General features: G+C 41.5%; 9 protein-coding genes and 1 pseudogene across 9 annotated transcripts; all 10 read left to right on the top strand.

The window, feature by feature from the left end:
• The first annotated feature begins 4,235 nt into the window (after positions 1 to 4,235).
• Positions 4,236 to 5,105, top strand: LOC148818915 (uncharacterized). The gene has a single exon (XM_088935946.1). The coding sequence runs from the start codon at positions 4,236 to 4,238 to the stop codon at positions 5,103 to 5,105; it is 870 nt and encodes a 289-aa protein (XP_088792072.1).
• A 7,607-nt stretch (positions 5,106 to 12,712) lies between these two features.
• LOC148818914 (uncharacterized) lies at positions 12,713 to 13,582 on the top strand. The gene has a single exon (XM_088936192.1). It carries the CDS (start codon positions 12,713 to 12,715, stop codon positions 13,580 to 13,582), a length of 870 nt encoding a protein of 289 aa, XP_088792318.1.
• A 4,710-nt stretch (positions 13,583 to 18,292) lies between these two features.
• Positions 18,293 to 19,159, top strand: LOC148818913 (G protein-coupled receptor 183-like). The gene has a single exon (XM_088936193.1). It carries the CDS (start codon positions 18,293 to 18,295, stop codon positions 19,157 to 19,159), a length of 867 nt encoding a protein of 288 aa, XP_088792319.1.
• A 6,063-nt stretch (positions 19,160 to 25,222) lies between these two features.
• LOC148818912 (uncharacterized) lies at positions 25,223 to 26,092 on the top strand. Its single transcript, XM_088935945.1, has one exon. The coding sequence runs from the start codon at positions 25,223 to 25,225 to the stop codon at positions 26,090 to 26,092; it is 870 nt and encodes a 289-aa protein (XP_088792071.1).
• A 7,561-nt stretch (positions 26,093 to 33,653) lies between these two features.
• On the top strand, positions 33,654 to 35,634 carry LOC148818911 (uncharacterized). Its single transcript, XM_088935943.1, has 2 exons — positions 33,654 to 34,519; positions 35,613 to 35,634. The coding sequence occupies exons 1-2, from the start codon at positions 33,654 to 33,656 to the stop codon at positions 35,632 to 35,634; spliced, it is 888 nt and encodes a 295-aa protein (XP_088792069.1).
• A 3,279-nt stretch (positions 35,635 to 38,913) lies between these two features.
• LOC148818910 (G protein-coupled receptor 183-like) lies at positions 38,914 to 39,774 on the top strand. Its single transcript, XM_088936194.1, has one exon. It carries the CDS (start codon positions 38,914 to 38,916, stop codon positions 39,772 to 39,774), a length of 861 nt encoding a protein of 286 aa, XP_088792320.1.
• Positions 39,775 to 45,028: 5,254 nt separating this feature from the next.
• Positions 45,029 to 50,211, top strand: LOC148818909 (allatostatin-A receptor-like). The gene is made up of 2 exons (XM_088935942.1): positions 45,029 to 45,894; positions 50,175 to 50,211. The coding sequence occupies exons 1-2, from the start codon at positions 45,029 to 45,031 to the stop codon at positions 50,209 to 50,211; spliced, it is 903 nt and encodes a 300-aa protein (XP_088792068.1).
• Positions 50,212 to 51,498: 1,287 nt separating this feature from the next.
• On the top strand, positions 51,499 to 58,240 carry LOC148818908 (uncharacterized). Its single transcript, XM_088935941.1, has 3 exons — positions 51,499 to 52,364; positions 57,546 to 57,733; positions 58,128 to 58,240. The coding sequence occupies exons 1-3, from the start codon at positions 51,499 to 51,501 to the stop codon at positions 58,238 to 58,240; spliced, it is 1,167 nt and encodes a 388-aa protein (XP_088792067.1).
• A 611-nt stretch (positions 58,241 to 58,851) lies between these two features.
• LOC148818907 (uncharacterized) lies at positions 58,852 to 63,706 on the top strand (annotated as a pseudogene).
• A 6,189-nt stretch (positions 63,707 to 69,895) lies between these two features.
• Positions 69,896 to 70,765, top strand: LOC148818906 (uncharacterized). The gene has a single exon (XM_088935312.1). It carries the CDS (start codon positions 69,896 to 69,898, stop codon positions 70,763 to 70,765), a length of 870 nt encoding a protein of 289 aa, XP_088791438.1.
• Positions 70,766 to 71,183: the final 418 nt, after the last annotated feature.

Here is a 71,183-nt window from a genome sequence, read left to right as displayed (position 1 = left end):
CACGAAGGGAAGAGACTGTATCCCAGACTCCGTCCCACTATATACAGTCCGGTAGTCCCCAGGTGCTGTTCTCAGCCCGCCCTGCGTGGCGCTACATTGTAATACATGTTACATGTTTCACGTTCTTTATGGAATTTAAATACAATTTAAACCCCACCCCAAAAGTACTAAAAGAGGGAGTATTATTAAAACATTTGACTTATGAATATGAAATTTACCAAGATGATTAATAAATTAATTACTGTATGAATAAATGTTTTTTTTCGAATTTCCTCTTGCATAGTACAACAAAATATCAAAAAAACTTAATATAAAATCTTAGTATTCTATATTTCCAGAGAATTCCCATGACGTGAATTGAATGTGCTCTGTCTGGCGATCTCTGGCGCTAAGGTTGGCGCAGGAGGCAGCCAGTTTAAGAAGCACTTAGTGATTAACGAGTGGGTCGGGGAGCACGTAGATTACGAAGGATTTAACGTGCTACTTTAGTTACGATAGGTTTTGGGAAACACTCGTAAATTAACGATCGATTTTAAGGGCGAGTTTACGATGTTCTTAGCGCTACGATGCTTTCGGGAAACTCACCCCAGATTACTGAACTCTACCCCTACAACAGGCTCACAAGCTTTTTTTTTTGCTGCGTTTTCTCCAAGATGTATGTTATATAACTTGTTGTTGCTGCCGCTGTTCTGTTTTTGGCGTTTCCTTAACGTCTTTGTATTGGAGAATACTATGCAAATAAGCATTTCATTGCACTTGGCGAACTCTACTCTGAAAGACGTCTCACGTTCATGCCAGCTCCCTCCGACATCCCGCTATAAATAAACCGTTTATTTCACCTCATAGCCTCCTTTGGAGATTACTTTGTAAAAGCACCACTACAAACTAGCACATCTGAAGCCCGCACACTTCGAATTTCTAACTGCAGAAATACCCACAACGATTTTGAAATAAAAACAATGATTTTAATTTCACTAGTGGACATTTAGCGACCCAGCTAGTTTGGACCGGAGAGTTAATTCTCTTGGAAACCCCGTTAATTGGCATGTTGGAAGGGAGTGAATGTGTACAATTATCATTATACACACACAATACTAAAGTATTATAATTATACAATTAGTATAATTACTCCTATGCTCAAACTAGGGATCACGGATACGAAAGCTTTCGCGTTGAACGCAAGTTTTCAGATGAAAGACATTTCAGCTGATTTTTAATTCCTTCAAATGTCCACATCAAAAAAAAAAGTTTTGTACAATGATGTTGAAAGGTTCGCAAAACTTTGTCGAAGACTAAGAAAATTGTAAAGATAGCCCATGAACAACATATCGTTTTCGAAAGGTTTCACGGAGACATGATCTTCGCTTACAAGATGTATGTAGGACATACAGAGGCGTGAAGAGTCTCTCGCATGGACTTTAGTCTTTTTATTCCGCGAAAGGAGAAAAAGACGTTTATACGGTATTAAAGATTATAGCGCCATTTGCGTCCAAAAGGAAAAAGATTCCCCCTATTAGAAAAACATGAGCGAGCGGTCCTCGCAAAATCCTTAATACTAAGTTTAAAATGTAGTACGAGTTTAAAGCCACTGTTCAGAGCACAACGGATTTAGACTTTCTGGACACAGAATTGTCCACTCAGCCGCTGTAAGCAATGTTATAGAGTAGGCCTCTTCAGTGAGCGACACTGCTTTGTTTGCAACGGTCATGTTCAACCAAACGCTACCTGAAGAGTCTGACCTCGCAAGTTAATTTATTCCCAAGAGGAAAGAGGCTCCAGACGTGCTGTGAAATAAAATCAAAAAGGAAATTTAGATACGGTTTTCGCGGAATTACATGATCCAGGAGCCTGATGAAGCGATGGAAGGTTACCGATGTCGGCTCTCCGAGGGTTGTTTCTAACTAAAAAAAACAACTGGGAGCAACAACTTGAATATCACAGACAAGCATCTCAAACCAGTTTGAATACGATTGAAAGTACCTTTCCAAGAGTCCAAATTGATGTCTTATGTGCGTTACGTCGACGTATGCCGGTATAGAGGGTGGTGAGGACCCTATGCAGTCGTCTGGTAGAGATCAAGGAACGAGTCGAGAAAACCTGGTGCACCCAGACGTAGAACGAGCTCCAGAATCGTAGTCGAAGGGAAGCGAAGTCCAGGAACCAGATACCCAAGAGAGAAGTCCCGAAGGTGTAGACGTGAAGATTATCAAGAACCCCCCCCAATACACCTGTGATCAACTCTTAAGTAGTTGAAGGTGTGGTGGTGATCGGGGGGTCTGATTGGATAATTAGTTCTGATGGGTACGCCTTCTGAAATAGATACAGTAGAGGCTTGCCTCTGGTTACGGGAGCCCGTGACACTGTGTATCTGCATGAAGTGCTCATTTTGTTTTAAGTCAGAGCACCGAAGTGATTATGTAGAAGTGCCAATTTAAACATAGAATGACACACTGCACATGATAAAAACAGAAGAGACAGCGTGGTTACTGGTGCACTATCTTGGTAGCGCGTGTTAATAGCACTAAAAAACAACGTGTTTGATAGAATATAGAGATGATTAAACCCGAGTAAGAGTGGACTGGGTAAGAGCGATCACCATCAATGGTCGATGTCCAATGAGCAGGCAGGGCTGTCGCCATTTTTCACAATACACATTACAATGCCTACCGAAAAGACAATGTTTCATACTATCGCACACACCGCTCTTAATCACGATCTCAATCCGGTAGATAAAACACTCAATGAAAGCCATTTCATGGGGGGGGGGTCACAAATTTTTAATATCCATTGATGTTCCTAATGTTATCATCGTTATTAAGCAGAGGTTAAATTTGATGTTACTTTTATAGAGTACCTTTGGAGACGGGCATCGCGAAACATCAAGCCAATACATACACAAGTAATAGAAGACATATTGTACGATTCCTGAATTCAATGCAGAAACACGATAAGTATAAGTCTCTCACAAAGTTCCAAGATTGCTTAAACCTTTAGAAAAAAGACTATTACATTTTAAAATGTAAAATAAGCCGAAAGCTGATATAGTGGACCTGCTGGAATTAGGCTTTTAAGGGGGGTTTCTGGTGTAGAGGGGTTTTATCCTAATTCCACGGATTGTGGTTTCGCACCACTGGCTCCTCAGAGGAGCACAGACACCTGGAGTCTACTACTATTGTCCCAGCTCGCGTTCCCCGTAAGTGGGTGAACAGTCCAGCTCTCGATGAACATCCATTCCTAGTTTGTCAGTGCCTGATGACCGTCTAAATCAGAAAATGGCCACCACGTGCAAGTGGACCAATGACGTTTTAAAAGTGATGTGACCGCAGCTGGAGGTGATCGGCCGATGTTTGTTGAATATTGGATCCCATCCATCCATTTTCTAACCGCTTCATCCAATTCAGGGTCTCAGGGGAGCCGGAGCCTTTCCCGACAAGCAAAGGGTTCGAGGCAGACTAAGGCTTGGACGGGACGCCAGTCCATCCCAGCGCGCACTCTCACATGAGGGCCAATAACCTACCAGTGAGTCTTTGGGCTGTGGGAGGAAACAGACATTTCTGATTCTGTTTAATGTTAAAAAGTAGTAACTCCCACAATTACCAATGAGGACATTATGCGCTAAAATGGAATCAGTAAAGGGATATTCTGAGGAAAACGAAATATTAAATAAGAGAAGAGTTTTGAAGAGTTTCTTGACATTCCACGAAAGTGTGGGATGCTAACGATTATGATACCTCTTGTAGTAACTGGAATTACATACAGGTTGAAAGAAACCAATCGAGTACTACATACAGAATTCGGACCATATGTTTTCATATATTTGAGGAGTGTTGCGCTGACAGCACTTCTATCATCTATTTTTAAAAAACAGCATACGCTTGTTCAGTAACTATGCACTGATTATAATTGAATCGAGTTTATCTTAAATTCCTACTTACAATCTTCACTACATTTCTGTAAACAGTATAATGTTATTCCTAGCGTTATCTACCGTTTTGTTTACAAATGAACAGTACTAATTGTAAAAAAAGACAATCGAATTAATGACTTTCTGCTCGATTACTCAGCTATGACGCTACTCAGACAATAGGCGAACTTGTCGGCGGAGACTGAGGCAGCGTGTTAATTGCTCCCAGGAGGTCCTGGGGTAGCAGGGACCCTTAACAAACGGCTCGTTCAGCTCCAGCTTCTCATTTAAAATCTCAGCGGGCTCACTCCCACGAATCTAAGCCACAGCGATGATTTCTCTGAACCTCACTGTGCCGTTAGCGGTGGACTTTAATGACGCTGCAGATTTCTTCATTATTATAACCAATCTACTAGTTGCCACCAGTTCGGTTGTCGTGGCGGGCTCTGTGGTGTTGGGAATCATTTGTAAAAAGACACTCCGAAGACAAAACAGGTTCATTTTTATGCTGAACACCAGCATAACCGACACACTGACCGGGGTAGGTGGCTACTACATCGGACTGTTTGATGTTCAGGAGGGCTATCCGTCCAGAAATGGAACTTATTTCATACTCCCTTCGTTACTGGGTGTCAACGTTCTGACTATTATGTTTTCACAGTTGGACCGATTCCTTGCAGTGGTTTATCCTTATACTTACAAACGTTATATAACTAGAACTGTAGCTATAGAAGTTTGCGTTTTTGCATGGTTTTACACGTACTTAACAGTAGCAATTCAGAACCTTGTTTCTGTCGAGGTGGCTGCCAAAATGAACGCATATGGTATTTTGACCTTCCAGGCAATAATAATCGCGAAAGTGCTGATGAACGTGAAACTGTACCTCATCGCTAAATATCAAATATCGCGCGAGCCGCCGGGTCCAGAGAGAGACAGCAAGAAAGAGTCCCTGAGACTCATCATCGTGGTGGTAGTCTGCTTCCTGGCGCTCTGGACTCCTCGCTTTTACTACATTATCGTACTTCAAGTGACCAGGTCACGATACATGTTCAGAAACTACGCCAGCGACCCTTTTAGCATGATGATAAGATTCACTTCAACCTGTACCCCCGGGCTGTACATCTGGGGGAGCCCCGCTCTCAGGGAGGCTGTGCTGAAGACGGTGTGGAGGAGAGTCTGTCCTCCACTGAGAAACAAGTAAGTACAGTATATCCAAAGACAATGGTTCATAGTTTTAGTGGTGACTAGAGTATCCACAGAGATGTTAGACTCCCGTTTTGTCTGTAATGTAAAAAAAAAAAGTACTGCACTTCTTGATTATATAATTTTTAAATAGTCTTCAGCATCAGTTTGCTGCTGCAGAGAAGTGTGTCATATTAATTAACAGAGCTCGTAGCTTGCTTTTGGGTTGGTTTCTGCATCTAGTTTTTTCCCCACAAACCGTCAAAAAAGCTTCTCAATTTCAGATTACAGACACGTATCTTTATCTTCAAAAAGGGGTCCACAGGCTAATAAGAAGGTGCTGGTTGATCCTTGGATCAGTTCATTTCCACAAATTAAGACGAGCTACTTCGGCTAAATGTTTTTCTCTGGTTAGCAAACTCTCTTATGTTTCTCGTATAACAAAAACGCCTGAGATCTCTATTAGAGGTCTGCAAAACGGAGTTTATTAATCGTTCATTGCCTCTTGAAATCCCATTTGTTTTATTATGTTCGGAATACTAAAAGGCAAAAACAGTTATAATTTATCTCTGGAATCCTTAGCAAACTCCAAATTCCAGCTCGCAGCTAAGTCTTCGGGAAGTTACCAGTTACTCTCTGGGACAATGTTCTATTTGAAATAACGAAGATGGATAAGGAAACCAGAGTCATTGTTAAGTAATTCACCTATCTATATACCGGGTTAAATCCACCGTGATTATGCCAACATCACATAACTGTTTTAATTTTTCTACAGAGAAGAAATTCATACTTTTGCTTCTTGCGTCCTGAATTATCAGATTTGGAGAGCAGAGTTAGGATTCCAGCTACAAATGTATATAATGAAACGCAAAAATAGGAGTCTATTCAAAAGAAATGGCAGTTAATTATGAAACTTATTTTTTTCTTGTGTTTCCCAGGAGGATCTCCTCAAGCTCTTAAAGGGAACAGCAACAGTACAGAAGAGCTTCCGAATGTAGCGCACTAGAAGTCAGGAGATCAGAACTTAGCACATTCGGAGCGGACAGACCAAACCTGGTCATTTTCGCCAACAGGAAGAACGCTTTTTTTGCCTCTACCAGACCTAAATATGGGAATTAAGTAGTTAAAATATTATAATATTGAAGGGAGGTGATCGTTCATATTGAAGCACTTCTGTATACAGGTCCCAGAAGAAATGTTCATATTTTACTATAATGAACAACCAGGGTTTCCAGTCCTGGTCCTGAAAGGTAGGTGTGTCTACATTCGGGCTCATAACGACCTAATTTCACTTTGTTATTGGTTTAATTTTAGCAATTTTCCCAAAGCTCTTCAAGTAAGTACCTGTGATCTCTAGAGACCTACTGTAGAACTCATACAGGCAAGTCCCCCGTGACCAGAATTGGTGACCTCTATGTACTAATCCCTAACGTTTCCTTAAAAGAGATTTCGTGTCAAGCATGCGACGTGCCCGTTGTGTTAGCAACGCACATTTTCCATAAACAATCTTAATGAAATAAAGCCACGCGGATTCAAAGTGGACGTCAAGTACCAGACAAATAGTTGTTCTGGTATTAAAAACAACCGCAGCACCTGAGCTGAACGCTTAACTTGGCACCACCGGAAGATAAGCCAATAAAACAAAACCAAGTAAACCACATCACCCCAATTAGCAAATGACTTTTAATTATGATCGTTTACACTACTCTTTTTCATCTATTACTCTTAATATCGCCCTTCCGTGCTCTTCCGCTCTTCTCTGCCTCTGTAGCTGACTGCCCAGTGACTGTGCAGTTAATATTTGATCCGGAGGGTCAGTTCAGATATTGTAGGTTGCTAGTCACTAGATAACAAAAGGAAAGTTTTAAGTAGGAGAAACATGTAAAACCGATGATCGTACTGACCCAATAAACTGCTCATGAATATTCAGCAACTCTACTCTGTTGTGGTGTGCGAGAAGACAAATTCCGAATGCAAGAACTTGTATATGGCTAATAAAGCGATCTTATCTTGTTCAGTCTCAGTTTCAGAATCCGCGGTGTTCCGTTTCTCTGTAGCTTGATGGCCTCTCGAACCAATATTCAGGAATGCAAAATTTCTGGTCACATATCTCAATTGTGCATTGTTCATTATCTGCCTCCACTTCTGTTTCATTAAACTCAATATATCTCCGAGTTAAGATTGCTGTTTTCGTTTTGTTTTGTTTTTTTGTAGTTGTTCGGCTCCAGCCAAGAACAGACGTGTTTGAAGTCGACGTTATAACAGATTTCACATGGTGATAACTGGGGACAGTAAACCTTCATTTCATTATTTAATGCAGAGTGCAGCTCAACATTGACAAACACAGCAAAAAATATTTTTGTTGAAAACCCCTCCATTATTCGCGTAAGTGATACAGTTTTGTTATCAGGTAGACTCACACTTGACATGACTGTCAATCTTTACAGGAGCGCTGCTTTATACAAGCCACAGATAACCCGTTACACAACTACTAGGGTGTAATAAGTGGGAATGTATGGATTGAGGCTTTATAGATTAGTAGGAAAATGTAGACTCATTCTTTCTACTGAATTAATCCAATACAACCGCCTTCCTCCGTGTGTTTCTTTTACTGTTTCGATAGCGACTTCAAACACCGGTTTTGTTTCGGACCAGGTCTTGAAAAAGGTGCGCCGGATGAAGGCAGCGATAATACTGTATGTATTCGTGTAGAGAGGGTACTGTATGTGCCCCTTGTACATGTCATTTTGTACCTTCATTTTAGACTAAAGAGACGAATTGTGCAGGGCTGTGAAGGTCTTTCTTACTTACAGTAAGAAAAAGACACAGTCCGGTTGTCGGGAATCGTGACTGTGCACAGTGAAGAGGTTTATCTCCTTCTCGTGTTGTGTCAATGGCCGCGGAACTCCGGCCCCCCAGACTCCAGCCCCGCGGTCACCCCGCGTCACTACAGGGACAGACACCGCGGCGGGAGCGTTCAACTACCAAAAGGGGCAGATTGTGTAAACCTCCTGCTGCCAATTAAATCATTTACCTTATTCCTTCGGGTATTTCCCTGCTTTCCCGGCTGTTTGACGCTCAGTCATCGTGTCTCGGCGCCTGTGGTTGATCGCCCGACTCTGAAATTACTCGAACACTCTTCTATTTAACGCTGGGGTGTCTATTAATCACCGGCTTTCAGGCCTGTCTTAAAATTTTAGCCACACTTCCTGGGTCAATTGCAACAAAATTTGGGAGTGTGCACGCATCTGCGTACTATATTGCGGACTAGTTAATTCGGTCATATCTGGAGTTCATCTCCAGCTGAACTTGCGGTTAAGTACGGTTGAGTACGGTTTCGTGTTCAGAAAGGTTTCCTCTGTACCTGTCCCTAACTTCCTCTACTGCGCTTCCCTTGTGCAGTAGTCTCTTGTGTTTATTGTACTCATTTTATATCATGTCATTTGCCAAACCGCTTTATACCATACGGTGTCGCCTACCCGGCAAGCAACTAGCGCAAGGCAGGCTACGGACATGGGGACAATTTGGAGGCCACGGTAAAGGCCGAGGGTGGAATTTCGGCCCGGACACCGGGATAACTCCCTGCTCTCATCGAGAAATCCCCGGGGATCTTTAATGACCACCGAGAGTCAGGACCTCGGTTTAACGTCTCATCCGAAAGACGGACTCATTTTATTATCGACTATATTGAACTGTTTTTTCTTTTTCTTCTGAAGTGCCTCGTGATCTTTATTGGAGACGTGCTGTGTTTAAATTATTAGTAGTAGAAGTGCCCGAGTTAAGCACGGGGGTGAGTTTCCCGAAAACGATGACTCTTAGAGACTAACGAGCAACTTTATGATGTACGTACGTAACGTACGAGCTACTTTTTCGTGCGTTTCCCAAAACCCGTCTTAATCGGTCATTTAACGAGCGAGTATAAAGTACTTCTTTGTTAACCCCTCCCCTGAAGTCGCTTAGCAAGAAGCATCACAAGTCGATTGAAAAACAATCGATTGACAATACTTTCATTATATGGTGTTGGTATTGGTCCTTCAGTGGGATGAAATAAAGTTGTGTAAAGGAATATGAAGCAAACATGACATCATAATTTAACAACCATTTAAGTGAAAGCGTATAGATAGGCACAAAATGGGACCCTTATTGTTTCTAAGAGAAAATAAAAAAAATGACTGACATGCCGTAAAAGAAAACCAAGTTTTACTGCATGGACAGTGTATGCGTCCTGCACGACGTCTTTGATTTAAAGCAATATTTTTTGGCGCGCTGCCATTGTTAAGAATCACAGTGTTTCAAGAGAAAAAACTGTTGTTATTTATAGTTATTGGGTGTACTGGAACTCAACGGAAAAATTAACTACTAAGCTTGGCATGTGTCACTCAACAAATACAGGATCTATAATCACATTTTAAAACAAGTAGGTCTAAGCTTTACCGTCAACAATCACGACAGAACATAAAATTGTATTTGAACTTGAAATCTTGTATCGACCGCGGGTTTCGGTACGGAATGGAGCAGGCGTGGGACTCAGGGAATGGGGTTGAACAACACATTTATTAACTCGAATCGGGAAAGGGACACACACAGGGAGGGGGGTTACAGAGCTGCACCTACACTAACACAGACACACACGAAGGGAAGAGACTGTATCCCAGCCTCCGTCCCACTATATACAGTCCAGTAGTCCCCAGGTGTTGTTCTCATGCGCATGGCTAAAGCGCCCTGCGTGGCGCTACATTATAAATACATGTTAGGCCCAATGATTTAACTTAAATAATGCATTGCTGCATTTCATCCTGAAAATAATATAATCTAGTCAAGTATAAAACTTAGCCTTTCTTTTTAATTAAGTGTATTGTCACGGATTGGGGTTCTCTGGGCATGTGCCCTCGCAGCTCCCAAACAAATACAAGTAGAGGAGAAAATACAGATAAAAGAAAGAAAACATAAAAAGAACAAAAAACAATTAACTGCCAGCGGTAATGAGGTAAATATTTATGTAACCAAGTTATATTTTACATATATCAAATGTTTTCCTTGCTTTGGCATTTTTCACGTTCTTTATGGAATTTAAATACAATTTAAACCCCACCTCAAAAGTACTAAAAGAGGGAGTATTATTAAAACATTTGATTTATGAATATGAAATTTACCCAAGATGACTAATAAATTCATTACTGTATGAATAAATGTTCTTTGTTCAAATTTCCTCTTACATAGTACAACAAAATATCAAAATCCTTAATATAAAATCTTAGTATTCTATATTTCCAGAGCATTCCCATGACGTGAATTGAATGTGCTCTGTCTGGCGATCTCTGTCGCTAAGGTTGGCGCAGGAGGCAGCCAGTTTAAGAAGCACTCAGTGATTAACGAGTGGGTCGGGGAGCACGTAGATTACGAAGGATTTAACGTGCTAGTTTGGTTACGATGGGTTTTGGGAAACACTCGTAAATTAACGATCGATCTTAAGAGCGAGTTTACGATGTTCTTAGCGCTACGATGCTTTCGGGAAACTCACCCCTGATTAGTCCAACTCCTGTCGGAACAGGCATGTCTCAAATCAACACTAAATAGCAGATTTAACGTGATGATCACTGGGAACAGTGAACCTTCCCTTTTTTAATGATGCAGGTTATATCTTGTACATTTATTAATGCAGGCAGAGCTTCAGGTATACAACGTCTCGCATTCCTAATCCCAGATCTTCAACTTCCTATCTGCTCCATGTAAACCAAATCTTTATCATGTAATCTGTCAAATAAATATGTTTTAACATTGATTGATATATACAACAGAGGTCTAATACCCATAAATCCCATAGGATATGGTCTCTTTGTTCATTTCAATTATTTCTCAGCTCTGTTGCACGGTCGGTCTATTTTTTATTTATCTTATTAACAGTAATATTGGAAGATCACTGGTTATATCTACAATTCAGATATTATTCACTTCATTCATTTGTTTCAGCGTACTACTGTACCTGGAGGTCAACCGAGGTGCGCTCAGGCAGCTCCATTCTAAACGAGTACACTACTTTAGGACCGATTGCAACAAACTAGGTCTTCTCAGCTCTATTACATGGTTGGTCTAATTATTTAATTAACTGCTGAACAGTAACATTTCTAAACAGGCTCCTGCGTGTTTCACAACTAGATGCACCTTTCATGAAGCGAATGTCTTCGATAATGAACTGTTAAAGACCTTAAGAAGATCCCACACGTCTAACGAGGAGGATAATGAGGGTGTTTTCTTTAATTGATTACGCAGGTTGGAGGAGAAACCAGCAGACACTCTGGCTTTGGGTCTGAGACACCAGGTCCATGGTTTTTACACGTCTCTCATCTTCTCAAAACATAGGCATACAGCCTCAATTAAAGTGAATAAAACGAAAAGATTTCTGGAGAAACCTTTTGGCTCGTTTTCATGATTTTGTACAGTGACCTCAGCCTTTCTTTCAAGTTAATGAGAAATGTGTGCGCCGCAGTGAAAACACAACTGTCTCAAACTTAGGCTCTCCTGTGTGCCTTCAAGAGTTACATGTTCATCCTTCTGCTGGCTCTGGTCTACTCAACGTAGTACACTAAGACCCCCATATTTTTTCGGCAGTAGCCCCTCATTTGTGGAGTGCTCTACTTGACAGTTCTAAAAATGTAACTTCTGTTGATGTTTTTAAACCTTTGTGTTGACCGTAACGTTCCAGGGGCATCCAAACTCATTCAGAGGCATCGACAGACGATTTTTTCATTTCTTAAATAACCACGAAAACCGAACGTGTTTGCTTGCAGTCTTGCGACTACAACTATAATTAAACTTAAAACAGCTTTCACAGTTGGACGTTAATTTTTTACAAAAACGAAGAAATCGAGAGGAACAGATCAGGCTGTGGGGATATCGGTTGCAGTCATTTGACCTGCTCAGATATAGCTGTGAGAGAAACAGTACTGAATTCGGTATTAAAGACTATTGCCGCCATCTGCAGTCTATACATGGTAGTTCCACAGGACAGGTTATAATCAAAAGGAAGCCATTCGGTTTATACAGAGATAAGCTACTCTTGTATTTATTATTTTATATTATTGATCATTTCATGTTTATGATAGAGCAGCTTCCACAGTCCTCGTTACGTCATCAATTTCACGTTTATAAATACACGGAGTGTAAAATATGTTCTTCTCTGTACAGAGCTGCACTGATCTCAGCCTTCTAAGATCTTCGTTCATTTAGTCCTTTTGACTTTTTTTTTATAAACGACCACCTCAGCTCATGACATTGATCGGCATGCATCTCTCGGACAAAATGCAAACACGAAACTGCTCGACTCAAACTGAGGGATAACGACTCATCTAGCTCCTAATCACAACCGTTCTCCTCTCGCTTTTTTTCGCCTCCACCCCCATCCTCATGGTAAAACCAAAACCTGTTACACTAAAATACTCCACACACATTCGCAAAGCAGCTCATTTTCGATGGCGTCATTCCTCGTGAACAGATGGAGAGTTAATTATTCTCAAGAGACACGAAGCTCCAGACGTTCAGATACCGTGTGACACGTGAAATCGCCTGTGTGTAATTCGTCTATAAAAACTCAAGAGCAGCGTCCTCAGATACTCATTTTACCGCGCGATGATTTCGCTGAACCTCACTGTGCCGTTAGCGGTGGACTTTAATGACGCTGCAGATTATTTAATTTTTATAGCAAATCTACTAATTGCTACCAGTGCTGTTCTAGTGGCTGTCTCGGTTGTGTTGGGTATTATTTTTAAAAAGTCACTTCGAGCTCAAAACAGGTTTATTTTCATGCTGAACACCAGCATCAGTGACACTCTGTCTGGGGTAGGTGGTTACTACATCGGGCTGTTTGATGTGCAGGAGGGCTATCCGTCCAGAAACGGCACCTATTCCATCATGCCTTCGTTATTGGCTGTCAATATTCTGACCATCATGTCTGCACAGGTGGACCGATTCCTTGCTGTAGTTTATCCTTATACTTACAGTCGTTATATAACCAGGACTGTAGTTATAGAAGTTTGTGTTTTCTGCTGGTTTTACACTTATTTCTCATTAACGGTACAGAACCTCGTTACTGTCGAAGTTGCTGCAAAAATAAAGGCTTACGGCACATTGTCGCTCCAGGTAATAATAATCGCGAAAGTGCTGATGAACGTGAAACTGTACCTCATCGCTAAATACCAGATTGCTCGTGAGCCGCCGGGTCCAGAGAGAGACAGCAAGAAAGAGTCCCTGAGACTCATCATCGTGGTGGTAGTCTGCTTCCTGGCGCTCTGGACTCCTCGCTTTTACTACATTATCGTAGTTCAGATGACCGGGTCTAGATACTTGTTCACGAACTGCGCCACAGACCCCTTTATCGTGATGATAAGATTCACTTCAACTTGTACCCCCGGACTGTACATCTGGGGGAGCCCCGCTCTCAGGGAGGCTGTGCTGAAGACGGTGTGGGGGAGAGTCTGTCCTCCACTGAGAAAAAGGTAGGAACTGTATCAAGGAACTGTCCCGTCGAACAGAAAATTGTGAGAACTATATCCTCAGTTGTATTATAAATAAAATTCCTTCTTTGCTCTTTAAGATCCCACACAAAGATGATTTTTCTGTTGTGTAATTGACTACGTAATGGATCTCATAACATTCTCATATGTTTAACTTAATAAAAAGTAACAAATATGACCCCGATATGCAAGTCTTCCCCCGTTTAGTCGTTAGCAGCTCATTTCTCCAAAGACCTAATAAAGACCTAATTTTGTTTTCCAAAAATGCCAGGGCCTTACCCGAACGGTTTGTAATCAAGTCCGGTTGTTCACCATTTGGATAAAGACCGCTTGTTCTCGGTTTTAAGAAGTGTGTGAGTGTGTGAGGAACTAGTTTCAAACTGCGGTTCGCCAGTCAATGTAAAGAGCTGAGCAGCGCTGCTTTTCATGTAGAGTTTGGGGATTATAATGAAGTAAATTATAAAGATAAAATATCAATTTAAAATATAGAAAAATAAACAGAATGATATCCAATCATGCAAAATTTAGATTCATAACCCCCATTGAGTCAGTTTCAATTAAGCAATGAGGTAATGCTGCTTTTGCAGACGGAGTTATTTAGTTCTTTAATGTAAAACATGTTGATACCCTTCTCTCGTTGTCTTTATAAACATAACGTGTCTGAGATAATTTGAGGAGTACAGATTTTGAAATGTGTCTTCTGGAGGGCACGGTGCCGCAGTGTGTTTGAATTATAAAGAGGACAGATCTTCAGGTCCACTCTGAATTTCAGAGATTCAGTTCATTTTATAAAGGAAGGGAGTTATGCACTGATGAAGAGCAGGTTTTAACACAGAGTCCATAGAGGTCTGGACGTATATAACGGTATGAACTCTTCCAAACTGGCACCGGTAAAGAGGTTGAGCACCAGACGCTTCACCTCAGACAAAGTAATCACATCTTCTGACAAGGAATCGCTTTCAGCTCCAGCAGTAGCAGAGAGCCCATCTCTTCTTCAAACGACAGACCGCGACAGTGATCAGGTTGTTGATGCTAAACTGAGAGATAACATGATGAGTACCCTTATAAGGTGAATAAAATACGATTCACAACACACGCAAACATCTATACCGTCTCTCTCACACACACACACGTACTCCCCCTTGCTGACGGTCTTCAGGCAAGACATTTGTTGATGAGTCGAACTGCAACCAAAAAAAACTAAAATATTGGGTAAATAAACTACATAATGAGTGAGATATAACCACGAGAGTGAGGAAGGTCTGCGGCCGCGGAGACTCCTTTCCTTTAACAATCAAACCTGAAACCGGAAACATTGTTCCCAAACACAAGGGAAAAAATCACTCTCTCATCTTTTGGCCAATTTAAAAGCAGACAGATATGCACCTTCTGAAACGGAGTGCGCACAGAACAGCACAATAATCACCCCGGCTGCCAAACTGCTGTTGAAACGCCACCTGAAACCTTATAATCGGGATACAAGATCAAGGCTTCAAATGTTACATGTAAAAATCTTTTCTGTTTTCCAGGACCGTCCCGGATGCAAAAAGTCGCCAAAATAGCCGAATATAACGAAGGGAAACTGAAAACGTCATCGGCGTCATAACTGAACCACACTGTAGAGTCGCGCACCCTGTGAAACCTCAATACGTTTGATGACTTGGGTCAGAATATTTCTGCCGTTTGACCGTTTGATTTTTATTAGAATATTAGACTACTTATCGAGAAACTTTTTTTCATTTAAAAAAAATATTTTAAAGTATTTTTCAAAAATAAATATTCACACGTTATAAATCAGATGGGGTTTGGGAGATGTTTTTATGAATTTCTGTTCTCACCGTGTCTGCTGAAGAGCTCAATCACATGGAAAAACCATTCCGACCACTTTTTATAGTAGTAAAAGCGAATTTAACAAGAATCAGAGACTATTAATTTATCTTCATTTTGATTCCTATCTTTCTGTCTCTCGTTCATCACTCCCAGTGTCTTTTGTGTCTGCAATCTCACCGTTCAGACTCAAACACTCTGTTCAAATAAATTCTTAATTATCTCATCTTTGGAGAAGAAACTACACATGAAGTCAGGAAGGGAGTCATATCGAAAATAAGTGTTACATCTGATTTCTTTTGAAATCCGAACCATATGTTGTCTACCATCTTACTGTGTAGCAGAACAGGATCATTTCACGATGCTATGAAATTTGCCAATTTAAAAAAATTTTGGACGTCTCACACATTGCGATTTTCAAGATGTAAAAATCAAATTAAAAATCGACCTAAGGATTTTGAATTTAAAAATGATTGAGTCTGGTAACAAATCATCAAAGCAGATTTTACTTTGCAAAAGATATATTTGTTTCATCTGAACGGTTCATATTTACACTGCTGTAATTGTTTGCACAGAGCTCGTGTATCTCTTGAATACTCCTAATTGTTCCCGAGCGAAGTTCAACAGACACTTGGGCCGGTTGAAGTGTAATTCACACGATATAAAGGGTTATTGCGCCATCTTGTGTTCATGGGTGGCAGTTCCACAGGATGGAAAGCTCACCTGAAAAAAACCTTACGACAGAACACTAGAAATTATATCTTAGCTTTGAGGGTTACAATAAAGAGGAAGACATTCGATGTTTACAGAAATGAGATTATCATGATCATCTAAGGATATATATAGCCCAGACAGAGACACACCGGAATGACAAAATAGGGACAGGACAGAGGGCGTGACAGCTTCATAATGGAAGATAACGATGAGCAATCTGGTATTTAGCGATGAAGTAAATTAATACTTTATTATTAGTACTGGTGTTTTTCTCTAGAGCCTGATAATTTCTTATAATGCATATCAGGAATGCAAGATCCTTGGTTATATCTACAATTTAAGATATTGTAATGCTACAGGGTTCAGGTGGGCGCCCTTGCCTGCTGCCTGCACAGGTCGGGCGCCCACCGTCGGGGACGCGAACCCGGGCCTCCGGCGTCACTCAACAGGGACCCAGCCTGGTGAGCTAAATAGAGATGACGTCCCGCTCTGGTAAGCCGGCTTTCACACTGAATGGTGGCCTAAGCATTATGCTATTACTCGCCTCATTAATTTGTTAGGACCGATTGCAACAAACTTCACCTTCTCACAATAAGTAAAAAAAATTGATTCTTCTTTACTACATAAAGTATATTTCATTCGAACACTAAATTACTAAACTTCTGTGATTCTTCTTTAAAGAGTACATACCTGTATATCTCTAGAATATAACTAATTGGTCCACAGCGAAGTAGTGAGAGACTTGGCAAGGTGGAGGTTCACCTCTCATGCTGGGCCGCTAACAGTCCACTAGTACAGACAGAAGATACATCTTTAGGAAAACCGCATTTCCTGGTATTTTGGAAGGCGATGACACAGTATGAACAAAATTTTTTCACACAGATATAAATAAAAATAAAAAAGTTAAAAGAGTTTTTGTGTTGAACAACGTTTCAGGGGCATTCAAAGACATTCAGAGACACTGAAAAAAGTTTTTTTTAGTTCTTCAAATTCCTACGAAAACCTAACGTGTGTGCTTGCAGTCTTGCCTTGAACAGAGAACTGCAAACACTCCGTAAAATTAAGCAGGTTGCAATTCTGTCTCCACGGTTACAACTATAATTAAGCTTACAACAGCTTTCATAGTTAGACGTTGTTTTTTACAAAAAAAACTACGAAACCGAGAAGAACAGATCAGGCTGTAGGAATATCAATTACAGTCCAGTCATTTTTGACCTGCTCAGCTACAGCCGTCTGAATCCTTGAGAGAAACAATACTGCACCCGGTCTTAAAGATTATTGGCGCCATCTTCTGTTCATACATGGTAGTTGTACAGGACTGGCTGCACCCTTGACATCAATTAAATCATTAGAATCACGACTGAAGAAAATTCAACCTGTGACAGAATAATATAGAGTACACGATTTTTTTGCTCAACAACATAGAGGTGATAATCGAGAGGAAGTCATTCGGTATGAACAGAGATGAGCTCGGGATAAATCATTTTAATTATTTCATGTTAATGATACAGCAGCTTATACTGTCCTCTCTACGTCATCAAAAACACGTTAATAACTACACTCCGTGTTAATAGACTCCTCTCTGTACAGAGCGGCACTGATTGAAGTTCTCTGTTCATTCAGTCATTTTGACTTTGTTATTAACGACCACCTCAGCTCATGACATTGATCGGTATGCAACTGTCAGATAAAATGCAAACAACTTGAAACAAAGAAATAACTCATCCAGCTGCTTCTAATCACAATCGTAACCGACTTCTGTTTAAACACAGAAGACTTTTATGTGACTCAGCGCTCACACACATCTCCTCTCGCTCTTTTCCGCCTCCACCCCCATCTCCACCTGTGCAGTTTCCCCTTGGTGAACTCCTCTGTCTTAATGGGGAGTCCAGCCTCCTCGTCCTGTGGCCAGGCGGCTGCATATTAACCAAACGGGTAAAACCAAAACCTATTACACTAAAATACTCCACATACATTCGCAAAGCAGCTCATTCTCCGATGGCGTCATTCCTCGTGAACAGATGGAGCTTTAGTTATTCTCATGAGACACGAAGCCCCAGACGTTCAGATACCGTGTGACACGTGAAATCTCCTGTGTGTAATTCGCCTATGAAAACTCAAGAGCAGCGTCCTCAGATACTCATTTTACCGCGCGATGATTTCGCTGAACCTCACTGTGCCGTTAGCGGTGGACTTTAATGAACCTGTAGATTATTTCATTTTTATAACAAACCTACTAATTGCTACCAGTTCTGTTCTCGTGGCTGTCTCGGTTGTGTTGGGTATTATTTGTAAAAACTCACTTCGAGCTCAAAACAGATTTATTTTCATGCTGAACACAAGTATATGCGACACTCTGTCTGGGGTAGGTGGTTACTACATCGGACTGTTTGATGTGCAGGAGGGCTATCCGTCCAAAAACGGCACCTATTCCATCGTGCCTTCGCTACTGGCTGTCAATATTCTGACCATCATGTCTGCACAGGTGGATCGATTCCTTGCTGTAGTTTATCCTTATGCTTACAGTCGTTATATAACCAGGACTGTCGTTATAGGAGTTTGTGTTTTCTGCTGGTTTTACACTTATTTCTCATTAACGGTACTGAACCTCGTTGCTGTCGAAGTTGCTGCAAAAATAAACGCTTACGGCACATTGTCACTCCAGGCAATAATATTCGCGAAAGTGCTGATGAACGTGAAACTGTACCTCATCGCTAAATACCAGATTGCTCGGGAGCCGCCGGGTCCAGAGAGAGACAGCAAGAAAGAGTCCCTGAGACTCATCATCGTGGTGGTAGTCTGTTTCCTGGCGCTCTGGACTCCTGATTTTTACTACATTATCTTGGTTCAGATGACCGCATCAAGATACATGTTCGAGAACTGCGCCACAGACCCTTTCAGCATGATGATAAGGTTCACTTCAACTTGTACCCCTGGACTGTACATCTGGGGGAGCCCCGCTCTCAGGGAGGCTGTGCTGAAGACGGTGTGGGGGAGAGTCTGTCCTCCACTGAGAAAATAAAGGTAAGAACTGTATCAAGGAACTGTCCCGTCGAACAGAAAATTGTGAGAACTATATTCTCAGCTGTATTATAAATAAAATTCCTTCGTTGCTCTTTGAGATCTCACACAAATATGATTTTTCAGTTCCGTAATTGACTGCGTAATGGGTCTCATAACATTCTTATATGTTTAACTTAATAAAAAGTAAAATAAAAATAATAAAAACGCCAGTCTTCCCGCTTAGTCGCTAGCAGCTCATTTCACCAAAGACCTCATCCAGCCGTTTTGTAAAAATGCCAGGGCATCACCCGAACGCTTTGTAATCATGTCCGGGTGTTCCACACTCCCACAACCATTTGGATAAAGACCGCTTGTTCTCGGTTTTAAGAAGTGTATGAGTGTGAGGAACTAGTTTCAAACCGCGGTTCGCCAGTCAATGTAAAGAACTGAGCAGCGCTGCTTTTCATGTAGAGTTTGGGTATTATGATGACGTAAATTATGAAGATAATATATTAATTTAAAATATAGAAAAATAAACAGAATGATATCCAATCATGCAAAAATTAGATTGATAACTCCCATTGAGGCACTTTCAATTAAGCAATGAACCAATGCTGATTTTGCAGACGGAGTCATTTAGTTCTTTAATGAAAAACATGTTGATACCCTTCTCTCGTTGTCTTTATAAACATAACATGTCTGAGATAATTTGAGGAGTACAGATTTTGAAATGTGTCTTCTGGAGGGCACGGTGCCGCAGTGTGTTTGAATTATAAAGAGGACAGATCTTCAGGTCCACTCTGAATTTCAGAGATTCAGTTCATTTTATAAAGGAAGGGAGTTATGCACTGATGAAGAGCAGGTTTTAACACAGAGTCCATAGAGGTCTGGACGTATATAACGCTATGAACTCTTCCAAACTGGCACCGGTAAAGAGGTTGAGCACCAGACGCTTCACCTCAGACAAAGTAATCACATCTTCTGACAAGGAATCACTGTCAGCCCCAGCAGTAGCAGAGAGACCATCTCGTCTTCAAACGCCAGACCGCGACAGTGATCTTGTTGTTATTGTTAAACAATTAAAGATAAAATGATGAGTACCCTCATAAGGTGAATAAAATAGGATTCCGAACACACACAGACACCTATACCGTCTCTCTCACACACACACACGTACTCCCCCTTGCTGATGGTCTTCAGGCAAGACATTTTTGGTACAGTATATGAGTCGGACTGCAACCAAAGAAACTAAAATATTGGGTAAATAAACTACATAATGAGCGATATATAACCACGAGAGTGAGGAAGGTCTGCGGCCGCGGAGACTCCTTTCCTTTGACAACCAAACTTGAAACTGGAAAAATTGTTCCCAAACACAAGGGAAAAAAATCACTCTCTCATCTTTTGGCCAATTAAAAAGCAAACAGATATGCACCTTCTGAAACGGAGTGCGCACAGAACAGCACAATAATCACCCCGGCTGCCAAACTGCTGTTGAAACGCCACCTGAAACCTTATAATCGGGATACAAGATCAAGGCTTAAAATGTTACATGTAATTTTTTTTTTCTGTTTTCCAGGACCGTCCCGAATGCAAAAAGTCCCCAAAATAGCCGAATATAACGAAGGGAAACTGATGACCTCATCGGCGTCATAACTGAACCACACTGTAGAGTCGCGCACCCTGTGAAACCTCAATACGTTTGATGACTTGGGTCAGAATATTTCTGCCGTTTGAACATTTGATTTTCATTAGAATATTAGACTACGTATCGAGAAACTTTTTTTTTATTTTTCAAAAATAAATATTTACACGTTATAAATCAGATGTGGTTTGGGAGATGTTTTTGTGAATTTCTGTTCTCACCGTGTCTGCTGAAGAGCTCAATCACATGGAAAACCCTCTCCTACCACTTTTTATAGTAGTAAAAGAGAATTTAACAAGAATCGTAGACTATTAATTTATCTTCATTTTGATTCCTATCTTTCTGTCTCTCGTTCGTCACTCCCAGTGTCTTTTGTGTCTGGAATCTCACCGTTCAGACTCAAACTGTTCAATCACACTCTTAATTATCTCAGCTTTGGAGATGAAACTACACATGAAGTCATATCAAAAATAATTGTTACATCTGATTTCTTTTGAAATCTGAACCATATGTTGTCTACCATCTTACTGTGTAGCAGAACAGGATCATTTCACGATGCTATGAAATTTGCCAATTGGAAAACTTGTCGACGTCTCAAACGAGAATTTTATCTTTTTCAAGATAAAATTTAAAAATAAAATTAGAAATCGACCTAAGGGTTTTGAATTTAAAAATGATTACGTGTGGTAACAAATCATCAAAGCAAATTTTACTTTGCAAAGTATATATTTGTTTCATCTGAACGGTTCATATTTACACTGCTGTAATTGTTTCCACAGAGCTCGTGTATCTCTTGAATACACCTAATTGTTCCCCAGCGAAGTTCAACCCACAGACACTTGGGCCAGTTGAAGTGTAATTCACACGATATAAAGGGTTATTGCGCCATCTTGTGTTCATGATTATGCAGTTCCACAGGATGGAAAGCTCACCGGAAAAACAAACAAACCTTACGACAGAACACTAGAAATTATATCTTAGCTTTGAGGGTTACAATAAAGAGGAAGACATTCGATGTTTACAGAAATGAGATTACCATGATCATCTAAGTTCACTATTAATTTACCTTCATTTTGATTCCTGCCTTTTCTGTAGCTCTCTGTCTGTTTTTTTACATCACATTCTTTTATTAGCTCAACTTCACAGAGGGAACTACACACGGTGTCAGGAAGCTAATCGTAACGAAAATAAGTCTTAGATGTGTCTTTTGACATTCTACCCATATCCGTTGTCTAACATCTTGTTCTGGGTCAGAACTTAATCATTTCAAAATGCCATTGACCGTAAAATCTGCCAATTGAAATAATTGTGGACTTTTCGGAAAAGGCTATTCCAAAGACATTTGTTGTGGGGGAGGAGGGGGACGTCTCCCATTCGTCCCAGCAGATCTCTAACACTAATTTTAAAGATATAAAAGTAAAATTAAATTCTGACCACCAGCATGTCTGAAACTTTCTCCAGATTTGGCAGTTACTACATAGGATTCTTTGATGTGCAGGAGGGCTATCCGTCCAGGAATGGCACCTATTACATAGTGCCTTTGCTACCGGGTATCAATAATCTGACCATCTTAATTGCACCTTGTACTAATTAACCAATAATAATCACGACAGTACTGTTGAAACTGATGAAACTGTACATCATCTCTAAATACTAGATTTCGTGTGAGCCTCCGGGTCCAGAGAGAGACAGCAAGAAAGAGTCCCTGAGACTCATCGTCGTGGTGGTAGTCTGCTTCCTGGTGCTCTGGACTCCTGACTGTTACACAATTACCGCAGTTGAGTTGACCAGATACAGATACTTGTTCAAGAACAGCACGAGAGACCTTGTGACCATGAAGCTAAGGTTCACTTCAACCTGTACCCCTGGGCTGTACATCTGGGGGAGACCCGCTCTCAGGGAGGCTGTGCTGAACGGGTGTGGGAGATGTCTAGTACTAAGAAAAAGGTATGAAATATATTCGTAGGAATGTTTCATAGCGTTAGCTGTGATTGTAGAACTGTGAAGCAGTTACAGCCCAGTCTGTAGTGCTTTCGTTCTTTTGAGAGAGAGAGAGAGAGAGAGAGAGAGAGAGAGAAGTTCTTTAAAATGGACTTATTGCAAATGAGGGCTCTCACACGCGTGTTCTTCCTGCTTCCTGCCGCTCTGAACTCCTGCCTTTTACTCCAGTGTTGTCTTATTAACTGACCTCATAACTGCCTCCATGAATTGATTTCAGGCCCCGAATTTAGACAAATTCCACATTCTGGGCCGGCGCCAGGGGAACAATCTGTAGGGGGCGTCTGAAACTCTGAGGGGGGCGGAGTGAAATCTCGCAACCATGCCACTGATTAGTGCTTCTGTCACGGATGTTGGAAGGGACAAACCGTGAAATGGCAGGAGAGCATAAAAGACCCTATGCGTAGCGACGGGACGGAGGTTAGCCCGAGCTCAGCTATTCAGGAAATGCCGTATAGAAACCTATGCCCTCAGGCCACGGACGTGGAGTGACCTGGTGCTAGGTGGGTCTCAGGACATCCGAACCTCAATGCTGAGTGAAGAGGAAAGGGTGACCAGGATATATATAGCCCCAGACAGAGACACACCAAAATGACAAGCAAATCACAGGAAACTAGGGACAGGACAGAGTAGGGGTGCCCTCTAGCTGTAGAGGGCGTGACAGCTTCATGATGGAAGATGACGACGAGCAATCTGGAATTTAGCAATGAAGTACAGTTTCACTTTCATTAGTACTGGTGTTTTTCTCTGGAGCCTGATAATTTCTTATACTGCATATCAGGAATGGAAGATCCTTGATTATATCTACAATTTAAGATATTATTTGCCTCATTAATTTGTTAGGACCGATTGCAACAAACTTCGCCTTCTCACAACTAATAAGTCAAAAGAATTGATTTTTCTTTATTATATAAAGTATGTTTCATTCGAACACTGAATTACTAAACTTCTGTGATTGTTTTTTTTACAGAGTACATACCTGTATATCTCTAGAATATAACTAATTGGTCCCCAGCGAAGTAGTGAGACACTTGGGCAGGTTGAGGTTCATCTCTCATGCTGGGCCACTAACAGTCCACTAGTTCAGACAGACAAGATACATCTTTAGGAAAACCGCATTCCCTGGTATTTTGGAAGGCGGTGTATACAGTATGAACAAAATGTTTTCACACCGCAAAATAAAAAAAAAGTTAAAAAAGCTTTTGTGTTTAACGTAACGTTTCAGGGGCATTCAAAGACATTCAGAGGCACTGAAAAAAGTTTTTTTTTAATTCCTCAAATTACTACGAAAACCTAACGTGTGTGGTTGCAGTTTTGCCTTGAACAGAGAACGGCAAACACTCCGTAAAATTAAGCAGTTTGCAATTCTGTCTCCACGGTTACAAATATAATTAAGCTTACAACAGCTTTCATAGTTAGACGTTGTTTTTTACAAAAAAAACTACGAAACCGAGAAGAACAGATCAGGCTGTAGGAATATCAATTACAGTCCAGTCATTTTTGACCTGCTCAGCTACAGCCGTCTGAATCCTTGAGAGAAACAATACTGCACCCGGTCTTAAAGATTATTGGCGCCATCTTCTGTTCATACATGGTAGTTGTACAGGACTGGCTGCTCCCTTGACATCAATTAAATCATTAGAATCACGACTGAAGAAAATTCAACCTGTGACGGAATAATATAGAGTACACGATTTTTTTGCTCAACAACATAGAGGTGATAATCGAGAGGAAGTCATTCGGTATGAACAGAGATGAGCTCGGGATAAATCATTTTAATTATTTCATGTTAATGATACAGCAGCTTCTACTGTCCTCTCTACGTCAAAAACACGTTAATAACTACACTCCGTGTTAATAGACTCCTCTCTGTACAGAGCGGCACTGATTGAAGTTCTCTGTTCATTCAGTCATTTTGACTTTGTTATAAACGACCACCTCAGCTCATGACATTGATCGGTATGCAACTGTCAGATAAAATGCAAACAACTTGAAACAAAGAAATAACTCATCCAGCTGCTTCTAATCACAATCGTTACCGACTTCTGTTTAAACACAGAACGCTTTTATGTGACTCAGCGCTCACACACATCTCCTCTCGCTCTTTTCCGCCTCCTCCCCCATCCCCACCTGTGCAGTTTCCCCTTGGTGAACTCCTCTGTCTTAATGTGGAGTCCAGCCTCCTCGTCCTGTGGCCAGGCGGCTGCATATTAACCAAACGGGTAAAACCAAAACATATTACACTAAAATACTCCACATATATTCGCAAAGCAGCTCATTCTCCGATGGCATCATTCCTCGTAAACAGAGAGTAAATTATTCTCAGGAGACACGAAGCTCCAGACATTCAGATACCGTCTTAACACGTGAAATCTCCTGTGTGTAATTCGCCTATTAAAACTCAAGGGCAGCGTCCTCAGATACTCATTTTATCGAGCGATGATTTATCTGAACCTCACTGTGCCGTTAGCGGTGGACTTTAGTGATGCTGCAGATTATTTCATTTTTATAGCAAATCTACTAATTGCTACCAGTGCGGTTCTAGTGGCTGTCTCGGTTGTGTTGGGTATTATTTTTAAAAAGTCACTTCGAGGTCAAAACAGATTCATTTTCATGCTGAACACAAGCATATGCGACACCCTGTCTGGGGTAGGCGGTTACTACATCGGGCTGTTTGATGTGCAGGAGGGCTATCCCTCCAGGAACGGCACCTATTCCATCATGCCTTTGCTACTGGCTGTCAATATTCTGACAATCTTGTCTGCACAGGTGGACCGATTCCTTGCAGTAGTTTATCCTTTTATTTACAGTCGTTATATAACCAGGACTGTAGTTATAGGAGTTTGTGTTTTCTGCTGGTTTTACACTTATTTCTCATTAACGGTACAGAACCTCGTTACTGTCGAAGTTGCTACAAAAATAAAGGCTTACGGCACATTGTCGCTCCAGGTAATAATAATCGCGAAAGTGCTGATGAACGTGAAACTGTACCTCATCGCTAAATACCAGATTGCTCGTGAGCCGCCGGGTCCAGAGAGAGACAGCAAGAAAGAGTCCCTGAGACTCATCATCGTGGTGGTAGTTTGCTTCCTGGCGCTCTGGACTCCTCGCTTTTACTACGTTATCGTGGTTCAGATGACCGGGTCTAGATACTTGTTCACGAACTGCGCCACAGACCCTTTTACCGTGATGATAAGATTCACTTCAACATGTACCCCCGGGCTGTACATCTGGGGGAGCCCCGCTCTCAGGGAGGCTGTGCTGAAGACGGTGTGGGGGAGAGTCTGTCCTCCACTGAGAATAAGGTAAGAACTGTATCAAGGAACTGTCCCGTCGATCAGAAAATTGTGAGAACTATATTCTCAGTTGAATTAAAAATAAAATTCCTTTTTTGCTCTTTGAGATCTCACACAAAGATTATTTTTCTGATTTGTAATTGACTGCGTAATTGGTCTCATAACATTCTTATGTGTTTTTAACTTAATAAAAACTAACAAATGACAAGACCCTGATATGCCAGTCTTCCCCGTTTAGTATTTAGCAGGTAAATTATCCAAAGACCTCATCCAGCCGATTTGTTAAAATGCCAGCGCATCACCCGAACGTTTTGTAATCAAGCCCGTTGTTCCACACTCCCACAACCATTTGGATAAAGACCGCCTGTTCTCGGTTTCAAGAAGTGTATGAGTGTGAGGAACTAGTTTCAAACCGCGGCTCGCCAGTCAATGTAAAGAACTGAGCAGCGCTGCTTTTCATGTAGAGTTTGGGTATTATGATGACGTAAACTAGGAAGATAATGTATTAATTTAAAATATAGAAAAATAAACAATGATATCTAATAATGCAAAAAATTAGATTCATAACCCCCATTGAGTCAGTTTCAATTAAGCAATGAGGTAATGCTGATTTTGCAGACGGAGTTATTTAGTTCTTTAAAGAAAAACATGTTGATACCCTTCTCTCGTTGCCTTTATAAACATAACATGTCTGAGATCATTTGAGGAGTACAGATTTTGAGATGTGTCTTCTGGAGGGCACGGTGCCGCAGTGGTTAGCCTTGCTGTCGCGCGGCGGTCAATAAGTCTGCCTCGAGGATGTATCTGGTCTGATTCCGGGGCGACAATCTGATTTCTGTAAAGAGACCAAACCTGTGCGTCATATTCTAAAGGAGGTCTTAAAAGAGTATTGTATAATTTAAATAGAACACTCCTGGACTTAAAATCCACGCCTTTAACTCTATTCTTACTGTCAATCAGTCTCCCTGATATATAGATAGATACTTTATTGATCCCGTGAGGGAAAATGCAGAGATCGGGTCCACGCGTAGTCTACATGATGTAAATGATGCGTCACAAACACCTTTAAAAAATCTGAGAGGAGAGTTGTGAGAAGTGTCTTGACAGTTCATGAAAGAGTGTCGCGTTCAGAATTATGACATCGTCTTGTAGTAAGCGAAGCCTTCTGAATTGCAATTCGTATGATTTTATAAAAACTAATCGAGAATTATGTTCGAAACATCCCTTTTCATATCTGTGTGGAGTTGTGCACAACTGGAAAGTTTATCATTTGGCATTTTTAATGTAGTACAAATTTATGTTTTAGTAACACTAATGGTTTTCATTGACTAATTATACTTCATTTTAAAATCGAGTAGATATAGCAGATTTGTACTTCTAGTTATAAACCTCCCTAATTTTAAGTAAAGTTCATAATGTTAATCCTAAAATTATCCACCTCTTCGTTTACAAATACAAAAGTCCAGTTTAATGACGTTTTGCTTGAAAACCGGACTATGACGCTGCTCAGAGAATTAACACGTGTTAATTGCTCCCAGGAGCTCCCGGGTAGCAGAGGACAGACCTTCAGGTCCACTCTGAATTTCACAGAGATCCAGTTCATTTTATAAAGGACGGGAGTTATGCACTGATGAAGAGAAGTTCATCAACGCACAGTCTATAAAGGGCTGGACGTAAATAACGCTATGAACTCTTCCAACCTGGCAGAGGTTGAGCACCAGACGCTTCACCTCAGACAAAGTGATCACCTCTTCTGACAAGAAATCGCTGTGAGCTCCAGCAGTAGCAGAGAGCCTTCTACAACTATAAGCCTCTTCTTCAAACGCCAGACCGCGACAGCGATGTTGTTGTTGATGCTAAACAGTGAGAGATAACATGATGAGTACCCTCATAAGGTGAATAAAATAGGATTCAGAACACACACAGACACCTATACCGTCTCTCTCACACACACTCATATACGCCCCCTCCCTGACGGTCTTCAGGCAAGACATCTTTTGTTTGATGAGTCGAACTGCAACAAAAAAAAAATATTGGGTAAATAAACTACATAATGAGTGAAATATAGCCATGAGAGTGAGGAAGGTCAGCCGCCTCGGAGACTCCTTTCCTTTGACAACCAAACTTGAAACTGGAAAAATTGTTCCCAAACACAAGGAAAAAAATCGATCTCGCATCTTTTGGCCAATTAAAAAGCAGACAGATATGCACCTTCTGAAACGGAGTGCGCACAGAACAGCACAATAATCACCCCGGCTGCCAAACTGCTGTTGAAACGCCACCTCGGGATACAAGATAAAGGCTTCAAATGTTAAATGTAAAAATCTTTTCTGTTTTCCAGGACCGTCCCGGATGCAAAAAGTCCCCAAAATAGCCGAATATAACGAAGGGAAACTGAAAACGTCATCGGCGTCATAACTGAACCACACTGTAGAGTCGCGCACCCTGTGAAACCTCAATACGTTTGATGACTTGGTTCAGAATATTTCTGCCGTTTGACCGTTTGATTTTTATTAGAATATTAGACTACTTATCGAGAAACTTTTTTTCATTTAAAAAAAATATTTTAAAGTATTTTTCAAAAATAAATATTCACACGTTATAAATCAGATGGGGTTTGGGAGATGTTTTTATGAATTTCTGTTCTCACCGTGTCTGCTGAAAAGCTCAATCACATGGAAAAACCATTCCGACCACTTTTTATAGTAGTAAAAGCGAATTTAACAAGAATCAGAGACTATTAATTTATCTTCATTTTGATTCCTATCTTTCTGTCTCTCGTTCGTCACTCCCAGTGTCTTTTGTCTGGAATCTCACCGTTCAGACTCATTCTGTTCAAATAAATTCTTAATTAGCTCAGCTTTGGAGATGAAACTACACCCGATGTCAGGAAGGGAGTCATATCGAAAATAAGTGTTACATTTGTTTTGTTTTGAAATCCGAACCATATGTTATCTACCATCTTACTGTGTAACAGAACAGGATCATTTCACGATGCTATGAAATTTGCCAATTTAAAAATTGTGGACGTCTCACACATTGCGATTTTCAAGATGTAAAAATCAAATTAGAAATCGACCTAAGGATTTTGAATTTAAAAATGATTAAGTCTGGTAACAAATCATCAAAGCAGATTTTACTTTGCAAAAGATATATTTGTTTCATCTGAACGGTTCATATTTACACTGCTGTAATTGTTTGCACAGAGTACGTTGATCTCTTGAATACACCTAATTGATCCCCAGCGAAGTTCAACCCACAGACACTTGGGCCGGTTGAAGTGTAATTCACACGATATAAAGGGTTATTGCGCCATCTTGTGTTCATGGGTGGCAGTTCCACAGGATGGAAAGCTCACCTGGAAAAAAACCTTACGACAGAACACTAGAAATTATATCTTAGCTTTGAGGGTTACAATAAAGAGGAAGACATTCGATGTTTACAGAAATGAGATCACCATGATCATCTAAATTCACTATTAATTTACCTTCATTTTGATTCTTACTTTTTCTGTACCTATCTGTCTGTTCTTTTAAATCAAATTCTTTTATTAGCTCAACTTCAGAGAGGGAACTACACACGGTGTCAGGAAGCTAATTGTAACGAGAATAAGTCTTAGATGTGTCTTTTGACATCCTACACATATCCGTTGTCTAACATATTATTCTGGGAAATAATTGTGGACTTTTCAGGAAAAGGCTATTTCAAACACATTTGTTGTGGGGGAGATCTCGGACACTGATTTTAAAGATGTAAAAGTAAAATGAAATGCTGACCACAGCATGTCTGAAACTTTATTCACATTTGATGTGCAGGAGGGCTATCCAGCCTTCGCTACTGGGTATCAATAATCTGACCATCTTGTTTGCACAGGTGCACCAATTCCTTGTACTAATTTACCAATAATAATCACGACAGTACTGTTGAAAGTGATGAAACTGTACCTCATCTCTAAATACTAAATTTCGCGTGATCCGCCGGGTCCAGAGAGAGACAGCAAGAAAGAGTCCCCGAGACTCATCATCGTGGTGGTAGTCTGCTTCCTGGTGCTCTGGACTCCTGACTTTTACGCAGTTATCATGGCTGAGTTGACCAGAGACAGATACTTGTTTAAGAGCAGCGCCAGCCACCCTGTGACCATGAAGCTAAGGTTCACCTCAACTAGTAGCCCCGGGCTGTACATCTGGGGGAGCCCCGCTCTCAGGGAGGCTGTGCTGAATGGGTGTGGAGATGTCTAGTACTAAGAAAAAGGTAGAAAATATATTTGTAAGAATGTTTCATAGCATTAGTTGAGTAGAACTACAGCAGTTACAGCCCAGTCGCTGAGCCAGTTTTAGCCAGACCAAGGGAGGAAGAGGGAGAGCCGGAGAGTGAACAATGAACTTATAAGGTCCCTTAACACCTAGCTCGGCACCCCCACAGTAAAACAACACAAGCTTCCTCCTGGAAAAATACTGGGCAAACCCGATTCTGTCAGTGGAAAGCCCCCTGAAAGGGATTGGCTAAGGAGAGGGATAAAAACATCTGAGACAAGACAGAGGGGTCTCGGAATTTACACTGGACCCTGCAGACGACACAGGCAGCACCAGGGAAGCTGCAGAGTGCGAGACCACCGAGGAACTGTGCAGAGACTTCTAATACCTGGAGGCAAGGAACTACTGGTTCACTAACTGACGACCACTGGAGACATTGGTATTGGAACAGAGGTACTGTACAGAGACTTTTAACACCTGAAGACAAGGAACAAGGAAACTGGCCCAGCTAGCCGATTCAAACTGAGGGGAATGTAATACAGCCTGCAGAGGATTTCTACTGTTACCTGGCTGTGAACTGGGGAAATAGGACTGGGCAATACCCCTCTCCTCCAAGTGGGCCATCAGAGACTACAGGGACTATGTAGAAACGTTTGAGTGGCCCTTTTCAGTATTTTATAGGGAAGACTGCTGCCCCTCTATATCCATTATGACCCTGGGAAGGACCTTTTGCTGCTGCGAATGCTGTTTTCATTGTGTTTTTGGGCGATAGTGAATGTGAATGAAGTCGTAAAATAAAAAGGGCACTTATACAATACAAATGCTTGTCGCTGGTCTGTGTGTGCATTGGTGATTCTGGGAGATAAACAGAACCTGTGGTAATGTAGAGTGTCCCTAACACCAGTTTGTATTGCTGGGTGGCGTAGTCGTACACGAGGCAGGAACGTTCCTCGCCCATAGGGTTCATCTTACTGTGACACCCCATATATGCAAATGAGGGCTCTCACCCGTGTGTTCTTCCTGCTTCCTGGTGCTCTGAACTCCTGCCTTTTACTCCAGTGTTGTCTTATTAACTGGCCTCATAATCTGCTCCATGAATTGATTTCAGGCTCCAAATATATATGAATTCCACATTGAGAGCCGGCGCCAGGGGAACAATCTGTAAGGGGTGTCTGAAACTGTGAGGGGGGCGGAGTGAAATCTCGCAACCATGCCACTGATTAGTGCTTCTGTCACGGATGTCGGAAGGGACAAACCGTGGAATGGCAGGAGAGCGAAAAAAGACCCTACCGTAGCGGCGGGACGGAGGTTAGCCCGGGCTCAGCTATTCAGGAAATGCCGTATAGAAACCTATGCCCTCAGGCCACGGACGTGGAGTGACCTGGTGCTAGGTGGGTCTCAGGACATCCGAACCTCAATGCTGAGTGAAGAGGAAAGGGTGACCAGGATATATATATGTAGCCCCAGACAGAGACAATGACGAGCAATGCACAGGTAACTAGGGACAGGACAGAGTAGGGGCGCCCTCTAGCTGTGATGGCGTGACAGCTTCATGATGGAAGATGACGACGAGCAATCTGGTATTTAGCCATGAAGTACAGTTTCTCTTTCATTAGTACTGCTGTTCTCTGGAGCCTGATAATTTCTTATAATGCATATCAGGAATGGAAGATCCTTGGTTATATCTACAATTTAAGATATTATTTGCCTCTGTTAGGACCGATTTAAAAAAACGTCGCCTTCTCACAACTAATAAGTCAAAAGAATTGATTTTTCTTTACTACATAAAGTACGTTTCATTTGAACACTGAATTACTAAACTTCTGTGATTGTTTTTTTACAGAGTACATACCTGTATATCTCTAGAATATAACTAATTGGTCCCCAGCGAAGTAGTGAGACACTTGGGCAGGTTCAGGTTCATCTCTCATGCTGGGCCTCTAACAGTCCACTAGTTCAGACAGACAAGATACATCTTTAGGAAAACCGCATTCCCTGGTATTTTGGAAGGCGGTGTATACAGTATGAACAAAATGTTTTCACACAGATATACCGTAAAATAAAAAAAAAGTTTAAAAAAAACATGTGTTGAACGTAACGTTTCAGGGGCATTCAAAGACATTCAGAGGCACTGACAGAAGTTTTTTTTTAATTCTTCAGATTACTACGAAAACCTAACATGTGTGCTTGTACTTTTGCCTTGCACAGAGAACTGCAAACACTCCGTAAAATTAAAAAGTTTGCAATTCTGTCTCCACGGTTACAACTATAATTAAGCTTACAACAGCTTTCAAAGTCAAACGTTATTTTTTACAAATAACTTAGAAACCGAGAAGAACAGATCAGGCTGTAGGAATATCAGTTACAGTCCAGTCATATATTTGACCTGCTCAGCTACAGCCGTCTGAATCATCGAGGGAAACAATACTGCACCCGGTCTTAAAGAGCATTGGCGCCATCTTCTGTTCATACATGGTAGTTGTACAGGACTGGCTGCTCCCTTGACGAACATTATTCATTACAATCCCGACTGAAGAACATTCAACCTGTGACGGAATAATATAGAGTACACGATTTTTTTGCTCAACAACATAGAGGTGATAATCGAGAGGAAGCCATTCGGTATGAACAGAGATGAGCTCGGGATAAATCATTTTAATTATTTCATGCTAATGATACAGCTGCTTCTACTGTCCTCTCTACGTCATCAAAAACACGTTAATAACTACACTCCGTGTTAATAGACTCCTCTCTGTACAGAGCGGCACTGATTGAAGTTCTCTGTTCATTCAGTCATTTTGACTTTGTTATAATCGACCACCTCAGCTCATGACATTGATCGGAATGCAACTGTCAGACAAAATGAAAACAACTTGAAACAAAGAAATAACTCATCCAGCTGCTTCTAATCACAATCGTTACCGACTTCTGTTTAAACACAGAACACTTTTATGTGACTCAGCGCTCACACACATCTCTCGCTATTTTCCGCCTCCACCCCCATCTCCACCTGTGCAGTTTCCCCTTGGTGAACTCCTCTGTCTTAATGGGGTGTCCAGCCTCCTCGTCCTGTGGCCAGGCTGCTGCATATTAACCGAACGGGTAAAACCAAACCCTATTACACTAAAATACTCCACATACATTCGCAAAGCAGCTCATTTTCGATGGCGTCATTCCTCGTGAACAGATTGAGAGTTAATTATTCTCAGGAGACACGAAGCTCCAGACGTTCAGATACAGTGTATCACGTGAAATCTCCTGTGTGTAATTCGTCTATTAAAACTCAAGGGCAGCGTCCTCAGATACTCATTTTACCGCGCGATGATTTCGCTGAACCTCACTGTGCCGTTAGCGGTGGACTTTAATGACGCTGCAGATTATTTAATTTTTATAGCAAATCTACTAATTGCCACCAGTGCTGTTCTCGTGGCTGGCTCGGTTGTGTTGAGTATTCTTTGTACAAAGTCACTTCGAGCTCAAAACAGGTTTATTTTCATGCTGAACACCAGCATAAGTGACACTCTGTCCGGAATAGGTGGTTACTACATCGGACTGTTTGATGTGCGTGAGAGCTACCCGTCCAGGAACGGCACCTATTATATAGTGCCTTCGCTACTGGGAGTCAATATTCTGACCATCATGTTTGCACAGGTGGACCGATTCCTTGCAGTAGTTTATCCTTATGCTTACAGTCGTTATGTTACTAGGACGGTAGTTATACAACTTTGCTTTTTCGCCTGGTTTTACACTTACTTAATATTAACGGTTCAGAACCTCGTTATCTTTGACATTGCTACAAAGGTGAGCGCTTACGGCACTTTGTTGCTCCAGGCAATAATAATCGCCAAAGTGCTGATGAACGTGAAACTGTACCTCATCGCTAAATACCAGATTGCTCGGGACCCGCCGGGTCCACAGAGAGACAGCAAGAAAGAGTCCCTGAGACTCATCATCGTGGTGGTAGTCTGCTTCCTGACTCTCTGGACTCCTTATTTTTACTACATGATCGTGGTCCAGTTGACCAGATCTGCCTACAAGTTCGCGAACAGTGCATGCGACCCGCTATCCTTGATGTTAAGGTTCACTGCAACCTGTACCCCCGGACTGTACATCTGGGGGAGCCCCGCTCTCAGGGAGGCTGTGCTGAAGACGGTGTGGGGGAGAGTCTGTCCTCCACTGAGAAAAAGGTAAGAATTATTATCAAGAGAAAGTGGTTCATAGCGTCAGTGGTGATCAGAGAACTGTATTTACAGAGCTTTTACACTGTTTACTTGAAGTATTAAAATTGTGGGATTTCTTGATTTCGTCCTTCTTGCAATGAAAGGCGTCCTCAGCTGTGTGTTCCTGCACTCCCGTGTTGTCTGATTAACTGAGCTAAAAACCTGCTTAATTAGAGGTTTTCGTTCCTGGGATCAGGTTCTAAATGTCACTAGATTCAGATTTACAAGCCATTGTAATACTGCTCTATTAACTGTGTTTCTCAAGTGATTGACAGGCTGATGGTAGCTCCTGGTTCTCGGCTCAAATTATTCTTAAGTTATTAAACAACCTAGCGAGCTACAATACGTGGACTAAACAGCTTCCTCTCGATTGTTATAGGAGAATCAAAAGTTAAAAAAGCCTCAGATCTCCAAGGTATCTGGAAAAGTTTATTACCCCTTGATATTCAATGGGGCTTTTTAATGTGCTAGTTGTGAGTAATTTAAGGCAGAAGATATCGGTATATTATCACTGGAAACAATGACACGCTCCCAATTTCAGATTGCACTTAATTCTTGGGCAATATTCCTAAGAATTGGACAATGTTTAATACGAAATGAACAAGAGAACCAGCAGTATTGTAATTCAAAAGGCAATATACTCGGTTTCATCCACCCTGCCTATACAAACAAAAGGTTTTAATTTTTCTACATACAAAAATAGTATTTTTTCTCTTTACTCTCTAAATTGTTGGGTTTGAAGAGCAGATTTAGGATTCCTGCTAGACATATACTGCAGAAGCACAGAACGTCTACAATTATGTAATACTGTATGTGTGACGTGAGCGGCCTATGTCTGCACGCGCTGCGTGGAAAAGCCACGACTGTATTTTGTGTAGCCAAAATATAATTACATGTCATTCTTTTGTTTTTTTTTTATTATTTTCCAAACTAACAAAACCGATCAGACACCATACTTACCTGGAAATAAAGAACCCCAAAAGTATATTTGTGTCCTGTGCTGGTTATTCTTTGCCAGGCTACACGTGAAACGCTGATTTTTTTTTCTTTTGTGTCCCAGGAGGATCTCCTCAAGCTCTTAAAAGGAACAACCACGATTCAGAAGAGATGCCGACTGTAGCGCTTTAGAAGTCATGAGATGAGAATTTAGCACATTCGGAGCGGAAAAAGACCTACGGAAGCCCCTTTTCGCCAGGGAGTGAAACAAACGCGCGATGGTATCTCGCAGTTTCGACTTTTATGACGATTTCTCACAATTGCGACATTGTATCTCAGAAGTACGAGTTTATATCTCGCAATTTTAACGTCACTTCTGGCGCCAGCAATGACCGTAGCCAGGCCAGGTTGCTCATCTGGCAGAAGAAGCCCACCGTCCCTTAATCTATTCGGGTACTATGGAAGCCTTCCTGGCGAAAATGGGCTTCCATAAAAATTAGTGTAGACCTACATTTCATTTTTATCAGGGCACTTGACAAGACAAGTCTTCCGGCCTTATAGATCCTGTACTATTTATGAATGTAGTGTAACGGAACGGCCGACATACAGATTGTACGAGCTGATTGCAGTGCAGTGACGGCACCGCCCTCCCCTGCGCATAACGGGGCCAAAAAAGGTCCTCTATACCTCAGCGGGCAAGACTCTTGTCGAGCACCGCCGGAGACCCGGGTCCGAGCCCATACGGTGAAGGACGAACTGGGGTGAAGGCGTTATGTAGTGACCTCAAACCGTTCTTTCCATGTGAATATGAAATCAAACAGATGTGCCCCGCACTGACATACTTGCCGATACTGGGTCACAGCAGATAACCACATCTGTAACTAACATACAGTACATAAATATCACAAGTAAAGCGCATCCAAACACTAAAAAAAAGCTGCTTGATACTGCTTATTGCTTGTAAAACTCACGGCAATGTAGAGCCTATCGCTGAAGCAAGAGACAGTATTATATTAGAGGTGGGGTATTATTTCAATAGAATTGTTACCAGCAGTGGTTATAGGCAAGCGAATCCGAAGGCTTTGATTAAGATTGGTTTAGAGGCCTGAAACGAGCCACAGGTTTAAGACTGTTTTACTGGGACTCAAAAGACCAAAATAAAATACATGCTGTGTGAGATCTGTCAAATCTTCAAAGTACTGGTTAACTTCCATTCTTGGGGTTACTTACATTTTATGGTGGTGGTATTTAGCAGAATCTAATTTTAATTTCTGAGCAGTTTTTTAAAACACATCAAAGCACTCTCAAATGGCATGCACATAATACGCCATATTGAATTAAAAATGGTCAAATGTCACAGTAACAGTCTCTAGTGGGTTGTTCTGCAGCTGTGCTACTGAACTTGAGAAGCCTCGATTGCTTATTAAATAGAGGTTCAGCAGATTCAGAAGGCCATTAATCAGGAGAGCTCGGACTATACTTGCTGCATGTACACAGTCCTTAATATAATAAGAATTCCTTACACATATATAGGGCTTTCCTGGACACTCCTCTCAAAGCACTTTACAGGTAATGGGGGCTGCCCTTCAACACCACTAATGTGCAGCCCCACCTGGATGTCCATATAACAGGGACACAGATGACTCACTGCTTTATAGTAGATGAGGACAACCTTAAGGTCCACCCTAAATCTCACAGAGATCCTGTTCATTTTAGAAAGGACCAGTGTTACGCTCTGATGAAGAGCAGTTGTACGTCACACACAGTCCATAGAATTCTGGAGATATACATGAACTATGAATTCTTACAGACTGGTACAAATGGAGAGGCTGAGCACCAGACACATTACCTCTTCTGACAAGAATCCACTGTCAGCTCCAGCAGTAGCTGAGAGCCCATCTCTTCTTCAAATGCCAGACTGCGACAGTGATCTTGTTGTCAATGTTAAACAAAGAGGGTTGAAATGCTGAGGATCCTCATGAGGTGAATAAAATAGGATGCAGAACACACACAAACACCTACAATCCCACCAAGCTCACAGTCTCACACTCACAGTCTCACACTCACAACTGAACTTCAGAAATACATCTATTTTGCATTTAAAAAGCAAATACTGTACTGTTAAAAGTTAACAAATTTGTTTTAATTCTACTGAAAGTACTTCTTTGCATCATATGAACACTTCATATTTACAACTGCTGTGAGTGTTTTTACACAGTACGAGTATCTCTAGAATATAGCTCATGAAGCCAGTGAAGTGTCCCCTGGAGAGGGAGACGTTTGGGTAGGTTTAAGTTTATTTCACAAGCTGGGCGGCTAAATGTCCACTAGTTTGGACAGGAGGGTTAATTCCTTTGGAAATCTCAGTTCCTAAAATTTTTGTAGGAAATGTATTGGCGCACACTTCTATTTTACAAAGTTATAGAACTCTGAAAATAAAGTTCTTGTGAGAAACTTTTGCATTGTTAAGCACAAAACTCAAATGTTTGAAAATGAAGTTTTTGTGCCAAACGTTTACATTGTTAAGCACCTTGGGGCAACCTTGTTGTGAAAGGCGCTGTATAAAAATAAAGTGAATTGAAAACGTTACTTTAAAGAATAAATTCACTTTTGAACAAACGATTTTGTACATCCATTAAATTATTAAAAAAAACTTTTTTTCCTTTCAGTCTTGTTTTGTACAGAGACGTTGTATGAAAATAAACTGTTGGAACAGTGTGTCCACGACTACAAATATAATTACGTTGAGACTGCGGGTAAATTTTAAATTATTCTCAGATATTGCCTGCTCGGCACCAGCTGTCTGATTATTCGAGAGAAACAGTACTTCACTCGGTATTACGGGTTATGGCGACATCTTCTGTTCAAGCATGGTAGTTCCACAGGTTTGAATGCTTACTTGAAAGAAGTTATTTCATTAACAGAATACAAAAAAAAGCAACGCGTGATAAAATACTATACAACATATTTACAATATACAGCATGTGATTTTTGGGGGGATTAACACGATAAAAGATACAATCGAGAGAAAGACATTCGATATGTACAGAGTTGAGCTCGTCATCTTTGGTCATTTCGTGTTTATGACAGAGCAGCATCTTCTTCTGTGCTCTCAAAACTAATTTATGTTTTAGAATACACTGCTTAAAAATATGCTTCTTCGTACAGAATGGCATTAACTTCAACTTTCTAAATTGTCCATCCAGTCTTTTTATACTACCCTTATTTAATGATACTGATTGATATGCACCACATATTTGTTAATATTCAAACTACTTTCAGATTCTCAGATCGTAAGTTAATTATTCCCTGTAGGCCTGAAACCCAAGACGTGCTTCGATCGTGTTAACGAGGCACATCTCCTGCGTCCTCTTCGCCTGTTAAAACTCAAGAGCAGCATCGCCAGATACTCATCTCACCACGCGATGATTTCTCTGAACCTCACTGTGCCGTTAGCGGTGGACTTCAATAAAGCTGAAGATTATTTCATTTTTATAGTCAACCTGCTAATTGCTACAAGTTCGGTTCTCTTGGCTGGCTCGGTTGTGTTGGGTATTATTTGTAAAAAGTCACTTCGAGCTCAAAACAGGTTTATTTTCATGCTGAACACCAGCATATCCGACACTCTGTCTGGGTTAGGTGGTTACTACATCGGACTGTTTGATGTTCAGGAGGGTTTTCCTTCCAGAAACGGCACCTATTACATAGTGCCTTCGCTACTGGGAGTCAATATTCTGACCATCTTGTCTGCACAGGTGGACAGATTCATTGCTGTAGTTTATCCTTTTACTTACAGTCGTTATATAACCAGGACTGTCGTTATAGGAGTTTGTGTTTTCTGCTGGTTTTACACCTATTTCTCATTAACGGTTCAGAACCTCGTTACTGTAGAAGTTGCTACAAAAGTGAGCGCTTACGGTACCTTGTTGTTCCAGGCAATAATAATCGTGAAAGTGCTGATGAACGTGAAACTGTACCTCATCGCTAAATACCAGATTGCTCGGGAGCCGCCGGGTCCAGAGAGAGACAGCAAGAAAGAGTCCCTGAGACTCATCATCGTGGTGGTAGTCTGCTTCCTGGCGCTCTGGACTCCTGACTTTTACTACATTATCGTTGTTCAGATGACCGGGTCTAGATACTTGTTCACGAACAACGCCAACGACCCTTTTAGCATGATGATAAGATTTTCTGCAACTTGTACCCCCGGACTGTACATCTGGGGGAGCCCCGCTCTCAGGGAGGCTGTGCTGAAGACGATGTGGGGGAGAGTCTGTCCTCCACTGTGAAAAAGGTAAGAACTGTGTGAAATACGTGTCATTTAACAGCCCATTTTGAGAACTACGGTAAATTGAAAATTCCTTTCCCAGTCTGCTTTGCTCTTTGTGATCCCACTCCGTCATTTGTCTAATAAAAATCGTATTCGTTTCTAACTTAATAAAACGTAACAAAGGACAAGACCCCGATATGCCAGTCCTCCCCGTTTAGTCGTTAGTATCTTATTTATGCAAAAATCTCATCCAGCTGTTTTCGTTAAAAAACAGGGCATCACCCGCACGCTTTGTAATCATGCCCGGCTGCTCCACACTACCACAACCATTTGGGTAAAGACCGCCTGTTCTCAATTTTAAGAAGTCTAGAAGTATGTGAGGAACTGGTGAGAACCATTTTAAAACCACGTTTTGCCAGTCAAAGTAAACAGCTGAGCAGCGCTGCTTTTTATGGAGATTTTGATTACCATCAGGAAGTAAAATATGAAGATTAAAGATGTAAAATGTGGACAAATGGAAAAGAATAATAATTAATAATGCAAAAAATAGATTCAAAATGCCCATTTAACGTCCATTTCAACATAACAATAAACTAATGCTGATTTTGAAAACTGAATTATTTACTTAAAAAACTTGTGCTCAGATATAGGGTCAGCAGTCCAGGGGTGAGTTTCCCGAAAGCATCGTAGATCTAAGAACATCGTAAACTCTATCTTCAGATCTATCGTTAATTTACGAGTGTTTCCCCAAATGTATCGTAACTGAAGTAGCACGTTAAATCCTTCATAATCTACGTGCTCATGACAATTCTCTGGAAGTTAGAATACTAAGATTTTATATTAAGGATTTTGATATTTTGCAGTAGTATGTAAGAGGAAATTTGGAAAAAGAACATTTATTTATACAGTAATTAATTTATTAGTTATCCTGGGTAAATTTCATATTCATAAGTCAAATGCTCCAATAATACTCCCTATTTTAGTACTTTGAGGTGGGGTTTAAATTGTATTTAAATTCCATTAAGAACGTGAAAAATGCTAAAGCAAGGAAAATATTTGGTATATCTAAAATAACTTGGCTACATAAATATTTACCTCATTACCGCTGGCAGTTAATTGTTTTTATGTTCTGTTTGTTTTGGGATTGGGATTCTGGCACATGCCCAATCCGTTACAATGCAAAAAATAAAAAAATGCTAAGTTTCATACTTGACTAGATGATATGATTTTCACGATGAAATGCAGTATTGCATTACTTAAGTTAAATCATTGGGCTTAATATTTATTTATGATTAAAGTTCGAATACCGTTTTATGTTCTGTCGAGATTGTTGACGGTAAAGCTTAGACCTACTTGTTTTTAAATTTGATTATAGGTCCTGTATGTGTTGAGTGACACATGCCAAGCTTAGTAGTTAATTTTTTCAGATGGCATGTTAAGAAGACCAGTTAAAATGGAGTTCCAATACACCCAATAACTATGATATACTACCAATATACTAAAATCCTTAAAATAAAATCTTAGTATTCTATATTTCCAGAGAATTCCCATGACGTGAATTGAATGTGCTCTGTCTGGCGATCTCTGGCGCTAAGGTTGGCGCAGGAGGCAGTCAGTTTAAGAAGCACTTAGTGATTAACGAGTGGGTCGGGGAGCACGTAGATTACGAAGGATTTAACGTGCTACTTTATTTATGATTGATTTTAGGGAAACACTCGTAAATTAACGATCGATCTTAAGAGCGAGTTTACGAAGTTCTTAGCGCTACGGTGCTTTCGGGAAACTCACCCCAGAACTATAAAAATCAATTAAACACATACGAGATAAAATAACGCAATCAAGAAGCTCGTTGATCAAGCGGGGCTCTTCAGTTTGTATTTGATCCGGAGTATCAAATTCAGAAAATGTAGGGAATTTAAAATAGCGCCAGTGTTATGTCTGCACACAGAGCCCGAATAACCAAAACTTACCACAGCGTCGCCAACACAACCGGGCGCTATGTGCCGAAGTAACAGCAGGCGATTTTTCAACGGAACTTTTAAATAAGTCAATATTTTCAGAACCTACACTAAAGGTTAGAAATGGTCAAACTGATGATAACGCTGCCACAGCTGGCAACAACTGAAGAGCAAAACTGCAGAGCTCAGGTTAGACATATGCAAGACATACCTTCAGTCTCGGCGAAATAAAAATAAATGTCCAAGGTGTTTATTTTCTCTAGAGCCTGGTAATTTATAATTATAATACATTTCAGGAATGGAAGATTCCTGGTTATATCTACAATTTCAGATGTAATTCACTTAATTTGTTTCAGTGTACTACTGTAACTGGAGCTCAATCCGTTGTTAGCAAGAAGCTCCATTCTAAACGAGTACACTACCTAGGCCTTCTCAGCTCTATTACATAGTTGGTCTAATTATTTAATTAACTGCTTAAGAGTAATATTTCTAAACAGGCTCCTACATGTTTTATGACTAGATACAGCTTCAATGAAGTGAATATTTTGAATACTGAACCGCTGAAGACCTTAGAAAACTCAAATGTCTAATGAGGAAGACAATGAAGTTAATTTGTTAATTGACTTTCAGGCCCTCTGAGATTTGACCCGAGACACCTGGTACACGGTTTTTACACATCTGTAATCTTCTCAAACAATAAACATACAGCCTTAATTTACCTGAATAAAACTGAAACGTTTCTAGAGAAACATTTCAGATTGTTTTGCTGTTTTTATCGTGACTTCAAACCTTTTTCTCAAGTGAATATGAGAATTTTTTAATCTGTTTCTTTCCCTTAATTGCTCAGGTGCAATATATCCTGTTTTATTGTTCACTCTGTATGGTGTTCTCTTTTTTTATTGTACAATTTCTGTTAGGTACCTCGAGAATGCTCTGTGTTGTAGGGGCTCCTGCCAGGACTGGAGAGGATGGCTAAGACGACACAGAGGTCCTTGTCTGTGGAGGAACATCAGGTCACTGACTGGGGCTGTTTGTAGAGAACAGTGCTGCTGGACTGCTCCTCTGGGACACTTGGAGTTTAATAACTTGTTCGTGGGTCTCTCGTGTTGGTTTGTAAGTGGATTTCCCTTGTGGATAATTGGTTGCATGTGTTTTGTGCATCGGGTGGGCAGTTAAATTATTTTATTGAGCGGATATTTTGTCTGAATGGTAGATTAATAGACTAATAAAACTTGATATTATGCAGGGGGACAGTCTTGTCTGGTCTGTAGGTGCCCTTGATGGTTCTGGAAAGTTAAAGAGAGTCTGATATGGGTAGAAAGGTGTCCTTGCACCTGTATAATTGCTAGGTGACAGGCTTTCACGTGGGTTCAATTCTGCACCTGGGGTGCTGTCTGTGTGGAGTTTGTATGTTGTCCTCAAGTTCACTTGGTTTTCCCCCAGGGGCTCCAATGACTTACTGGTAGGTGAACTGGCTTCTGGGAAATGCAGCCCTGGTGTGAGCGTGTGTCTGTGTGTCCTGTGATGCCCCATTGCTTTCTGGGATAGGCTCTGCCCCCCCGCGACACTGAATCGGACAAAACGGTTAGAAAATGGACGATAACTAGCAAATCTGCCAAATTCGCAATAAAATATTACAAAAAGAAATTGATTCTAAACCGTTTGTTTTAGACGACTATGTGATTGTGAATTTCAAGATGAAAAAATAAAATTAAACTTGAAATCGTTGTTTATTTCATCTAAGCAAGTCATTTAGTGACCGACGGTCTATTTGAATGTGTTACAAGAAAGCAAGTTTTCATTCGGGAAAATCCGAAAAACAACGCGGATATACGTCCTAATTACACCAAAAGGTTTTGTATTTTTTTTTTAAATGTAGAACTAATAAGTCAATTGAATTGATTTTTAATTACTAATAAAAGTATTTGTTTCATCCAAACACTGACGTTTTCCAGAGTGCATTCTTTTGGAAAACCGCGTTCCCTGGTACTTTGGAAGGCGGTGTATAGGGTACGAACAAATGTTTTCACACAGATATACTGTACAATACTTTTAAAAAGCTTTTGTGTTAACCGTAACGTTCCAGGGGCATCCAAACTCATTCAGAGGCACCGAAAGACGATTTTTAAAATTCTTTAAATAACTACGAAAACCGAACGTGTGTGCTTGCAGTCTTGCCTTGTACAGAGAACTGCAAACACTCCGTTAAATTAAGCAGTTTGCAATTCTGTCTCCACGACTACAACTATAATTAAGCTTACAACAACCTTCACAGCTAGACATATTGTTTTACAAAAACTAAGAAATCAGAAGAACAGATCAGGCTGTAGGAATATCAGTTACAGTCCAGTTATATATTTGACCTGCTCAGCTACAGCCGTCTGAATCCTCGAGGGAAACGATACTGCACCCGGTCTTAAAGATTATTGGCGCCATCTTCTGTTCATACACGGTAGTTGTACAGGACTGGCTGCTCCCTTGACATCGATTAAATCATTAGAATCACGACTGAAGAAAATTCAACCTGTGACGGAATAATATAGAGTACACGATTTTTTTGCTCAACATAGAGGTGATAATCGAGAGGAAGTCATTCGGTATGAACAGAGATGAGCTCGGGATAAATCATTTTAATTATTTCATGTTAATGATGCAGCAGCTTCTACTGTCCTCTCTACGTCAAAAACACGTTAATAACTACACTCCGTGTTAATAGACTCCTCTCTGTACAGAGCGGCACTGATTGAAGTTCTTTGTTCATTTAGTCATTTTGACTTTGTTATAAACGACCACCTCAGCTCATGACATTGATCGGAATGCAACTGTCAGATAAAATGCAAACAACTTGAAACCGCTGGACTCAAACTGAGAAATAACAGCTCATCCAGCTGCTCCTAATCACAATCGTTACCGACTTCTGTTTAAACACAGAAGACTTTTATGTGACTCAGCGCTCACACACATCTCCTCTCGCTCTTTTCCGCCTCCACCCCCATCTCCACCTGTGCAGTTTCCCCTTGGTGAACTCCTCTGTCTTAATGGGGAGTCCAGCCTCCTCGTCCTGTGGCCAGGCGGCTGCATATTAACCAAACGGGTAAAACCAAAACCTGTTACACTAAAATACTCCACATACATTCGCAAAGCAGCTCATTCTCCGATGGCGTCATTCGTCGTGAACAGATGGAGCGTTACTTATTCTCAGGAGACACGAAGATCCAGACGTTCAGATATCGTCTTAACACGTGAAATCTCCTGTGTGTAATTCGCTTATTAAAACTCAAGAGCAGCGTCCTCAGATACTCATTTTACCGCGCGATGATTTCTCTGAACCTCACTGTGCCGTTAGCGGTGGACTTTAATGACGCTGCAGATTATTTCATTTTTATAGCAAATCTACTAATTGCTACCAGTGCTGTTCTACTGGCTGGTTCGGTTGTGTTGGGTATTCTTTGTAAAAAGTCACTTCGAGGTCAAAACAGGTTTATTTTCATGCTGAACACCAGTATAAGCGACACCCTGTCTGGGGTAGGTGGTTACTACATCGGACTGTTTGATGTGCAGGAGGGCTATCCGTCCAGGAACGGCACCTATTCCATCGTGCCTTCGCTACTGGGAGTCAATATTCTGACTATCTTGTCTGCACAGCTGGACCGATTCCTTGCAGTAGTTTATCCTTATGCTTATAATCGTTATATAACTCGGACTGTAGCTTTACAACTCTGCTTTTTCGCCTGGTTTTACACTTACTTCATATTAACGGTTCAGAACCTCGTTATCTTTGACATTGCTACAAAAATGAGTGCTTACGGCACTTTGTTGCTCCAGGCAATAATAATCGTGAAAGTGCTGTTGAACGTGAAACTGTACCTCATCGCTAAATACCAGATTGCTCGCGAGCCGCCGGGTCCAGAGAGAGACAGCAAGAAAGAGTCCCTGAGACTCATCATCGTGGTGGTAGTCTGCTTCCTGGCGCTCTGGTGTCCTTACTTTTACTACATGATCGTGGTCCAGTTGACCAGATCTGCGTACATGTTCGCGAACACTGCCAGCAACCCTCTATCCTTGATGTTAAGGTTCACTGCAACCTGTACCCCCGGACTGTACATCTGGGGGAGCCCCGCTCTCAGGGAGGCTGTGCTGAAGACGGTGTGGGGGAGAGTCTGTCCCCCACTGAGAAAAAGGTACGAACTGTACCAAGAGAAAATGATTCATAGCGTTAGTGGTGATCGGAGAAATGTATTAACATTTCACACTCTCTGTTAAAACTGTTGTATTAAAATTACAGGGTTTCTTAATTTCGTTCTTTAAAATTTTATTTAAAAAAACTTCTTGCAATCCAAGACCTCTGTCATGTGTTCTTGTAGTTGTCTTGTTAACTGAGCTAGTAACTTGCTTAAACAGAGTTTTTGTACTTGGTTTCAGATTCTAAATTTTACAAGATTCTGAATTACAAGCCCTTCTAATACTGTAATTTTAGCTTTAACTCTCAAGTGGTCCTCGGATGAAATATTTTTAAATTATTATTGCAAACCTTGTGAGCTACAGTATACGGACTAAACAGCAACGTGGACTACAGTGCATGGACTAAACAGTAACGTTTCTTTAGTTTCTCCTCTAACAAAAGCATCTGATCCGAGATCTGAGATCTGCAAAACGGAGGTCATTACCTCTTGAAACTCGATTTAGCTTTTTAAAATGCGCTAGTTCTGAACAGTTAAAGGCAGAAAATAGTTGTGGTTTATCTCTGGTAACTAAAACTACCTTCTGATTTTAGCTCGCAGCTATTTCTTAGGGGATTTTCCACTGCTATCTTAGAAAATGTTCCAAGCGAAACATCCGAAAAATAAGAGAACCAGACTCATTGGTGAATTTTGTAATTAAAACACATACATACTAGATTTAATCCACGAGACAATACAAACGTCATAGATACAAAGGGTTTTACCTTTTTTTTTTAATTTACTCTCTGAATTGTTGGGTTTTGAAGAGCAGATTTAGGATTCCAGCTAGACATCTACGACTGACACACAACGGAGGTGAACACTATAAACAGTCAATTGTAATTATGAGACGCTGCGTCAGCATGCGTGTGCTGCAAAGGGACAGGTAAATGCTCCACAGCCGAAACGTGGTCTCTTTTCGTTTTCCTTTCGGAATGGCATGAACCTTTACATGTTCCATTATTATACTGTAACGCAACGGGGGCTCAGGCGGGCGCCCTTGCCGCATCAGGTCGGCCCCACACTGTCCGGGGCTCGAACCCGGGAGAGATCTCTCCGCAGCCCAGTAGCTGTAGTCCTGCTATCACAGGGAAGGGCGGTGACGTCACCTGCTCTGGTACGCCGGCTCTTACACAGTACCTGTCGGCCGTAAGCGTTACAATACGTTGTTTTTTTTCCTTGTGTTTATAAGGAGGATCTCCTCAAGATCTTAAGGCGAAGGAGCAACAATACAGAAGAGGTGCCGACTGTAGCGAAGGAGAAGTCAGGAGATCCGCATCAGAATTTAGCACGTTCGGAGTGGACAGACCACACCTGGTAATCTCCCCGACAGCCTTTCAAGAAGAACTGAATTTGGTCTCCACCAGAAATAAATGTGGTAATTAAGCAGATCATATTTTATAATAGCGAAGGGAGTCGATCATTTATGATGAATATATATAAATAAAGGTCTTGTAAAAGTTATATATCTGTGCTAATCTAGTCCGTTGCTTTAAGACCAGCTTCAGTGAACCTGACCACTGAAATTTGTCTGCAGCTCCGTACTAAACCTGTTCTCAAGTACAACGAACCCAAAGTAACAGCTGCTGTACTCTGTCACAACTGAGTGTCAATTGAATAGTTGTATAAAAAGTAATTTTTTAGCGTGAAGGGACTGTTCACTTGTTGGGTTTCAGGGGAAAGCAGGGATATAGAGATATAAGAGGGGGGTGGCAGAGAATAAGTTGTATAGGCAAATGCAAGAGTATGCTAAAGAAAAAACTCTTAGATGAAGTAAATAAATGCAAAGGAACAAGTAATAGGTTTATTCCATGCTGAAAAAAAGAAGAAAGAGAACACAACGTTTCGGCCGTGGAGCCTTCTTCAGGTGTGAGAGAGACAGGGCAGTAGGCAAAGGTAAAGTAGCGGGAGAACAAAGGTTGGGAGGGAGGAGGAGTGAGAGGCGGGAGCAGGGGACAGAAAGAGAGGCCAATCAAGAGGTGTGAAGTCAGAATGGGTGCAGAGAGGTGTGAAATGAAACTTCCAATGAATGGAGAAAATTTAAAAGAACAGTAGTCTGTCGTTAAGGGAAGGGAGAAGGTGTGATCCTAGCTGCAGAATAATTTTAGTTTCGGTGGTCTTTCTGATGTATGAGTTTGGAAAACCGTCTTTGAGAACACAGACGGAGAGATTAGAGTGGTCGTGGCCGTCAGAGGTGAAATGAGAAACAATGGGCTTGGAGAGATCTTTAATCTTTACAGCCCTGACGTGTTCTCTGAAACGGTCTCCGAGTCTCCTTCCTGTTTCTCCAATGTAGATGGCTGGGCATTTACTGCAAGAGATACAGTAAACAAGGTTGCTGGAGGTACAAGATGCTGTCTGGGTGATCCGGAATTGTCCTGAGGGGCCTTGAATGAGTGTGGTGGTGGCTGTGTATTTGCAGGATACACAGCCACTGTAAATAAATGCAGTCCCTGAAAGTGCATGAGACTTGCCTTTACACTATCACAGACACAAATGTAGCCCACATGTGTTTAAAATCATAGCATAAGTGGATCTTAACTGGGTGCAGTAAACCTTCTTTTCTTTAATGATGCAGATTTGTACATTTATTGTTGGAGCTGTTCAAGATAAAGAGCTTCAGGTGCTCAAGTCTCCCCATTCCTCATCCCAGAATGTCAGCTTCCCAACTGCTTCAGGCAAACCGAAACCTTATCCTGTAATCTGTAAAACAAATATATGTTCTAACATCTCAGCTCTGTTTTATAATTGGTCCAAGTGTTTAAATGAACTCCATAACTGTCATATTTCAAAGCAGGTTACAGCATGTTTCCTAAGCAGCTACACCTTTAATGACTGTTTTCAATAATGATTTTTTAAAAACCCTAAGAAAATCCTGTCTAACGAGGAGGATAATGAGGCTATTTTTTAATTGACTGCTCAGGTTGGAGCAAAAACCAGCAGACACTCAGGCCCTCTAGGATTCGAGTCTGGTACATGGTTTTTACCCGTGTCATCTTCTAAAACAGTGAGCACACACCCTCAATCAAACTGAAATAAGTGATACATTTTACGGGTTTTTGTAGTGAATTCAAGCCATTGTTTCAAGTGAATATGAAATGAAAAAGATGTGCCCGCACTGAAATACTTACTGATTTTGGGTCAAGGTTATCTGGTAGTATAATAGATAAATCAATAATTTTATTTTCTATTGTGTGCTTCACAGCAGATGGCAACACCTATAACTAATATAAATCTCATCACAAAAAAAAACATCAAAACACTAACAGAAAGCTGCTTATTGCTCCTACCAGCCAATGCCATTCACCTATCTCTGAAGCAAGAAACATAAAACAGGATTCTATTATATAAGGGGTATTAGTTAAATAGAATTGTTACCATCAGCTGTTATAGGCAAGCAAAGCTGAAGGCTTTGGTTTTGATTGGTTTGCAGGCCTGAAACAATCCACAGATTTAAGATAAGGTAAGTCTTCCTGGGATTCAAAAGAACAATACAAAAGTACTGGTTAACTTCAAATCTTGGGGTCACCTATATCATATGGTGGTGGTATTAACATGTTATTTTAATTTCTGATTATTTTTAAAAAAAATCAAAGCACTCTAGGATGATGTGCATATAATACGCCTTACAGAAGTGAAGATAGCCAAATGTCACAGTCGCAATCTCCAGTGGGCTTGAGTGAATTCTGCAGCTGTGCTACTGAACGTGAGAAGATTCGATTGTTTATTAAGTAGAGCCTGGACTTCTACTGATTATTCCCTTCTGAATCTCCTGATCTCAGACTGTACTCATGCTTTATATTAGAAGAGGACAACCTTAAGGTCCACCCTAAATCTCACAGAGATCCTGTTCATTTTAGAAAGGACCAGTGTCATGCACGGATGTAGAGCACATGTAAGTAACACACAGTCCATAGAATTCTGAATGCACATAACACTATGAATTCTTACAGACTGGTATGAATGGAGAGGCTGAGCACTAGACACATTACCTCTTCTGACAAGAATCCACTGTCAGCTCCAGCAGTAGCCGAGAGCCCATCTCTTCTTCAAATGCCAGACTGCGACAGTGATCTTGTTGTCAATGTTAAACAAAGAGGGTTGATATGCTGAAGATCCTCATGAGGTGAATAAAATAGGATGCAGAACACACACAAACACCTACAATCCCACCAAGCTCACAGTCACACATTCACACTCCCAGCAGCCACCTCCACGTGATTTTGAGCGTCATGTGACAGAACACGTGGGAGGGGTCATGTCACTGACGCGCCCTGATTCCACAACTACCCCCGCTCTTGAACTTCAGAAATACATCTAAAGATTTTGCATAAAAAAACCAACAAATGTCGTACCGTTAAAAATCAACAAATTTGATTTTATTTTACTAAAAGTATTTCTTTGCGTCATATGAACACTTCATATTTACAACTGCTGTGAGTGTTTTTACACAGCACGAGTATTTTACAGAGAGCACGATTATCTCTAGAATCTCTAGTATCTCTAGAACAGCTAATCGGTCCCGAGTGAAGTGTCACCTGGAGAGGGAGACGTTTGGGCAGGGTTAAGTTTATTTCGCAAGCTGGGCGGCTAAATGTCCACTACTTGTGGACAGGAGGTCAATTCTTTTGGAAATCTCAGTTCCTAGTATTTTTATAGAAAGTAAGTGTCTTTGTATACACGTGTATTCACAAAATTGTAGATCACCGAAAATAAAGTTTTTGTGTCAAACGTAACTTAGCAGAATAAAGTCACTTTTAAACAGACGATTTTGTACATCCATTACTTTACTATGAAAAAAAGAACTTTTTTTCGTTTCAGTCTTGTTTTGGACAGAGAAGCTTAAATGTTGTATAAAATTAAACAGCTGGAATATTGTGTCCACAACTACAAGAATAATCATGTTGAGACTGCGGGTATATTTAAAGTTCCTTTCAGGTATGACCTGCTCGGCACCAGCTGTATGATTACTCGAGAGAAATAGTACTTCAACCGGTGTTAGGGATTATGGGTCACCTGTTCATACATGGCAGTTCCACAGGCCTGAATGCTCACCTGAAAAAAGTTATTTTATCAACAGAACCAAAAGAAACAAAAAAACGAAAAGGTATTACGAAATACTATAATGTATACTTAGAATATACAGTATGTGATTTTTTTGGATCAACACGATCGAGAGAAAGACATTTATTGTTCTGTCATCTTTGGTAAATTCGTGTTTATGACTCAGTAGTATCTTCTTTTATGCTCTCAAAGTGATCATTTCTAAGTTTTAAAAATACGGAGTTTTAAAATATGCTTCTTTGTCCAGAAAGGCACTAACTTCAACGTTCTAAATTTTGTCCATTCAGTCATTTTTTAAAAAAATTATACAATACCTCTTATTTACTGTCATGTTTAATAAAATGCAAACTACTTTCAGATTCTCGGATCCTAAGTTAATTATTCCCTGCAGGCCTGAAACCCAAGACGTGCTTCGATCGTGTTAACGAGGCACATCTCCTGCGTCCTCTTCGCCTGTTAAAACTCAAGAGCAGCATCGCCAGATACTCATCTCACCACGCGATGGTTTCTCTGAACCTCACTGTGCCGTTAGCGGTGGACTTCAATAAAGCTGAAGATTATATCATTTTTATAATCAACCTTTTAATTGCTACAAGTTCGGTTCTCTTGGCTGGTTCGGTTGTGTTGGGTATTATTTGTAAAAAGTCACTCCGTGGACAAAACAGGTTTATTTTCATGCTGAACACCAGCATAAATGACACTCTATCCGGATTTGGCAGTTACTACATCGGACTGTTTGATGTTCAGGAGGGTTTTCCTTCCAGAAACGGCACCTATTACATAGTGCCTTCGCTACTGGGAGTCAATGTTCTGACCATCATGTCTGCACAGGTGGATAGATTCCTTGCTGTAGTTTATCCTTATACTTACAGTCGTTATATAACCAGGACTGTCGTTATAGGAGTTTGTGTTTTCTGCTGGTTTTATACTTATTTCTTAATAACGGTACTGAACCTCGTTGCTGTCGAAGTTGCTGCAAAAATGAGCGCTTACGCCACCTTGTCGCTCCAGGTAATAATAATCGCGAAAGTGCTGATGAACGTGAAACTGTACCTCATCGCTAAATACCAGATTGCTCGGGACCCGCCGGGTCCAGAGAGAGACAGCAAGAAAGAGTCCCTGAGACTCATCATCGTGGTGGTAGTCTGCTTCCTGGCGCTCTGGACTCCTGACTTTTACTACATTATTGTGGGTCAGATGACCGGGAATAGATACATCTTCACGAACAACGCCACAGACCCTTTTAGCATGATGATAAGATTGACTTCAACCTGTACCCCCGGACTGTACATCTGGGGGAGCCCCGCTCTCAGGGAGGCTGTGCTGAAGACGGCGTGGAGAAGAGTCCGTCCGGTAGTGAGAAATAGGTAAGAACTGTATCAAACAATTGTCCCATCGAACAGCAAATTGTGAGAACTAAATTCTCAGTTGTATTCAATATTAATTTAGTTTTCGATCTACTTTGCTCTTTGAGATCTCACACAAAGATGATTTTTCTGTTCCGTAATTGACTCCAGAATTGGTCTCATAACATTCCTATGGGTTTTTAACATAATAAAAAGTAACAAATAACAAGACCCTGCTATGCCAGTCTTCCCCGTTTAGTCGTTAAAAGCTAATTTCTCCAAAGGCCTCATCCAGCTGTTTTCTAAAAATGCCGGGGCATCACCCGAACGCTTTGTAATCATGTCCGGTTGCTCACCATTTGGATAAAGACCGCCTGTTCTCAATTTTATGAAGTGTATGAGTGTGTGAGGAACTAGTGAGGAAATGTTTTGAAACCGCGTTTCGCCAGTCAGGGTAAATAGCTGAGCAGTTTTGTAAAATAACATTGGTCATTTTTCCCAATAGGTCTTATCAAATTGAGCATTTAATGTGGAAACTCTTTATCATCGACTTTCTCTTAGAACCATACTCATATTTCAGTGCATATTTTTGAAGTCGGCTTTGAACTAAAGAATATTATTATTATTAAACCACAATGTGGTCAAATTGTTACTAGTGTTTTGGGGAACATATTAATGACACTAATAATCAAGATGTTCGATAGCAAAAGAAGAGAGATGGGTTTGAGTCGTCTAGCTATCCTGATTTTTTTGTCATTATTTTTAATCGTTTAGAGAGCGAACAGAACATTTTGCCGGATATGTTCGCATTCTAAGAAAATGTCGTTTTAGATCATTTTAAGATGTAATATCCTATATCCTAATCCTAAAATCCTGCCTTCTTCCTTTATAGTAGGTTTTCAAAAGTAGGATATGGAAATATTAGTATAGTAATGCAGTAGGATGCAGTCGCCGTAGACTTGACGTGTTGCTATTATGATAGTAAATGAAATTAAAAACATATTTATACCCTTATCTCGGTATATACCCTCCTCAGGTCTGATTCCTGGGCGACAATTTGATTTCTGTAAAGAGACCAAAACTGTGCGTCATATTCTAAAGGAGGTCTTAAAAGAGCCATGTATAATTTTAATATAACACTCCTTGATTTAAAATCTAGGCCTTTACCTCTTTATCCTAACTGTCAATCCGTCTCCCTGATTTATCGCGTCCACGCATTGTCTACATGAGGTAAATGATGCGTCACATAAACACCTTGAAAAACTCCGAACTAAGAGGAGAGTTTTAAAAAGTTTCTTGACATTTCATGAGAGAGTGACGTGTTCAGAATTATGGTATCTTCTTGTAGTAAGCGAAGCCTTCTAAATTGTAATTCGTATAATATTATAACACATGAACGTAATCGAGTAATATATTCGAGACATCCCTTTTCATGAGTGTGTGGAGTTTTGCACAACCGACAATTTTATGATCTCGCTTTCTTTAATGGAGCACAAATATTTTAGTGATCGAGTCGATATGGCAGGTATATACGTCTATTTATAAACTTCACTAACTTTCAGGTAAAGCTCATAACGTTATCCCTAAGATAATCCACCACCAAAAAGCCAGTTTAATAACGTTCTGCTTGAAAACCCGACGCTGCTCAGAGACAAGGCGAACCAGTCTGTAGGGAAAGAGGCAGCGTGTTAATTGCTCCCAGGAGCTCCCGGGCAGCAGGGACTCTTAAAATACTCGTTCAGCTTTAGCTTCTCATTTAAAATCTCAGCGGGCTTAATGACACACATTCTCACGGAAACAGTCCTTAAAACAACCTGAACAGAGACGACTCTCTGAATTATAATTGAAGAGGACAGACCTTAAAGGTCCACTATAAATTTCCACAAATTTTATAAATGAACTGGACGGGAGTTATGCACTGATGAAGAGAAGTTCATCAACACACAGTCTATAAAGGGCTGGACGTATATAACGCGATGAACTCTTCCAAACTGGCACCGGTAAAGAGGTTGAGCACCAGGCGGTTCACCTCAGACAAAGTATTCACCTCTTCTGACAAGAAATCGCTTTCAGCTCCAGCAGTAGCAGAGAGCCCATCTCTTCCTCAAACGCCAGACCGCGACAGTGATCTTGTTGTTGATGCTAAACAGTGAGAGATAACATGATGAGTACCCTCATAAGGTGAATAAAATAGGATTCAGAACACACACAGACACCTATACCGTCTCTCACACACACTCATATACTCCCCCTTCCTGACGGTCTTCAGGCAAGACATCTTTTGTTGAGTCAAACAACAACCAAAGAAAAAACTAAAATACTGGGTAAATAAACTATATAATGAGTAAAATATACTGATGGAAAAAAGAAACGCAACACCTCCTCCTCCACACTCTGGCCCTCCCGTCTGCGTGGAACAGGCTGAAGAGTGACTTGTCGGTGAAGAGGACCTGATGCCACCGCCGACGAGTCCATCGCAGCCTCTGTGTGGCCCAGGCCAGTCGGGTGGGACGTCTAGGATGCGTGAGCAGAGGGCCTCTGACAGGTCGCCTTGCTCTGAGACCAGCAGCATGGGGCCTCACTGTCCTGTCACTGATGCGGGCATTGTGTCTGCCGGCAGTTTCAGCAGCAGTACGGGTGGCAGATCTGAAACGATCTCTCAGGTGGACCAGTCTGATGTGTTGGTCCTGCTCTGGTGTGGTCACTCGAGGGCGACGCGATCTTGGACAGTCATCTGTCCTGCCGGTCTGCTGAAACCTTCTCTGCAGTCGGGACACAGTGGAGGGGCTTACTCCATAGTGTCTGGCAACGCTGGTATATGACATGCCTGCTGCAGCATGCCAATGGCCTCTCCTTTTCTTCTGGTGACATTCGAGGCATTCTGGAATGCACAGAAACTGGACACAATTAGAAGTGTGGCCTTTTAATTGCAGTGACCTAAGCTTTGAATTAAGGGCTTTTTAAAGGTGACCTGATCAGGCATTGATACACCTGGACCTCGTTGAGTAAAAATGCACTGAACGAGCTTTCGTGTGATTGGCAAGTTGCAATGCCTCACTGCACAAGCTGTATTGCTGGTCAGAGGGCTTAAAACCAATTGACACCTTTTTGTAAAATACAAAAACTATTACTATATTACTCTCATTCCAGAAAATGTTGCGTTTCTTTTTCCCCATCAGTATGAGAGGTCAGCCGCCTCGGAGACTCCCTTCCTTTGAGAATCAAACTTGAATCAAACTTGAAACAAGAAAGATCGTTTCCAAACACAAGGAAAAAAACATCTTTCATCTGTAGGAAAATTAATAAGCATTCAGATATGCACCTTCTGAAACGGAGTGCGCACAGAACATCACCTGAATCACCCCGGCTGCCAAACTGCTGTTGAAACGCCACCTGAAACCTCATAATCCGGATACAAGATGAAGGCTTCAAATGTTATGCGTAAAAATCGTTTGTGTTTTCCAGGACCGGCCCGGACTCAAAAAGACAAAAAAATCTGAAGAATTCCCGAACATAACGAAGGGAAACTGAAAACGAAATCGGCGCCATAACTGAACAACATCGTAGAGTTGTGCACCCTGTGAAACCTCAGTACGTTTAATTGTTTTGTTCAGAATTTTTCTACGGTTTAAAATTCATTTTTTACAAGAATATTAGACTACATCGCGAGAAACTTTTTTTCATCAATGTTTTTAAAAATTATTCTTCGAAAATAAACTTTCATGCGTTATAAATCAGATGGATTTGGGGTGCGGTTTTATCATTTTTGTTCTTAAGGTGTCTCATGAAGAGCGAAATCACATGGAAAAACGTTTTGTAACAATGAACCAACGACCCTCTATGATACTAAAAGCGAATTTAACAAAAATTGTACACCATTAATACACTTTCATTTTAATGCTGCATTTCTCGTACCTTTTCTGTCATCAGGAGTGTCATTTCTGTCTGGAGTCTCACAGTTCCGACTCAGTCTGTTCTTTTAACTTAAATTCCTTTGTTTTCTCAGTTTAGCAGAAGAAACGACACGCGGTGTCAGGGAGGGCGTCTTAACGAACGTCAATGTTAAATGATGCGTCCTTTGACACTCTAAGCATATACAGTACGTTGTCTAACGTCTTACTCTTTGTCAGAACTTAATCATTTCACGACGACAACAATAGCAATTTGTAACAGTTGAAAAATTACAAATTTTTGGAAAAAGCAGTTGGTTCTGAAAACGTATTTTACAGTGGGAGAATGGCGTCTCGCACATTGTGATTTTCCAGATGTAAAAAATGAAATTAAATTTGAAATTTTCATTCATTTCACCTAATACCTTCATTCAGTAACTGAAGAGTTTTTCCCCCGAAGTATCACAGGACACCCATTTTTCATAAATATATATATATTGTCCAATATTGCCGCGGTCTGCACGTGTGAGATGGTAGACTCTTGTTTCTCTGATGTGTAATGAACAGTGTAAACTTTGTACATAGTGCCCCTTTAAAAAAAACAGTCCTGAAGTCCTGGTTCCTTTTCACGTTGGCGAATGTACTTTGCATAAAAAAGAGCAACAGTGGTTCAGAAAGTTGCAAATTCAAGTCTTTTTAAATACTTGGCTCGACAGACAGGTCGAATCTTCCCATGTTCCTTGATGCCTATGTTTATTTAAGAAGGAGACAATGCGAAACTGATTACTTCTTCAGATTTTTAAGAAAAGGACACCGCTATGAGGTATTAAGACGTGTTTAAAGCCTCTTTGTAAGAGCATACAATTGTTTGCTAATGTTCGCTTTTTAAGGTTACACCCGCAACTCTTCTGATTCGGGTATGATATTGGAGACAAATTTAGTTTTCCTGTTCACACGAACTCATAGAAGATAATGATATTAAATGCAAAATCCACCGCCGTACCTTCACCAGGGCAAAGAGAGGAGCGAAGTTGCATAATTGTTACTCTAGTGCCGGTAACCGAGCGCTTGAACTCGACAGACTGGGTCACTGGAGATCAAAGTCACCGTGCAAGATCACGTGATCACCTGAAAACCAAGGCGCTATATCTCGGGAACGATAGCAGCACAAACGCTACTTTCAACTGCACAAACGTAGCACTAACGAATGAGGTGGGTTTCATCGTTTGTGCTGTCTGTAGGGGGAGCAACTTCACGGAGATTAATGCACACGGTATAAAAGGTTATGTCGCCATCTTGTGTTCATACGCAGGCAGTTCCACAGGATATTAAAACTTAAGACCAGCATCACCAGATACTCATTTTACCAAGCGATGGTTTCTCTGAACCTCACTGTGCCGTTAGCGGTGGACTTCAATGAAGCTGCAGATTATTTCATTTTTATAACCAATCTAGGAATTGCGACCAGTGCTGTTCTAGTGGCTGGCTCGGTTGTGTTGGGTATTCTTTCTAAAAGGTCACAGACCATAAAACAGGTTTATTACTGTAAGAATGAAAGGCCTTCAAGTAAACGACACAATCTGATTGTCGGGATCAAGACACTGCGTGTTGAAAAGAGGTGATTGACTTTCGTCACGTGTTTATAATGGGCGGTCTTAAATTTAAGCACAACGTAGTGTGATTAAAACACTCAATAAACCTTCTAATACGCTTAATTATTGGGTGTGGTTATTTCTAGTAAGTGTAGAGTTTTTCACAAACGTCAATTTTATCATCTCGCTTTGTTTAATGTAGTACAAACAAATATTTTAGTAACTAATTATGTTTCAATTATTTTAAATCGAGTTGATATAGCAGATTTTTATTTCTAGTTATAAACTTCCCTAAATTTTAGGTAAAGCTCACAACGTTATACCTAAGATTATCCACCTCTTCGCTAAGAATCACGACATGAAGATATTGGGCAGTGTGACGGCAAGACATCAGCGCCCCTCACTGAAGGACTGAAGCACCGGTATGAGGCCAGCAGGGACCACAAATAACACAAAAAGGGTGAAAATCGAAACAAAAAAGGTAACAAAAAGGTGTACAAGGCGACCTCCAGGCTGGGCTTATCCTGTTTAATGGGGTCCAGTCTGGGCGAGCAGGGCGCGTCAGGCAAAACCACAACTCAGTGTATGAAAATGTGTGCTTGTCCCCGTGAAATTACGCGACGGGACAAGCAAAAATTAAAGGAAAAGACGACTGGTATTTATTCAAGTTGATTTATTTGTTCTCATGACAGAGCAGCCTCTGTTGTCTTCAATTATAAGTTTAATAATACACCGTGTTAAAAACACAGAACAGCACTGACATCAGCCAATTACGGTAAAAGTTAATTCTGCCATTTTAAAAATGTTAGATGAGGGTGTCCTTGGTTAATGACACTGTTCGGTACGACACTGTCACATTTGATGAAATGCAAACTCCTACAAAATTCTGAGCTCGCAAGTTACTTACTCCCAGGAGCCCCGAAACCCAACACTTGCTATAATCGTGTTAACAAGCGACACCTCCCTTGTTCTCTTGGCCTTTTAAAACTCAAGAGCAGCATCGTCAGATACTCATTTTACCACGCGATGATTTCTCTGAACCTCACTGTGCCGATAGGGGTGGACTTTAATCACGTTGAAGATTATTTTATTTTTATAACCAATCTACTAATTGCCACGAGTTCTATTCTCGTGGCTGGCTCGGTTGTGTTGGGTATTCTTTGTAAAGTCACTTCGAGCTCAAAACAGGTTTATTTTCATGCTGAACACCAGCATATGCGACACTCTGTCTGGGGTAGGTGGTTACTAAATCGGACTGTTTGATGTGCAGGAGGGCTATCCGTCCAGGAACGGCACCTATTACATAGTGCCTTCGCTACTGGGAGTCAATATTCTGACCATCATGTCTGCACAGGTGGACCGGTTCCTTGCTGTAGTTTATCCTTATTTTTACAATCGTTATATATCCAGGACTGTAGTTATAGGAGTTTGTGTTTTCTGCTGGTTTTACACTTATTTCTCATTAACAGTACAGAACCTCGTTACCATCGACGTTGCTACAAAGGTGAGCGCTTACGGTACCTTGTTGCTCCAGGCAATAATAATCGTGAAAGTGCTGTTGAACGTGACACTGTACCTCATCGCTAAATACCAGATTGCTCGCGAGCCGCCGGGTCCACAGAGAGAGACAGCAAGAAAGAGTCCCTGAGACTCATCATCGTGGTGGTAGTCTGCTTCCTGGCACTCTGGACTCCTGACTTTTACTACATTATTGTGGGTCAGATGACCGGGAATAGATACATATTCACGAACAACGCCACAGACCCTTTAAGCATGATGATAAGATTGACTTCAACCTGTACCCCCGGACTGTACATCTGGGGGAGCCCCGCTCTCAGGGAGGCTGTGCTGAAGACGGTGTGGGGGAGAGTCTGTCCAGCACTGCGAAGAAGAACTGTATCAAAGAATTGTCCCATCGACCAGCAAAATTGTGAGAACTAAATTCTCAATTGTATTAAAAATAAATTCATATACCGGTTTCCGTTGCTCTTTGTGATGCCTCCGTCAGTGCTCTTGTACTTGGTTTTATTCGTCTCTTGGGTGTTTAACTGAATAGCATACGAATAGTTACAAAGACAGCATTTATTGCTAGTCTTGCCCGTTCGGTCGACAGCAGCAATTTTTTTCTGGGATCTTAACCAGCTGTTTAAAAAAATCCCCGGCCTCACCCGATCGGATTGTAACCATAGCCGCTTGTTCCACACTCCCACAACTCTTTGGCTAAAGCCTTGCCGTCTGTTCTCGGTTTTAAGAAGTGCATGAGTGCCTGGACGTCTGCCGTTTTACTGCCCAATGACATAAATTCGGGATACATGGAGGTAGGACACGTTTCAAAACTTTTCCTTTAATCTGAACGTAATTTATATGGAGTTTGAATAATCATCCATTCGTAAATACACAGTTTTGCTAAATGATTGCAAGGCTACGTGATGTCATTAGATTTTATATTTTTAATTTAAGGAAATATTGTAGATGCGTCTGCATAGTTCCCTTTGTAAAAAAAAACATACGTTTTGCATTGCTTTATTTTAGATGTTCATAGTTTAGTTTAAAGACGATGATTACCTATTTGAATAGACTCAATCCATCAGGTGAGGAACTTCCCCCCCCCCCCCACTGCGTTTCTCCAGTGAACGTAAACAGCTGAGCGGCGCTGCTTTTTATGGAGAGAGTTTTGGTAGTATGGGGACTTAATCTTTGAAGATTAAAGCTGAACAAATAAAAAAGGACTTCTCCCGAGTCAGAATTGTTTTAGCAGTGGACTAATACTGATTTTTCAGATGTTTTTTTTTTTAAGTTAAGAGCCGACTTCAAAAGCCTTAAAGGTATAGGGCCAGCAGTCCAGATTAGTACGAATATCTTTTTATACCAACATATTTTAAGTGTTTGTGTGAAAAGCTCATTATGATAAAAACTTAAAAGGAAGATTCACCAGAGCGATTCTGCAGAAGTGCTAATTTAAAGAATGAGTCGCTAATCCCCAATCTGGTCAAATTGTCGCTAGAGATTTGGAAAACATGATAACCATAATCATCAAGATACCAAAGGAAGAGAGACTTAAACCTTAGATGTAAAACTATTTTCGTCTCTCTCTTCTTGGCTTCATATTTCTCAAATTGTCACAGCCATACTTTATAGTCTTTGGGGACGGCGCAGCAGTGGTTAAGCTTCAGTTTTACGCAGCGCTGAGTCTTGGGTTCAGTTCCGGACCTGGGGTGCCGTCTGTGTGGAGTCTGTGTTCTCCCCGTGTTCGTGTCGGCTTCCTCCCGGTGCTCCGGTTTCCTCCCTCGGTCCAAAGACGTGCTGATCGGTTACCTGGCTTCCGGGGAACCTGACCCTGGTGCGAGTGTGTTGCGCGTCTGTATCCGTGTGTACCCTGCGGTGGAATGGTGTCCCATCCAGGCAGTGTCCTGCCTTTCTCCTGTTGCTTGCCGAGATTTACTCCGGCTGCGCCAGAAACGCGAATTGGAAGAGCGGCTACAAAGATAACAAGGGCTCAGGCCCAACAGAGTAGGATTCCTCTGCCTGCCGCGGGATTCGAACCGGCAACCTTCCAGCCACAGGCGCAGATCCTTAACTGCACTGAGAACTAGTTCAGGTGCGTAGCTGCGTCAGCATGCTTAGTCTGCAAAGGAACAAGTAATAGGTTTATTCCATGCTGAAAAGAAAGACAGAAGAGTGTTCTCTCTCTTCTCTTTTCAGCATGAAATAAACCGATTTCTTGTTCCTGATTCAGAACTAACAAACGTTTGTAACCTTCATTAGCACCATCGTTTTGTTTACAAAGTAAAACTACTAACTGTAGGAAAAACATCAAATCAAGGACGTCCCGGTGCAGCAGGGCCTCTTTACAAAGGGCTCGTTCAGCTTCTCATTTAAAATCTCAGCAGGCTCACTGCCACGCATCTACTGTAAACCACAGCGATGGATTTTTTTTTTAACCTCACTGTGCCCTTAGATCGTGGACATTTTAAAATAGCGAAGAAGTCCGCAGCTTTTCCGAACCGTATATGCAAACGGTTCTGTTCTCGTGGCTGGCTCGGTTGCGCTGGGCCCTGTATGTAGACACGCAGGACAATACAAGTTTCTTTTCCGGCTGAACACCGGCATATCTGAAACTCTGTCCGGGTCTGGCAGTTACTACATCGGATTGTTTGATGTGCAGTCTAGGAATGGCACCTATAGTGGCTACGTTACTGGGTGTCAATATTCTGACTATCTTGTTTGCACAGGTGGGCCGATTCCTTGTAGAAATTTACCCTCGAGCATACAATAGTCATGCAACTAGGCCTGTAGTTACAGACGTTTTTACTTTCTTTAACTTTCCAAGGCAATAATAATCGCGAAAGTGCTGATGAACGTGAAACTGTACCTCATCGCTAAATACCAGATTGCTCGTGAGCCGCCGGGTCCAGAGAGAGACAGCAAGAAAGAGTCCCTGAGACTCATCATCGTGGTGGTAGTCTGCTTCCTGGCGCTCTGGACTCCTGATTTCTACGCAATTATCGCGGTTGAGTTGACCAGATACAGATACTTGTTCAAGAACAACGCCAGCGACTCTGTGACCATGATGTTAAGATTCACTGCAACCTGTACATCTAGGGGGAGCATCGCTCTCAGGGAGGCTGTGCTGAACGTGTGTGGGGAATGTTAGATCTAGTTCTATGATGATGTAAGAAATATTCGTACGAGTGGTTCATAGCGTTAGTCGGGATTGCAGAACTGTAGTTACAGAGTAGTTACGGCCCCCTCCGCAGTGGCAAAACTACTTTTTGCTTTCATTTTTTTTTTTTTGAGAGAGAATCTTGATTTCCTCCCCAACAGAAATGTTTTAGAAGCTTTTTAAAATACACTACTTGCAACGAAAAGCTGTCTCCCCCGTGTGTTCCTGCACTCCAGCGTCGTCTTAACTGACCTAATAACTTGCTCCATGAATTGATTTCAGGTTCTGAATTTATGCGAGTTTCACGTTACAGACGGTCGTAATTATTTACTATTATTTAGCTTTAGTCTCCTATTCAGATCTATGAACTGAAAACTAACTGCTGAGATCAATTAATAAAAAGCGTCTGGCTTTCTTGATATCTGCAATACCTTAACTCGTTACTATTCTCCAGTTGCAGATACGTAAACGCAGAAAATAGTGGTAATTTAGCTCTGGAAACCACAAGATCCAAGTCCAGCTCGTCAAATCTTAGGGAGTTTCCTCAGTTTCTTGGATAAGGTTGGTTTAAAAAAAACCAGGCTCATAGGTAGGTATTGCAATTCAAAAACCATTATACTGGTTTTAAGCTCGTGTCATGACTACACAGACATTACATGGAAAACTTAAATCCACGTTCTTTTCCCTCTCTGAACTGGGGGTTTGGAGAGCACTAAAAGGATTCCAGCTGATAACAATGCAAAATAGTTCAACTTCAATTCAAAATAATGCCAGTGAATTATAAAACCGTAGATTTTTATCCATTTTATGGAAAAAAAGGGGATCTCTTCAAGCTCTTAAGAGTAACAGCAACAATACAGAAGAGATTCCAACCGCAGCGAAGTCATGAGACCAGAAACAGACTATCCCATGCGGAGAGGGAAAACCACACCTGGCAATTCAAGCCCCCAGCTCGCTTAATCGCTTCTCTCCCTCAGCAGCTTGCCGACATTTCTCTTATAATTCCTGTGTCGTCACGACGACCTTTTACCCTCTCGTATCTGAAAATCATAATTATTTTTTACAAACACAAAACTCTTAACATTTACTAAATTATGTCTAACAATAATAAGCAACCAGGGTCCCCCCCCACCCCCAGTCCTGGAGGGCCGGGGTGTCTACAATCGGGCTCTTTACCTCAGTTACCTGGCCCCCCAGAACGAGGATGGCGACTCCTGAGATTATAAACACGTTAGGAGTTTGTATATGTAATTATATTTAAAAAAACGACAGGGAGAAAAGCTTTCCGACGTGCCTGTTGTTTCAGCAAAGCACCTTTCCACTAAAGTCTCTTCATTAAATGAAGCCATACAGTTCTCGTGTGCCCCTAAAGCTTCAAACACATAGAACAGTATTTTTGAAAGCTGTCCGGAGGCTGCAAACAACCGCAACACCTGAGCGAAACTGGAAATTAACCCCACCCAACGGGCTTATAGAAGTCAATACAACACAATCAAGAGCATCTGTTTTCATGATGATTGCTGACGCTGCTTGTTCTCGCCTTTTTTCTTAGTATCGCCTCCGTGCTCCGCTCTTCACACTCCCTGTAGCTGATTGACCAAGCGAGGCTGTTCAGTTCGTATTGATCCGGCGGCAAATTCAGATACTGAAGGGAACTTAAAATAATGCAGGTGTTATGTCGGCACACAGCGCCAGAGTAACCAAAACGTCAGCACGATAGCGTTGCAAAAACAAACTGGCGCCGTGTACCGACTTAACAGTAGGTAATTTATGGACGGAACTTTTAAATAGGTAAATCATTTCAAAAGCTTAACGCGAGTCAAATGAAGAGCAAAACTGCAGAGCTGAGTTTAGGCATTTGTAAGACTTACCTTCAGTCTCGGCGAAATAAAAAAAATCCAAGGTGTTTATTTTCTCTGGAGCCTGATAACCTCTTCCAATACAGTTCAGTATTGGAAGATCCCTGGTTACAAAAACGATTTAAGATATTATTCGCTTGATTCATTTGTTTCTAATAGCAGAAAGAAAACTCTTTGGCTCCGTGCTAGACTAGAACGCTACCTTTGGATCAGGTGCAACGAATTTGGGCTTCTAGTCTCTGTTACAGAGTTGGTCCGATTATTTAATTAACTGCGTAACCGTTGTCGAAACCGGCTCCATAGTGCTTCATAACAAGATGCACCTTTCATTAAGTGAATATTTTGAATAACAAACTGCTATAGACCTTTGGAAAATCCCATATGTCTAATGAGGAAGATAATGAGGATAATTTGTTAATTGATTACTCAGGTCGGAGCAAAAACCAGCAGGCTCTCAGGCTCTCTGGGATTTGAGTCTGACACACCTGGTACACGGTTTTTACATGTCATCTTCTCCAACACTAAGCATACAGCCTCCCTTAAACTGAGTAAAACTGAAACATTTCCAGAGCAACATTTCAGACTGTTTTACTGTTTTTGTAGTGACCCGTTTCTCAGATGAAATTATTAATCTGTTTCTTCCTTTAATTGCTCACGTAAAATATATCCATTTTTCTTGTTTACTCTGCATACTGTCCTGTTTGATATTGTATAATGCCTGTGAAGTACCTGGAGGATGCTCTTGTTTTGTATGGTGCTACATGAGAATGCAGTTGATAAATCATTTGCCATTTCTCCCTCCACAGCGCATAGCAGCACCATAATGTATGTGAACAGCATCACTAATAAAGAACTTCTTTTTAAGTCTGTTAACAGAAAGATATTTATTCCTTGTAAGAGTCACAGCTCTAAACCATGTGGCACAAAACGGGATTACAGTAATAAAGCAAGCAAATATATTCAATAAAATCTGGACAATTGTGCCAATCTAAAGACTTGTTCTGTTTTTTTTTTTAAATAAAGCCTCTTTCCCAGTAACTAATCCTCTGCCTGAGGCTGTTCCACAATATGACTTCAAACCTACTGTCCCCTGGGCTTGTCAGTCAGTGGCTCTCCTCCTTTGAGATCCCTGGAAATGTGGCTGTGCTTTATGAGATTTTTCTCAACAACATTCTTTTTTAAAAGATAGATACTTCATTTATAACAGAACGAGAAGAAAGTAGAGCACCACAAATAGCAAGAAACGAAAGATCTCAAAGGAGATATTATGCTTCTGTTCTGTGTTATCTGGGACTCACAGTACTGTGAAGGCACAGGGCCCAAGACAGTCCTGTATGTGACAGGGATGGGGTGGCAAAAAAGGGTTCATTGGTCCTGCGATGCTCCCTGGGCATGCTGCCCGGAGGAGACCTGGGCCCTGCAAGAGAGGAGTGAAGCAGTCTGGAGCTGTGAGTCCCATGATACTGCACACGATACTGCCAAGGGAGAGGCCCTCATGCTGCTGGGGCAGAAGGGCCTGGGAACTCACCACCCCAGTCAGGAGGACTCACGGAGCACACAGAGACAGGAGACACTGGAGGAAACACAGTTGTCACTGCAGCACCCAGGAGAGGACTTGGACATCAGGGACTCTGCAGAGAGCAGAGGAGGAAGACCCCAGCATCCTCTTCCACTCTCCTAAACCTGAAACTGGACTCTGAAAAATCAGGGCAGGGTGGAACATCCAGGACACCTGCCAGGACTGGAGAGGATGGCTAAGACGACAGAGAGGTTCTTGTCTGTGGAGGAAGGAACCACATCAGGTCACTGACTGGGGCTGTTCTCAGAGAACAGCGCTGCTGGACTGCTTCTCTGGGACATTTGGAGTTTAAATTTGGGTGCATGGGGTTCTTGTGCCGGTTTGTAAGTGTGTTCCAGTAGTGGATAATTCCACATGTGTTCTCCGTATCAAGTGGGCAGATACAGAAAGACTCCTGGAAAAAACTAAGGTTGCTCCTGGAAGAGGTGTTAGAGGTGTTAGTGGGGCCAGAAGGGGGCGCTCACTCTGCGGTCTGTGTGGGTCCTAATGCCCCAGTATAGTGACGGGGACACTATACTGTAAACAGGCGCCATCCTTCTGATGAGAAGTAAAACCAAGGTCTTGACTCTCTGTGGTCATTAAAAATCCCAGGGCATTTCTCAAAAAGAGAATCAATCATGGCCTCCTAATAATCCCCATCTATGAATTGGCTTCATCACTCTGCTCTCCTCCCCACTGAGAGCTGGTGTGTGGGGAGCGTTCTGGCACACTATGGCTGCCGTCACATCATCCAGGTGGGGCTGCACACTGGTGGTGGTGGAGGGGATCCCCATTACCTGTAAAGTGCTTTAAGTGGAGTTCCAGAAAAGCACAATATAAGTGTAAGCAATTATTATTATTATTGAACGTGTCACAAGTCACCCAGTTCTCCTATCGGAAAATCCAGAAAGCAACATGGATGTATAACTCCAGAAATATATCTAAGGATTTTCTATTTAAAAAATATTACAGTACAGCTAACAAGTTAAGAACATTTATTTTTTATTTGACAAAATACGTTTTTTTTTTCCTTTGTTTCATCTGAACACTGAATTCTTACACTGCTGTAAGTGCTTTTACAGAGCGCGAGTATCTCTAGAATATAGCTAATCGGTCCCCAGTGAAGTGTCCCCTGGAGAGGGAGACGCTTGGGCAGGGTTAAGATTATTTCGCAAGATGGGCCGCTAACAGGCCACTAGTTCAGACAGGGGTCTTGATTCAGGAAAAACTCTGTTCCCTGGTATTTTATTAGGGAGTGTGTGTGTGTATACCTGTATTCAGAAAGATAGATGAGTGAAATTAACGTTTTTGTGTTGAATGTAACTTTTTAGAATAGAGTCAGATTCACTATCAGACAATTCTGGAAATCCTTATTATAAAATAGCATGTTTCTTTGCAGCCTTACCTTGCACAGAGAAGTTTAAGTCTCTTTCCTAGCGTTAATCCCACATCAGCAGGGTCCGCTTGTCGGCACACCAGTCTCCATTTGGTGGTTTGAACCAAATCTTTGAGCTGATGTTGCCATTAACTGCAACCGAGAAATACTCCAACTGGCGCATCGCTCCGCCTGCCGTCTGAGTGGGAGAGGGGGGGGAGAAGAGAACAAAGTAATGTAGCCAAATCATAGAGGGGGATTATTAGGAGGCATGGGAAATTTGGCCAGGACACCAGGGTTACACCCCTACTTCAAGTCACCCTGCCACAGAGTGTCAGGACCTCGGTTTTACATCTCACCAAAGAATAGCACCTGTTTTACAGTATAGTGTCCCCGTCACTATACTGGGGCATTAGGACCCACCTAGACCGCAGGGTGAGCGCCCCCTGCTGGCCCCACTAACACCTCTTCCAGCAGCAACCTTTATTCCCAGGAGTCTCCCATCCAGGTACTGACCAGGCTCACACCTGCTGAGCTTCAGGGGGCTGCCAGTAGTGAGTTGCAGGGTGATATGGCTGCTGGACACAGAGAAGGTTCAGTGTTCCGTAAAATTAAGCAGTTTGCAATTCTGTGTCTACGAGTATAACTATAATTACGTTTATAAAATCTTTCACAGCAAGATGTTATTTTATACCAAAAAAAGAGAAATCGAGAGTTGAGGCTGGTGGTAAATTATTTCCAGTCCCTAATGTATTTGAGCAGCTCGGCTCCAGCTGTCTGAATCCTTGAGAGAAAAACCTCTTCACTCGAAATTAAGGATTATGGCGCCATCTTCTGTTTATAAACGGTAATTCCACAGGAAGCTCACCTGAAATACATTATTATATCATTAGAATCGCGATTAAATAAAATATAACACGTAAGAAAACACTCTAGAGTATTTCACCTTTTTTGTGGATTCAGAGAAAGTTTTACATTCGAGAGGAAGCCATTCGGTGTGTTCAGAGATAAGTTCGTCTTGTATTTATTATTTTATCAGCGTGATCGTTTCATTTGTATGTGTGAGCAGCCTCCGCTGTCCTCGCTTCGTCACCAATTACACGTTTAGAAATACACTGTGTGTTGAAAGAGTCTTCTGTACAGAGGGACACTGATTTCAGCTTTCTAACTTCAGCACTTGTTCATTCGCTCATTCTGACATTGTTATAAACTACCACCTCAGGTAAGGACACTGTTCGATGCAGTTTGACAAAATGCAAACTATAATAATAATTGCTTACAATTATATAGCGCTTTTCTGGACACTCCACTTAAAGCGCTTTACAGGTAATGGGGATCACCAGCACCAGTGTGCAGCCCCACCTGGATGATGCAACGGCAGCCAGAGTGCGCCAGAACGCTCCCCACACGCCAGCTCTCAGTGGGGAGGAGAGCAGAGTAATGAAGCCAATTCATAGATGGGGATTATTAGGAGGCCATGACTGGTAAGGGCCAATGGGAAATTTGGCCAGGACGCCGGGGTCACAACCCTACTCTTTTCGAGAAACGCCCTGGAATTTTTAATGACCACAGAGAGTCAGGACCTCGGTTTTACGTCTCCCCGTCACTATACTGGGGCATCAGGACCCACACAGACCGCAGGGTGAGCGCCCCCTGCTGGCCCCAATAACACCTCTTCCAGCAGCAACCTTAGTTCTTCCTGTCTTGTCATTTGCCAAAACGTTTTATACCATACGGTGTCTCGGGAAGCCGGAGCCTACCCGGCAAGCAACGAGCGCAAGGCAGGGTACCCCCTGGCCGGGGCGCCAGTCCATCGCAGGGCAAGTGCAAGCCAATCATACATGGGGACAATTTGGAGGGCACAGTAAAGGCCGAGAGGGGGAATTTGGCGTGGAGACCGGGATAACTCCCTGCTCTTATCGAGAAACGCCCGGGGATCTTTAATGACCACTGAGAGTCAGGACCTCGGTTTAACGTCTCATCCGAAACACGGCGCCCACTACAATATTATAGATATTGATAGATACACGGCGCCCTCCGCTGGTCCCACTACCACCACTTCAAACAGCAACCATAGCTTCCTAGGAGTCTCTCATCCAGGTACTGACCAGGCTCAACGCTGCTTAGCTTCACTCTATATAGCTGCTGGCGTCGCTTAAACGTATAACTCTTATATGTAACTCAGCGCTCACACACATCTCCTTTTGCTTTATCCCACATTCACCCCATCTCCACCCGTGTAGTTTACCCCTTGGTTAACTCCTCTGTCTTATTGGGAGGTTCAGCAAGCTGCCTATTTACCAATCGGGTTAAACCAAAACGCAATGTACTTAAATTCCCATTAAGCATTCGCGAAGCATCTGGTTCTTACATGGCGTCATTCCTTGTGAACCGCCGGAGCTGTTCAGGTTGAAACCATGGAAAAGGAGAAGGAGGCACCTTCTGCACACGCAAGCACATCGGCTGCGAGACAGATCGGGATCTCAAGTTAATTATTCCCAGGAGTCCCGAAGCCCCAGACATGCGTTGGCTGAGTTAACACGCGACATCTCCTTTGTTTTGTTCGCCTATTAAAACTCAAGAGCAGCATCGCCAGATACTCATTTCACCAAGCGATGATTTCTCTGAACCTCACTGTGCCGCTAGCGGTGGACTTTAATGAAGCTGCAGATTATTTCATTTTTATAATCAATCTACTATCTGCCACTAGTTCTGTTCTCATGGCTGGCTCGGTTCTTTTGGGCATTATTTGTACAAAGCCACTTCGAAATCAAAACAGGTTTATTTTCATGCTGAACACCAGCATAAGTGACACTCTGTCTGGGGTAGGCGGTTACTACATCGGACTGTTTGATGTGCGTGAAGGCTATCCGTCAAAGAATGGCACCTATTACATAGTGCCTTCGCTACTGGGTGTCAACATTTGGACCATCTTGTTTTCACAGGTGGACCGATTCTTTGCGGTAGCTTATCCTTATGTTTACAATCGTTTTGTATCCAGGACTGTAATTATAGGAGTTTGTGTTTTCTGCTGGTTTTACACTTATTTGATATTAACGGTTCAGAACCTCCTCACCGTTGACACTGCAGCAAAATTGAGCGCTTACGGCACTCTGTTGTTCCAGGTAATAATAATCGTGAAAGTGCTGTTGAACGTGAAACTGTACCTCATCGCTAAATACCAGATTGCTCGGGACCCGCCGGGTCCAGAGAGAGACAGCAAGAAAGAGTCCCTGAGACTCATCATCGTGGTGGTAGTCTGCTTCCTGGGGCTCTGGACTCCTGCCTTTTACTACGTTATCGTGGTTCGAATGACTAGGTCAACATTTGTGTTCACAAACAACGCCAGCGACCCCTTTAGTGTGATTTTAAGATTCACTTCAACCTGTACCCCCGGACTGTACATCTGGGGGAGCCCCGCTCTCAGGAAGGCTGTGCTGAAGACGGTGTGGGGAAGAGCCTGTCCTCCACTGAGAAAAAGGTAGGAACTGCATCAAGAGAAAATGTTTCATATCAGTGGTGATTGCAGTACTATCAGAATTAATACACTCCGCCTTTTGTCTGTAGTGTGAAAACTACAGGGCTTGATTTATTTTTAAACCGACCATCTAGAACTGTCTGCCCCCGAGCTCCAGTGAGTTGTCTTGATTATACAGCGTTAATCACTTGCTACTGTATATTAGACTTTTTTTTTGTTTGATTTCTGATTTTAAAATTACGCAAAATTCTAGACACTTATACTTATTTCCTTTTAGCTTTAAATCTTCCGTGGTCCACGAGAACTAACGACTCGTTGGGATCTACTGTTCTGTGAATTTCCACCACCCAAGCGAGCTACTGTATTTCGGATTATTGGGTTCCAAGCGCAGGAAAACCATTCTTGAGTAAAGAGAGCGTCTGTTC

The sequence above is a fragment of the Atractosteus spatula genome, chromosome 17 (assembly GCF_055471065.1).
Source record: "Atractosteus spatula isolate fAtrSpa1 chromosome 17, fAtrSpa1.hap1, whole genome shotgun sequence".
Taxonomy (NCBI): domain Eukaryota; kingdom Metazoa; phylum Chordata; class Actinopteri; order Semionotiformes; family Lepisosteidae; genus Atractosteus; species Atractosteus spatula.
This window is presented reverse-complemented; position numbering and strand designations above follow the sequence as displayed.

Excerpts from the sequence above, each read along its gene's own strand:
- LOC148818913 (XM_088936193.1), top strand. The coding sequence starts at position 18,293 with ATGATTTCGCTGAACCTCACTGTGCCGTTAGCGGTGGACTTTAATGAA.
- LOC148818912 (XM_088935945.1), top strand. The coding sequence starts at position 25,223 with ATGATTTATCTGAACCTCACTGTGCCGTTAGCGGTGGACTTTAGTGAT.
- LOC148818914 (XM_088936192.1), top strand. The coding sequence starts at position 12,713 with ATGATTTCGCTGAACCTCACTGTGCCGTTAGCGGTGGACTTTAATGAC.
- LOC148818909 (XM_088935942.1), top strand. The coding sequence starts at position 45,029 with ATGATTTCTCTGAACCTCACTGTGCCGTTAGCGGTGGACTTTAATGAC. Across the intron at positions 45,895-50,174 it reads TGTCCCCCACTGAGAAAAAG|AACACGTGGGAGGGGTCATG; the intron begins GTACGAACTGTA and ends GTCATGTGACAG.
- LOC148818908 (XM_088935941.1), top strand. The coding sequence starts at position 51,499 with ATGGTTTCTCTGAACCTCACTGTGCCGTTAGCGGTGGACTTCAATAAA. Across the intron at positions 52,365-57,545 it reads CGTCCGGTAGTGAGAAATAG|GCAGTTCCACAGGATATTAA; the intron begins GTAAGAACTGTA and ends GTTCATACGCAG. Across the intron at positions 57,734-58,127 it reads GGCTGGCTCGGTTGTGTTGG|GTAAAGCTCACAACGTTATA; the intron begins GTATTCTTTCTA and ends CCTAAATTTTAG.
- LOC148818906 (XM_088935312.1), top strand. The coding sequence starts at position 69,896 with ATGATTTCTCTGAACCTCACTGTGCCGCTAGCGGTGGACTTTAATGAA.
- LOC148818910 (XM_088936194.1), top strand. The coding sequence starts at position 38,914 with ATGATTTCTCTGAACCTCACTGTGCCGTTAGCGGTGGACTTCAATAAA.
- LOC148818911 (XM_088935943.1), top strand. The coding sequence starts at position 33,654 with ATGATTTCGCTGAACCTCACTGTGCCGTTAGCGGTGGACTTTAATGAC. Across the intron at positions 34,520-35,612 it reads TGTCCTCCACTGAGAAAAAG|GAGGATCTCCTCAAGCTCTT; the intron begins GTAAGAATTATT and ends TTTGTGTCCCAG.
- LOC148818915 (XM_088935946.1), top strand. The coding sequence starts at position 4,236 with ATGATTTCTCTGAACCTCACTGTGCCGTTAGCGGTGGACTTTAATGAC.